Source organism: Triticum aestivum, chromosome 7A (assembly GCF_018294505.1).
Source record: "Triticum aestivum cultivar Chinese Spring chromosome 7A, IWGSC CS RefSeq v2.1, whole genome shotgun sequence".
Classification (NCBI taxonomy): domain Eukaryota; kingdom Viridiplantae; phylum Streptophyta; class Magnoliopsida; order Poales; family Poaceae; genus Triticum; species Triticum aestivum.
This window is the reverse complement of record NC_057812.1, coordinates 449156788-449228876: the sequence shown is the minus strand read 5'-3', so window position 1 is coordinate 449228876 and position 72089 is coordinate 449156788. Positions and strand designations below refer to the sequence as shown.

The following is a 72089-nucleotide window of genomic DNA, read 5'->3' as shown; positions in this document are numbered from 1 at the left end:
TTAATTAAAACTAAACCTGTTTAATTAACAGGGCTGGGCCCCACCTGTCATTGACTCAGGGGAGTCAACCAGGGCCCACCCGTGGTCAAACCCGGGTCGGCTGCACCGGCGTTTAGCCGCCAGCGAGCCCGACGCGGCGGCGGAAGTGGTTTTGGCTGTTTCGGCCGCCAAATGGGTCGCGGAGACCACCGGAGTGGAGCTGAGGACGAGCCGCAGCTCTTGGTGGAGTCCGTTGGGGTCGGGGTGGCCGGAGTTGGCGCCGGCGACGACTTTGGCAGCCACCGGGGTTCGGCCGAAGACGAACTTGACGCTAGAGGGGTCGGTGAGGCGCGGGGAGTAGCTAGCTAGGTGCTACGTGACACGGTGAGTATGATGGACACCGTGGAGTGGCCGGAGGGTGACCGGGAGCACGTCGGCGACGAGCTCCACGGCGGTGGGTGCGGTTGAGCTCCGGGAGGTCACTACACAGCTCGGGAGCAAGAAAAGGAGGGGGGAAGATGGCTAAGCTCACAGTGAGTGCGACGAAGCCCTTGGTGCAGCCGGAGATGGACCGGAGCGATGACGGCGTTGAAGGGGATCTCCGGCGACGGCGGTTCGGGCGAGGTCGTTGCCGTGGACTCGGGCGTTGCGAGCGCTCGGGGCTCGGCTTGCTTGATGGAGTGGACAGCGGCGGAGCTCCTGGACACGATGAGAGGACGCACGGGCGGCGGGGAGCACGGCTACGACGAAGGCATGGCGATGGTGGCGTCGGTCATGGCGGGGGAGCGCGAGGGGGAGGAGCTAGAGAGGAGAGGGGGTGTCTGGGGGGTTCGGGGGAGCGAGGGAGGCCGATCCATGACGTCACCGGGCGAGGGGAGCGGCGAGGCGGCGAGCAGGTGCGTGGCGCGCGCTGCGGTTGCCGTCGGGCACCTGCCTGCCTGCCTGGCCGGCAAGCAGCTCGCTGGAGTGGCGCTGGGCTGGGCCGGCAGGTGGGCCGGGAGCAGGCGTCAGGTAAGTTTTTCCATTTCTTTCTGTTTTCTGTTTTTTCAGTACTTCTGCAACTTTGTTGAATTAAATAAAATACTTAGGCAACTCCTAAAATCACCAAACTACTCCTGGTCCATAGTTGGATTATTTCCAACATGAAACATTTTGGTTTGGAGATATTTGAGCATTTAAATATTTTATATAATTTTAAATGCCCAAATTCAAATATTTATGATTTAATTCAAAAACCCTAAGATGGCCTAGGAAAATGTGCATCACTTTTGGCAGAGGTTCTGAACCAAGACAAAAATGATGGGCATTTTAGAAGGGCATTTCAGGTTCATTGAAAAAGTTTTTAGTAAACCCTAATTGGTTTCAGAGGGGACTGGGGGTTCTGTCATCCCCATTTCAGGTTTCTGATGAAAGAGTAAACATGATGCAACACTCTAATGCATGGCTAACTAGGGTGTGACATACATTGTTCTCGAACCCGTAGGGTCCGCACGCTTAAGGTTACGATGACAGTTATATTATGAGTTTATACATTTTGATGTACCGAAGGTTGTTCGGAGTCCCGGATGTGATCACGGACATGACGAGGAGTCTCGAAATGGTCAAGACGTAAAGATTGATATATTGGAAGCCTATGTTTGGATATCGGAAGTGTTCCGGGTGAAATCGGGATTTTACCGGAGGACCGCGAGGTTACCGGAACCCCCCGGGAGCTATATGAGCCTTAGTGGGCTTTAGTGGAAAGGAGAAAGGGGCAGCCCAAGGTGGCTGTGTGCCTCCCCCCTTCCCCTAGTCCTATTAGGACTAGGAGAGGTGGCCGGCCCCCTCTCTCTCTTTCCCCCCTCAAGGAATCCTATTCCAACTAGGATTGGGGGGGGGGGAATCCTACTCCCAGAGGGAGTAGGAATCTCCTGGCGCGCCCTCCCTTGGCCGGCCAGCCTCCCCCTCTAGTCCTTTATATACTGAGGCAGAGGCACCCCAGAAACACACAAGTTGATCCACGTGATCTATTCCTTAGCCGTGTGCGGTGCCCCCAGCCACCATAGTCCTCGATAATACTGTAGCGGAGTTTAGGCGAAGCCCTGCTGCTGTAGTACATCAACATTGTCACCACGCCGTCGTGCTGATGGAACTCTTCCCCGACACTTTGCTGGATCGGAGTCCGGGGATCGTCATCAAGCTGAACGTGTGCTCGAACTCGGAGGTGCCGTAGTTTCGGTGCTTGATCGGTTGGATCGTGAAGACGTACGAGTACTTCCTCTACGTCGTGTCAACGCTTCCGCAGTCGGTCTGCGTGGGTACATAGACAACACTCTCCCCTCTCATTGCTATGCATCACATGATCTTGCGTGTGCGTAGGAATTTTTTTGAAATTACAACGAAACCCAACAGTGGCATCCGAGCCTAGGTTATTTATGTTGATGTTATATGCACGAGTAGAACACAAGTGAGTTGTGGGCGATATAAGTCATACTACCTACCAGCATGTCATACTTTGGTTCGGCGGCATTGTTGGACGAGACGACCCGGACCAACATTACGCGTACGCTTACGCGAGACCGGTTCCCCCGACGTGCTTTGCACATAGGTGGCTTGCGGGCGACTGTCTCTCCAACTTTAGTTGAACCAAGTGTGGCTACGCCCGGTCCTTGCGAAGGTTAAAACGGAGTCTATTTGACAAACTATCGTTGTGGTTTTGATGCGTAGGTGAGATTGGTTCTTGCTTAAGCTCGTAGCAGCCACGTAAAACTTGCAACAACAAAGTAGAGGACGTCTAACTTGTTTTTGGAGGGCATGTTGTGATGTGATATGGTCAAGACATGATGCTGAATTTTATTGTATGAGATGATCATGTTTTGTAACCGAGTTATCGGCAACCGGCAGGAGCCATATGGTTGTCGCTTTATTGTATGCAATGCAATCGCGATGTAATGCTTTACTTTATTACTAAACGGTAGTGATAGTCGTGGAAGCATAAGATTGGCGAGACAACAACGATGCTACGATGGAGATCAAGGTGTCGCGCCGGTGACGATGGTGATCATGACGGTGCTTCGGAGATGGAGATCACAAGCACAAGATGATGATGGCCATATCATATCACTTATATTGATTGCATGTGATGTTTATCCTTTTATGCATCTTATCTTGCTTTGATTGACGGTAGCATTATAAGCTGATCTCTCACTAAATTATCAAGAAGTGTTCTTCCTGAGTATGCACCGCTGCCAAAGTTCGTCGTGCCCAGACACCACGTGATGATTGGGTGTGATAAGCTCTACGTCCATCTACAACGGGTGCAAGCCAGTCTTGCACATGCAGAATACTCAGGTTAAACTTGACGAGCCTAGCATATGCAGATATGGCCTCGGAACACGGAGACCGAAAGGTCCAGCGTGAATCATATAGTAGATATGATCAACATAACGATGTTCACCATTGAAAACTACTCCATCTCACGTGATGATCGGTTATGGTTTAGTTGATTTGGATCACGTGATCACTTAGAGGATTAGAGGGATGTCTATCTAAGTGGGAGTTCTTAAGTAATTTGATTAATTGAACTTAAACTTATCATGAACTTAGTACCTGATAGTATCTTGCTTGTTTATGTTGATTGTAGATAGATGGCTCGTGTTGTTGTTCCGTTGAATTTTAATGTGTTCCTTGAGAAAGCAAAGTTGAAAGATGATGGTAGCAATTATACGGACTGGGTCCGTAACTTGAGGATTATCCTCATTGCTGCACAGAAGAATTATGTCCTGGAAGCACCGCTGGGTGCCAGGCCTGCTGCAGGATGTTATGAACGTCTGGCAGAGCAAAGCTGATGACTACTCGATAGTTCAGTGTGCCATGCTTTACGGCTTAGAATCGGGACTTCAACGACGTTTTGAATGTCATGGAGCATATGAGATGTTCCAGGAGTTGAAGTTAATATTTCAAGCAAATGCCCGGATTGAGAGATATGAAGTCTCCAATAAGTTCTATAGCTGCAAGATGGAGGAGAACAGTTCTGTCAGTGAGCATATACTCAAAATGTCTGGGTATAATAATCACTTGATTCAATTGGGAGTTAATCTTCCGGATGATTGCGTCACTGACAGAATTCTCCAATCACTGCCACCAAGCTACAAGAGCTTCATGATGAACTATAATATGCAAGGGATGAACAAGACTATTCCCGAGCTCTTCGCAATGCTGAAAGCTGCGGAGGTAGAAATCAAGAAGGAGCATCAAGTGTTTATGGTCAACAAGACCACTAGTTTCAAGAAAAAGGGCAAAGGGAAGAAGAAAGGGAACTTCAAAAAGAACGGCAAGCAAGTTGCTACTCAAGAGAAGAAACCCAAGTCTGGACCTAAGCCTGAAACTGAGTGCTTCTACTGCAAGCAGACTGGTCACTGGAAGCGGAACTGCCCCAAGTATTTGGCGGATAAGAAGGATGGCAAGGTGAACAAAGGTATATGTGATATACATGTTATTGATGTGTACCTTACTAGAGCTCGCAGTAGCACCTGGGTATTTGATACTGGTTCTGTTGCTAATATTTGCAACTCGAAACAGGGACTACGGAATAAGCGGGCACTGGCAAAGGACGAGGTGACGATGCGCGTGGGAAACGGTTCCAAAGTCGATGTGATCGCAGTCGGCACGCTACCTCTACATCTACCTTCGGGATTAGTATTAGACCTAAATAATTGTTATTTGGTGCCAGCGTTGAGCATGAACATTATATCTGGATCTTGTTTAATGCGAGACGGTTATTCATTTAAATCAGAGAATAATGGTTGTTCTATTTATATGAGTAATATCTTTTATGGTCATGCACCCTTGAAGAGTGGTCTATTCTTATTGAATCTCGATAGTAGTAATACACATATTCATAATGTTGAAGCCAAAAGATGCAGAGTTGATAATGAAAGTGCAACTTATTTGTGGCACTGTCGTTTAGGTCATATCGGTGTAAAGCGCATGAAGAAACTCCATACTGATGGACTTTTGGAACCACTTGATTATGAATCACTTGGTACTTGCGAACCGTGCCTCATGGGCAAGATGACTAAAACACCGTTCTCCGGTACTATGGAGAGAGCAACAGATTTGTTGGAAATCATACATACCGATGTATGTGGTCCGATGAATATTGAGGCTCGTGGCGGATATCGTTATTTTCTCACCTTCACAGATGATTTAAGCAGATATGGGTATATCTACTTAATGAAACATAAGTCTGAAACATTTGAAAAGTTCAAAGAATTTCAGAGTGAAGTTGAAAATCATCGTAACAAGAAAATAAAGTTTCTACGATCTGATCGTGGAGGAGAATATTTGAGTTACGAGTTTGGTGTACATTTGAAAAACTATGGAATAGTTTCGCAACTCACGCCACCCAGAATACCACAGCGTAATGGTGTGTCCGAACGTCGTAATCGTACTTTATTAGATATGGTGCGATCTATGATGTCTCTTACATATTTACCGCTATCGTTTTGGGGTTATGCTTTAGAGACGGCCGCATTCACGTTAAATAGGGCACCATCAAAATCCGTTGAGACGACACCTTATGAACTATGGTTTGGCAAGAAACCAAAGTTGTCGTTTCTTAAAGTTTGGGGCTGTGATGCTTATGTGAAAAAGCTTCAACCTGATAAGCTCGAACCTAAATCGGAGAAATGTGTCTTCATAGGATACCTAAAGGAGACTGTTGGGTACACCTTCTATCACAGATCCGAAGGCAAGACATTCGTTGCTAAGAATGGATCCTTTCTAGAGAAGGAGTTTCTCTCAAAAGAAGTGAGTGGGAGGAAAGTAGAACTTGACGAGGTAATTGTACCTGCTCCCTTACTAGAAAGTAGTACATCACAGAAAACTGTTTCAGTGACACCTACACCAGTTAGTGAGGAAGCTAATGATAAATGATCATGAAACTTCAGATCAAGACACTACTGAACCTCGTAGATCAACCAGAGTAAGATCCGCGCAAGAGTGGTACGGTAATCCTGTTCTGGAAGTCATGCTACTAGATCATGATGAACCTACGAACTATGAAGAAGCGATGGTGAGCCCAGATTCCGCAAAGTGGCTTGAAGCCATGAAATCTGAGATGGGATCCATGTATGAGAACAAAGTATGGACTTTGGTTGACTTGCCCGATGATCGGCAAGCAATTGAGAATAAATGGATCTTCAAGAAGAAGACTGACGCTGATGGTAATGTTACTGTCTACAAAGCTCGACTTGTTGCGAAAGGTTTTCGACAAGTTCAAGGGGTTGACTACGATGAGACTTTCTCACCTGTAGCGATGCTTAAGTCTGTCCGAATCATGTTAGCGATTGCCGCATTTTATGATTATGAAATTTGGCAGATGGATGTCAAAACTGCATTCCTGAATGGATTTCTGGAAGAAGAGTTGTATATGATGCAACCGGAAGGTTTTGTCGATCCAAAGGGAGCTAACAAAGTGTGCAAGCTCCAGCGATCCATTTATGGACTGGTGCAAGCCTCTCGGAGTTGGAATAAACGCTTTGATAGTGTGATCAAAGCATTTGGTTTTATACAGACTTTCGGAGAAGCCTGTATTTACAAGAAAGTGAGTGGGAGCTCTGTAGCATTTCTGATATTATATGTGGATGACATATTACTAATTGGAAATGATATAGAATTTCTGGATAGCATAAAGGGATACTTGAATAAGAGTTTTTCAATGAAAGACCTCGGTGAAGCTGCTTACATATTAGGCATTAAGATCTATAGAGATAGATCAAGACGCTTAATTGGACTTTCACAAAGCACATACCTTGACAAGATTTTGAAGAAGTTCAAAATGGATCAAGCAAAGAAAGGGTTCTTGCCTGTGTTACAAGGTGCGAAGTTGAGTAAGACTCAATGCCCGACCACTGCAGAAGATAGAGAGAAGATGAAAGATGTTCCCTATGCTTCAGCCATAGGCTCTATCATGTATGCAATGCTGTGTACCAGACCTGATGTGTGCCTTGCTATAAGTTTAGCAGGGAGGTACCAAAGTAATCCAGGAGTGGATCACTGGACAGCGGTCAAGAACATCCTGAAATACCTGAAAAGGACTAAGGATATGTTTCTCATATATGGAGGTGACAAAGAGCTCACCGTAAAAGGTTACGTTGATGCAAGCTTTGACACTGATCCGGACGATTCTAAATCGCAAACCGGATACGTGTTTACATTAAACGGTGGAGCTGTCAGTTGGTGCAGTTCTAAACAAAGCGTCGTAGCGGGATCTACATGTGAAGCGGAGTACATAGCTGCTTCGGAAGCAGCAAATGAAGGAGTCTGGATGAAGGAGTTCATATCCGATCTAGGTGTCATACCTAGTGCATCGGGTCCAATGAAAATCTTTTGTGACAATACTGGTGCAATTGCCTTGGCAAAGGAATCCAGATTTCACAAAAGGACCAAGCACATCAAGAGACGCTTCAACTCCATCCGGGATCTAGTCCAGGTGGGAGACATAGAGATTTGCAAGATACATACGGATCTGAATGTTGCAGACCCGTTGACTAAGCCTCTTCCACGAGCAAAACATGATCAGCACCAAGGCTCCATGGGTGTTAGAATCATTACAGTGTAATCTAGATTATTGACTCTAGTGCAAGTGGGAGACTGAAGGAAATATGCCCTAGAGGCAATAATAAAGTTATTATTTATTTCCTTATATCATGATAAATGTTTATTATTCATGCTAGAATTGTATTAACCGGAAACATAATACATGTGTGAATACATAGACAAACTAGTGTCACTAGTATGCCTCTACTTGACTAGCTCGTTAATCAAAGATGGTTATGTTTCCTGACCATGAACAAAGTGTTGTTATTTGATTAACGAGGTCACATCATTAGTTGAATGATCTGATTGACATGACCCATTCCATTAGCTTAGCACCCGATCGTTTAGTATGGTTGCTATTGCTTTCTTCATGACTTATACATGTTCCTATAACTATGAGATTATGCAACTCCCATTTACCGGAGGAACACTTTGGGTACTACCAAACGTCACAACGTAACTGGGTGATTATAAAGGAGTACTACAGGTGTCTCCAAAGGTACATGTTGGGTTGGCGTATTTCGAGATTAGGATTTGTCACTCCGATTGTCGGAGAGGTATCTCTGGGCCCTCTCGGTAATGCACATCACATAAGCCTTGCAAGCATTACAACTAATATGTTAGTTGTGAGATGATGTATTACGGAACGAGTAAAGAGACTTGCCGGTAACGAGATTGAACTAGGTATTGGATACCGACGATCGAATCTCGGGCAAGTAACATACCGATGACAAAGGGAACAACGTATGTTGTTATGCGGTCTGACCGATAAAGATCTTCGTAGAATATGTAGGAGCCAATATGGGCATCCAGGTCCCGCTATTGGTTATTGACCGGAGACGTGTCTCGGTCATGTCTACATTGTTCTCGAACCCGTAGGGTCCGCACGCTTAAGGTTACGATGACAGTTATATTATGAGTTTATACATTTTGATGTACCGAAGGTTGTTCGGAGTCCCGGATGTGATCACGGACATGACGAGGAGTCTCGAAATGGTCGAGACGTAAAGATTGATATATTGGAAGCCTATGTTTGGATATCGGAAGTGTTCCGGGTGAAATCGGGATTTTACCGGAGTACCGGGAGGTTACCGGAACCCCCCGGGAGCTATATGGACCTTAGTGGGCTTTAGTGGAAAGGAGAAAGGGGCAGCCCAAGGTGGCTGTGCGCCTCCCCCCTTCCCCTAGTCCTATTAGGACTAGGAGAGGTGGCTGGCCCCCTCTCTCTCTTTCCCCCCTCAAGGAATCCTATTCCAACTAGGATTGGGGGGGAATCCTACTCCCAGAGGGAGTAGGACTCTCCTGGCACGCCCTCCCTTGGCCGGCCAGCCTCCCCCCTCTAGTCCTTTATATACTGAGGCAGAGGCACCCCAGAAACACACAAGTTGATCCACGTGATCTATTCCTTAGCCGTGTGCGGTGCCCCCAGCCACCATAGTCCTCGATAATACTGTAGCGGAGTTTAGGCGAAGCCCTGCTGCTGTAGTACATCAAGATCGTCACCACGCCGTCGTGCTGACGGAACTCTTCCCCGACACTTTGCCGGATCAGAGTCCGGGGATCGTCATCGAGCTGAACGTGTGCTCGAACTCGGAGGTGCCGTAGTTTCGGTGCTTGATCGGTTGGATCGTGAAGACGTACGACTACTTCCTCTACGTCGAGTCAACGCTTCCGCAGTCGGTCTGCGTGGGTACGTAGACAACACTCTCCCCTCTCGTTGCTATGCATCACGTGATCTTGCGTGTGCGTAGGAATTTTTTTGAAATTACAACGAAACCCAACACCTAGGCGGTCACGGCGCCTCCTGAGCTTGACCTCCCTCTCCTTGACGGCCGCCTCGCGAGCCTTCATGCCTTCTTCCTGCTCTCGGTGAAGGCGGGCCTCTTTCGCGAGCTGGTCCCGCAGGCCTTGCAGCTCGTCCTCCAGCGCCTTGCAGCGACCACGGACGTCGACCACCTCCCCCAGGGCTACGTCACGAGCAGCCTTCGCCTCAAGGAAGGGCTGCCTCTCCTCATCGCAAGCCGTCGAGGCCTGGACCTACGCCACCTGAATCGAAGCGTCAGGGCGAATCCATCCTGAAGCCAGCTCCAAGCGCCCGGCAACCAAGCGAGGGTCGGCGCCAAGAAGATCCTACCGCAGCCGGTCCAGCTCAGCAGCAGCACGATCCAGAACGGCAGGAGGAGTCGGAGAGACAGCAGCCGGTGGAGTAGGAGGAGAAGGCGGCAGCGCGACCACAGCATCCTGAGGCGGAGCTTGCTGCGCCCCAACGGCTAAAGTGGCGGCAGCAGGCAAAGGCACCTCGGGAGTCACTTGGGCCATGGGAGCTGAGCTCGCCCCAGCCAGCTCAGCCAGGCCTCGCGAGGACGACCGGACAGGAGAAGCCCGTGCGTCGCGGTCACCTTCCTTCACGGGAAGAGGCGCTGCCACGGGTGGAACCTCAGGAGCTCCCTTCGGCTTCTTTGCTGCGGGCGCCAGCCTATCCAAGAGATGCAGACGTCAAGCCTCAGAAGCAGAACAAGAAATAAAGACAAGAATCAAGCGCTTACGGGTCGTCGCCAGTGAGCTCAAGCGGCCTCCGGCCAAATTTGAAGCCCGAAAGCCGGCTGGAAGGGTCAACCTCGGGAAGCTTGGAAGCGGAAGGTGCGTCTGCGGTCCGCCTCGGGGCCGGGGCAGACCCGCGGGAGATCAGCCCGGTCGTGTCCTTCTTCAGGATCGGGGGAAAGCTCCCGCCGTCCTGCTCGTCATCATCCTCGTCGTCATCGCTCGGAGAGAGGCGGAGAATGCGGGACCTACGCCGGGGGAGGGGAGCCCTCCACTCTCCGTCAGTCGCCTCGGAGTCAGGCCCTTTTTCCCGCTCCCCTCCTTCCTCCTCTTCGCTGGAGTCATCGGAGGGCACGTCCACCGGTTCCTCGGGAGTTTCCATGGGCACGGGCCCGTCCCCCTTGAAGACGGGCATGGACTCCACTACCTGCTCCCAGTCGTCGTGGAGGAACAAGGGCGTAGGAGCGCCCTCCAACCTCGCCACATCGCCCCCGACCAGAGATTGGAGGACCGCAGCCAGATCTTCGTCGGCCAAGGCTACGGGGCTCGGATGGGGCCTCCACATCGGAAGTGAGTACTGCCGAAGCGGAGCCAGCTGGGGCTCCAGGAATTCCCTCAGCAGCGACGTGCCGGTCAGCTTCGCCGCCGCCATGTTGGCCGGCCTCAGATTCGCGTCCATCTTCTCCAACACCAGCTTCGCGCGGGGGTCCGCGAGCTCCGCACGACCCCAATCGCTGGAGCTCATGGGTTGCTCCGTGGGTAAGATCAGCCGAGGGTGGATGTGCCCAGCATCTGCCAAGACCCACTTGCTCCTGAAGCCCTCAATCCTTTTCCTGGGGTTTGAAATGGCAATGGCGCCACCGTACGTGATGAAGCTCGCGCACGCGGAAGCAGGACCGCGAGAGGTCCGGAGGTAGAAGTAGTGGCACAGCAAGGCCACTAAAGGTTGCACCCCTACGTGAGCCTCGCAATAATAGGCGAAGATTGCCAGGAGAAGGACGGAGTTGGGGTGGAGATGCAGAGCCTGTAGCTTATAATGGCGGAGGACAGAGAAGAAGAACTCGGAAAAGGGAGGCACCAGGCCAGCAGCAATGGCGCTTACAAAGAACGGATAAAAGGTGCTCCCTTGGCCCTCAGGGGTGGCGGAGCCGGCCTTGAACACCTTCGCCCCGTCGATGCCCTGCGCCGCCGCCATCCGGAGCAACTGGGCGAGGCTCACCTCCGACACATTCGGCGAGTCCAGGGCAGAGGAGTACCAAGCTCCGGCCGGGGACTGACGAGGCGCCATGGCTTCCTAGGTCACACGGTCAGAGTAGATCTAGAAATTTTGGAGGAAGGAAGGAGAGGCGCAAGAAAGGGGATCTGAGCAGCAACCGGAGAAAGCAAAAAAAAGCAAAGCCTAGGAAGATGCCGCTCCCTTATCAACTCGTGCGGTTACTGAGGCGCCCACGTCTAGTCAACCGCCACACGGCGCCCAAGGCCGCAAGCTGTTAGGGCCCACGGTGCTTCGCTTTTGCCCTTTCACCTCCCTGCACGGCCAAGACCGGGCACGCCTTGGGCCCGAGGGCTACTGTCGGCGTTCTGGGAATGGGGGTCCCCAGACTTGCCTGCCTGCGGCCTGCGGCGTGGCTCAAAAGGGGGCCTAGCACGGCCCGTCTTCATCAACACAGACCCAAGACCCTCGCGAGGGGCCAAGCCTCGCGGGGCGGACGCCACGGAGCTTCCTCAGGCACGGCCTCATCAGGCTGGCTCGTGAAGAGGCGGAGAGATCAAGGCGGGGTACCTCACGAGGTGCCCGTGACGCAAGCCATGACGACCGAAGGCGCCAGGCGGGCGCCAGCCGCGCTGTGTCCTCCTTTCCTCTTTGGTGCAAAGGGAGCAAGCGCAGGCGAGAGCATCAAGCAAAGGCACCCATTTCGGTGCAACGAGACCAAGACCAGTCCAACGGCAGGGAGGAAGTCATTGTGGAGCCCAAGCCAGCGTCACCACCAGAGCCTTTGGCAGGCGAGGACCAACTTTAGTCAGGATAAGTGTACCAGATGTTGCCCTTCAAAATGGCCAATTGTTGGCGCCCTTCCCGCTCAATATTTGGGAAGAGGCCCAGGGCCTTTGCCTATAAATAGGACTAGCCACCCACAGGGTAAAGAGATCGGGAGGGGAATCAAGAGATAGGACTGGGATCGAAATTAGAGAGAGAGTCGAGAAGAGAGAGAGGGGAGGGGGGGTGACTGAACTCCTCCCAGCAGTTCATCCCCCAACCAAGAACAGACCCTCGTGCGGCTGTTCTTCCTTGTATTGCTCATCATCATCAGCCCAAGTGGAAATCCACCACACCACACACTGGAGTAGGGTATTACACCACAACGGTGGCCCGAACCAGTATAAACCCTGTGTCTCTTGTGCTGTCCTTTCCATAGCTTAGATCTTAGCGAGGCGGAGGGGTGCAGGTAGGTAGAAGGCAAAATCTCCGCGTGCACCCCAGTGTTCGAACCTCAAGGGTCTGCCGGAACCCGAAATCCGACACATGATGCCAGTATCTTTAATATGTTGTGACTGCAGATGGAGCTCCCACCGTGGAGACCCTTCGGGCGGAGCTGGCCCGAGCCAAGGAGCAACCAAGGAGTAGCAATGCGGCCGCTTTAAAGGTGGCCGAAGAGTTAAGGGCCAAACAGGCCGCACATTGCGAGAGCAAAGAAAAAATTGCCAAGATGGCTGTGGAGTTAAAAGATGCTGTTGACCGTTACCGGCTTCTTGAAGAAGAAAACCAGGTGAAGGCGATGGACCTGGAGAAGGCCCGGGTGGCTGCCAAGGAAGCCCGCTCCAAAAGTAGAGCGACGAAGGAGGAGCTGAATCAAGCTGCGGATATCATTTCTCGGAAGCCCTTCTTGTTGCGGACTAAGTTCCGAGATCCGAAATATGCTCCTCTGGACCGGCTATGGAGTTCTGCGGACAAGTACATGGGTTTGGCTACAAGTGTTGCTCATGCGGCCGAGTACTTCAAGGATCAGAAAGGTCCTGAAGTGGAGAAGTTGTTCTAGTCACAGTTTCACGCTCTAGTCCGTACGTTGTTGCTGAATGAGCGATTGACCGGTTGGGCTGAGCTCCATAGATTATCCGGACTTGCCATGAGGTCCGTTGTGGATCATCTGTGGCCAGGAGGGCCAAGGCCGAATAGCTACTTTAGCTTAGTGCAACAATTCCTTGGTGTTGTGCCACACATCGATGTTGTAAAGAGGTCGGCGTGCATAAAAGGCTCGCGGATGGCCCTTGCCCGTGTCAAAACATACTGGGCGGAGATGGATGCCACCACTGTTGCGGCACAGGGTTCGGCCATAGGCCGAGTGGCTGCCAAGCACTACTTTGAAGAAGTTCTTGAAGGCGATCGTTTGATAGAGGCTCAGTGCTCGAATAATATTATGTTTAAGTGACATATATTCCCATTGTAAAAACAATGTTTTATTGAGTTTATCAAGGCTGTATTTATACTTTTGCCTGAAAGTACTATGATGCCTCATGTGCGGCCGTTTATGTATATATGTATATAACCTGAAAGATGGTAGTCGTCGGCTTCAGCCCCCACGCATATAATGCGGGGGTGTTCACAGAAGAAGCATGTTCACACTTGATCCAACGTCTTGGTCCATTAAGGAGGTGATAGCGCAGCGAATAGGCAATCGGACTATAATGATTTAACACTTCCACTTAGCCTGAGGAGTTTGACAGTGGGGCTACTATATAGCCCCTGGTGGCTCCGCGCTCATCCGAATTCGGGGCGCGTACATGCCTGGCCGGGAAACGGCCCTTCATTAAGGTGGAGGAATCCCGAAGATTCCGCTAGGTCATCGAGTGGTTGACCAGTCTCACGCTATATCATGATAGTCAGTTTTTGACTTTCTCTACAGAGGTGCTCGTCCGGATGAACCAGGGCACAATCGCAGTAGTTCTCCTGGTGCCACCTTAGCCGATAGAGCGGAACGTAAGGCAGCAAAATATAGGAGCCGGGCAAACCCAACATTTGACCAAAGACATGATTCGGAGCTGATGCATATAAGGCCAAACTCGCGACGCCGAACACTCCCTGAGGTATTCGGTCTTTATGACGGTGCCCTTTGTAATAAGCCCCTAGTGTCCATGTACGTGCAATATTCTGACATGGCCACATGCCAATACGTCAGCATCCTTCTCAATTGTACTAAGAATTCGGGGGATGTGTATCAACAAGAGACAGTAAAAAAGGTTTACGCAGGGTCTTAATCTAAAAAGAATCCTTGGAACGGGTCCCTGCTGCACGCATGCGCCTGTTTCTCCGTTGTGCCGTATCCTGGACGGGTGTAGCACGATGGTCATCTGAAAAAGAGAGGAACTTAGTTGAAAAGTTATCGTGCAAAAAGGTAGGTTATACTAAATAAACCATGTACAGTTCAAGATAAGTAAGGTTGAGCCTAATTGTCACTTGTTTACACGCGTTGAGCCCCTTGTATTGTTATAGGGGTATAGCCATCAAACCTGTATCAATTATATATATCCGCACCGGAATCGTCTAACCGTGTCCGTGGTCTTAACGACCTGTCAGATGCTCTAGTTGGTGAGGCCGTCTAGTGTGCGGCTGCCAAGGCGGCCGCACGGTCTTCCGCGCGCAAGGAGCGCTCAATATTTCCATTTACTGTAATGATGCCATGTGGACCGGGCATCTTAAGCATGAGAGAAGTGTAATGCGGTATTGCGTTAAAGTGAGCTAAAGCTTCGCGTCCGAGTAATGCTTGATAACCACTTTGGAACGGAGCGATGTGGAAGGTTAACTTTTGGCTGCTGAAGTTATCGGGAAAGCCGAATATAACCTCTAGTAGTAGGGAGCCCGTGCAATGGGCTTCTGGGCCTGGCGTTACTCCTTTAAAGGTAGTATTACTATGGCTGATTTTTGTTGGGTCTATCCCCATTTTGCGGACTGTGTCCTAATATATCAGGTTTAAACTACTGCCGCCGTCCATCATGACTCGTGTGAAGTGGTATCCGTCAATTATCAGGTCTAACACCAAGGCAGCTCATCCTGCATGCCGGATACTTGCCGAGTAATCCCGATGGTCAAAGGTGATCGGTTGGGACGACCAGTGGCAGTACCCCACGGTGATAGGCCCTGGGGCATGTGTCTCTAGGAGTGCCGCTTTGTTTCTCCCCTTTATCACGTGTAACACGTTTACTGTTTTGACTTCTGGTGAGAATTTCTTCTGTTCCCCAATGCTTTGCTTGCGAGGCTGGTCCTCGTCTTCGCTTGGTGTATCCTGCCCCTTGTGTTCGGCGTTGAGCTTGCCAGACTGCTTGAAGACCTAACATTCTCTATGGGTATGATTTGCAGGTTTATCGGGGGTGCTGTGGATCTGACATATTTTGTCCAGAATCTTGTTTAGGCTGGACAGTTCGTCTCTATTGCCTTTGGAGGGCAGCTTTTGCTGACCTAGCCGAGAGCTTCTGAATCTGGCGTTTACCGACGTGCTCTTCAGGTTGTCTTCTTTATTCCGGCACTTGTTTTTGCTACATCGTGGCTTCCCGTTTCCGTACCTGACTTCGGATTTACTTGGGTCGCTGGTGCTGCATCAGGCTAACCAGCTGTCCTCGCCCGCGCAAAAGCGGGTCATGAGGCTTGTTAATGTTGCCATTGTTCTCAACTTCTCTTGGCCGAGATGTCTGGCAAGCCATTCGTCTCGAACTCTATGCTTGAAAGTTGCTAAGGCTTCAGCGTCCGGACAGTCGACTATTTGGTTCTTTTTAGTGAGAAACCTGTTCCAAAGCTTTCGGGCTGACTCTCCGGGCTATTGAGTTATATGACTTAAATCGTCTGCATCTGGTGGCCGGACATAGGTCCCTTGAAAATTTGCCCGAAAAGCGTCTTCAAGCTCTTCCCAGCTTCCAATGGAGTTTTTGGGGAGGCTTTTAAGCCAGTGCCGAGCTGGCCCTTTGAGCTTGAGGGGTAAGTACTTGATGGCGTGGAGATCGTCTCCTCGAGCCATGTGGATACACTACAAAAAAAATACACTTCCGTGATGATACGTGTTTGTCACAGTAGGTCGCTTTTTTTGTCATGCATGTACATCCATGACAAATTTATGACAGAATCAAGATAGTCATACCTGTGCTGTCATAGAAGTGTTCCATGACATTACCAAAATTATCATCACGGAAGTGTCCACTTCCATGACGATAAATCGTGCGTCACAGAAGTGCTTTCGTCAAGGGTGACCGACACGTGGCATCCATCGTAACGGAACGCCGTTAAGCTATCGGGTCGGGTTTTGGATCCAATAACCCGTTAACAGCCCCGACCAATGGGGATTTTCCATGTGTAAAATCATCATTGGCTAGAGGAAACACGTGTCGGCCCATCGTCGGGACAGATGTCATCCACTCACTGGACAGAATGCGCCTATGATACGTCAACACATGGCACGGCCCAACAAGTTTAAATGGGCCAACCCACCTAAAGGCCCACAAGATTTTGCGGACCATAATGGGCCGGCCCAGCTAAAGGCCCACGAGATTTTGCGGACCATAATGGGTTGGCCCAGCTAAAGGCCCACAAGATTTCACGGGCCATAATGGGCCGGCCCAGGTAAAGGCCCACAAGATTATCGTGTGCTATAATAGGCCGGCCCAGGTAAAGGCCCACAAAATTCTTGCGGATCATAATGGGCCGGCCCAGCTAAAGGCCCACGAGATTTCGCCGACATTAATGGGCCGGCCCAGCTGTAGGCCCACAAGATTTTGTGGACCCTAGTAGGCCGGCCCGTTAACTGGCTGCCATGTTTTGGGCCAAATGCCGGCCCATATTTGATCCGGTCTATTAATAGCCTGCCACGCTCCGGGCCTAATAGTGGCCCATATGAGATCCGGCCCGTTAAAAGCCTACCATGTTCTGGACCAAATTACGTCCCAGATCAGGTCCGACCCTTTAAGAGGTTTTGGGCCTAATTATGGCCCATATCGGATTCGGCCCGTCAACTGGACACTATGCTTTTGGGCCCACTTGCTAAAGGCCCACTTAGTAATTCAGCCTGATATTAGTTTTGGCCTGTTAAGGGCCCGTTTAACATTTCAGCCCTATATTAATTTCAGCCTGTTAAAAGCCCGTCATATAGTTGGGCCTAACTACGGCCCGGTTGCATTCGGCCTGCTCGCAGCCGATATCTGATTGGGCCAAACAAGGACCGAGACAATTTTTTGGCCTATTAAAAGCCCGTGATTTGATTCGCACAATCATGGGTCGGGGTTCATTCCGGGCTGCTACCGGCCCGTGAGCTGATCGGCATGTTTTAGGCCCAACCTACATCGTGATTGCATGACGGCCCGATTATGTACCGTAATTTTATGGTTTGGCTGGTTTACTGCGAAGACAGGATATATATACAGTAAAATAACTGCAGCATCATGAATAAGAAAAAACCTATACTATACAATAAAGAAATTACGGCATATTACATCCACTGGGCATCAAAGTTCGCCACTATGATAATAAAGCACAAGCAGACAGCAGATTACATACACTGGGCATCAAAGATCGCCACCAGTGCAAATAAACACGCCGACAAATAATATACAAAACCGACAGCACTTCAATAGAGTTCAAGAAAGGTTAGCCCTGCTGGGGAGCTGCAGCGCAAGCAGCTGAGCAAGATGATGAGACTGCGCTTGTTCAACACTTATATCTTCCTCACTCTGAAAGATAAACAAGCAGACAGATGACAGGTTTTGCACATAAAAGTATCAGTGCTGACAATTCATCACATTTCTTACTGACGAATAAAGTGACACAGTTTAAATTTGCATTAACACAATATGGTATTGTTCAGGTCAAGACATGGCAGGAAATGACATTGTGAAGGAGTTGGCAGCTTCACGACACCACTGGATTACAGATCAAGAACTCATAAGTATCAATGGTTAGTGTGCTGTCAATTTATACCATTTCAGATTGGCAAATAAAGAGACGGTTTAAATAATAGTAGAATGATATGACATTGTTCATAGTTAAGACATTGCAGAATATGACATTGTGCTGTGGTGGGTAGGTTCACCACACCACTGGATTACGGATGAAGAACAGAAGCATACATGCAGTGCAAAAGAAGATCACTTGCTCTGTATAGTTTAATTTACATGGTATGAAGAAGGAAGTTGGTTGTACAACTGAAAACTTAAATTGAGAAAGGACAAACTTTTGTTTATGAACTACATAATAAACTTTAAACAAGCAATTTGATGCAAACACCAAAAATAAACAGCTGTTGCAGTCATGCCTAACCAAATATATACAACAAAGTTTGAAGGCTTGAGATGGACAAACTTACATTATTGGTGAAGACAGGCTCTATAAAGGCCTTGTCCATGCTGATGGGGGGGGCAATTCAAGAAGTTTACCACAGAATCTTCTTCAAAAGCATTGCCTTTATTCTACATTTTGTTAAGAGTAAATATAGATGTGATAATATACGAAAAATGGAGAATATTTAAGATAAGATGAAGAGTGATGCTACATAACCAAGTAGCTATAAATGTAAGTGCAGCGATACAGGCAAAAGGTACAGCCAAGAGCAATGCACAGCTAAACTTCTTCAGTACCAACCTTATGGTAAGAGTAAATATAGATCTGATGTGTAGAAAATGGAGGGCAAAGGAAAATAAGCTGCAGAGTGATGGTACATGAACAACTACCTGTCATTATAAGTACACTGATAAAGGACAGCATGTACTTACAAGAACAATGCAGAGCTAAAAAACATTGGCATTGGATATATTCTACACTAATGTAACCATTCATACAGATCAGATAATTTGGAGCGAACAATTGATAAGCAAGCTATCATGCATACTGCTGTCACATAATGAACCAGGTATGTATGCAAGTACAGTGATACAGGACAACAGGTACTAACAAGAGCAAAGCAGCGGGCAGCATATTTGCGATATCCTGTCGTTCTTGTCAAACCGGAATTCTTCTTCGAGCAGATTTCCTGCAAAAAAGATCCGTAAGGCACATGCGGAAAAGTAGAAGTTCAAATTGTCATGTGATTTCATAGACAGTACCTCATCCTGGGAACGAGACCAGTGCATAAAAAGGTTTTTCCATTCAATGTCTTCTAAATTTAGCACAGGAGACTTCACCGGAAATTCGTTTATAGACTTGCCATCAAAGTGTGATTTCCTCAGGTAACACCGATACTGCTGCAATGCTTCCTTGAAAAGCACAAGCAAGCTTTTCTCGTCATGACTATCCAGATTGACCCTTGCCTAGTTACAACAATGTAATGTAAATCATTCATGTGTTCAATCAGCAGAAAACAGGAAAATAATAACCATGAATAATAGCACTTACACGTAAGTTGGACAGGAAGATGTGAAAATGGTGTTTGTCTTCACAATAATCTTCCCATGATGGGAATATATGCACGTAGTCCCTAGAAACATTGAAAGCATTATATTTTAAACTAGGAATAAATGGAATGGGGTTCCAATCTGCAGGAATTGGCCATCTCTACAGTTGGGATAGGTCTTCGGCCAGTGGACTTGTTGTACTTTTTGCTGGAGTGGGATTTTTCTATGGTACAGCTAGTGCTATGGCAAATGAAATCGGTATACCTTTTGCTGGAGTGCAGGTCCTGTGTGGTGGGGCTAGTGGTGTGGCCAGTGAAGTATGGGTACAGTCTGCTGGAGTCGGTCCTACGTTTTGTGTCACTGGTTGTACAACCAATATAAGTGGGGTGCTGTATGATTTCTCCGGCACCACCACGTTTTTCAAGGACTTTGCTGGTGCTCCTTCAGGTTCGGCAATCACCCTCTTCCTTTTTGATGTCTGATGCACAAGAACAGCATTTGAGTGGAAAAACATGGTATGATGACAGATGGAATATGTATTGATAATGGATGGGCATGGCATCTCGACATATATGATGAGTAAACTAAGCAGATGGCGGTGCAACAAAGTAGAAGAAATGCAAGACAACATATGCAAGATACCCGCAATTGCCAAATTAGAACAGGCACCTTGATGGGTGAACAGGACAGGCCATCTGCCTTTGACTCCTCGAGGTTAGAATAGTCATTAGGATGATATTCTGAACAAGAATCAATAGGTGGGGAGCGTATGAGTTTCATTGCATCCAGAATGGCACTCAATGCCTTGGTGCCAATTTTGTAAGTCATTGCAGTGTTTAGCTTCAAGAGTGGACTGCTGCTAGTGCGACACAAAGCAGCTACACAGATCATAGTGTAGATATAACGGGAAAACCTTAAGCATCAGAGTACAATCAGCAAAGTGGAACTTACTGGAATATATGTGCTAGTATTGCCGGTACGGCTAGAAAGGCTTCGGATACCAGCTCTCTTCAAGTGAAGGTGCGGTATTGTTAATATCAATGTAACTCTCAAAGGTGACACAGCTCCCGCATTTCCTTGCTATTCTTATAGGATTCAAGTGGGCAGGCCACTACAAATCCTATTCCTATGTTTACAAGATCCTACGAATCAAAGAGGCTCAAAGTGTCCATCACAACCGACCGTATAGACCTCTACACTGCAAATGTCCCTGCTCATCTTCAGTACAAGGAACATACTGTACTACTATCATACTCCCTCCATTCCAAAATATAAGTCTTGGTAGAGATTTCCACTATGGATCACATACAGATGTATCCAGGTACATTTTAGAGTGTAGATTCACTCATTTTGCTCCATATGTAGTCCATGGTGGAATCTATACAAAGACTTGTATTTAGGAACGGAGAGAGTACATATTAAAGAAGAACGGAAGAGGAACATGGTAAAGAAGAGCAAGTAGATTTTGGATAATAAAATGTTGGTTGCGCAGTGCCCACACATGATGAACCAGAGCGCATTAAGAATGCAACTCCTAGCTGTCTCTCGACCATTTCAGGCGGTTGGATGAAGATCCTACGTCTCCTAACCCTTCTTCTTCCTCGTCTCTGATTCTTCCCATACAGAACAGCGCACGGGCCGCCGGCCGGACCACCGGCCCCCACCGCCTGTGTTCCTCCACCACCCCCACCCGCTCGAGTTTTCTTCGTTCGGCGAGGCCCCACAACCACCCGAGCCCCTTCGATCGCACCGGCGAACTCCGGCGAGCTCTGAAAAATTGACTGACCCAATTTTGAAATTTAGTCTACTGTGATTTAACTAGTGTGGAATATAAAAGGGGAAAACCATAAGCATTGCGAGTATGGTGTTGAGCGTGCCATGGCGGATCTGAAGGTGCAAACCGGACAAAGGCAACTTCACAACCAAGACAAGAAATCAGAGTAAAGCAATGGCGATCTATTTTCTTGCTGCGATAAATAAGTTGAGCAGATACGAAAGAGTACCGCCTCTGGTGCGGCGCCGTGTAGGCATCTGCTGAGAATTTGATGGTGCTGCGGTAGCCATGGCTATCGGTGGCGTGGAAGCAGATCTATGAGGGTAGACGGTGGCGGCGGGGCGCGGTGGACGAGACGGTCGTAGGAGCGGCGCCGGCAAGGTGGAGGACGGCGGGGATGAAGCGAGAGGACGGGATGCAAGGATCCCGGTCCGAAGCCATGGATGAGAGAGGTCGATCTCTTGTAATGGACGGCGGCGTCGGGGTATCAGCTCCGGCATGGTGGAGGAGGACGGCGGTGGATGGGGTGGCGGACGGCGGCGGACGGAGGAGGGTGGGGTGGAGAGGGTGTTTTGGCGCCCACAGAGTACGAATGGGGAAAGGGGAGGTAGAGAGGAAGGGGGGAACCATGTATTCAGGGCGCCCTTGTCTCAAATGCGAGGAAATTTACAAACTTAGCCCCCGTTTCAAATTTCTACTACATCACAGCAACACTAGTCAGTCGGGGATAGGACGTTAATCTCGCATACACCGAATATTTGCCGACGAGAGTTTGTTTTTGGCACCCACCGTGTATGAATATGAATCAGGGAGGGAGTCGATTTCGGCCGAGGAGACACTGTGTTTTGGCGCCCACCATGTATGAATCCAGGTGAGAGGCGGTTACGTCACGTTTGGGTGAAATTACAAACCTACCCCTATCGAAACCTATAGAAATCCAGCATATAGGCTTTGCGTGGCAGGGATAAGCAGCAGTGATTTCCATCTCGCGGATTTTGGTTCCGGGCGGTTACTGCGACTTTCCCCGCTTCATTCAAATTTTGCAGAGTGCACGTTTACCATGCCAACTCAATTCGAATCCCGTTTGTATTCTATTTTTTCGGGCGGGATCCATTTTCAATTGGAATTACATTCTATATACATCATTTTTTTATATATACTTTCAAAAGCACAACACCATTTATACATAAATATGGTTTACAAATGGCATGATCTCAGATTCATAAGGTTGTATCCATCAATTTGGATTTTCAAATATTTGAAACCACTTTATGTTGAAATCCAATGTATGCATTCCTCGCTAACTGTCTCCAATTAATGTGTGTTTCATGCGGGGTTTTTTTACTTCTCAGACATGTATAATGTGTTCCACACACGAGTGTAATCCCGTTTAGACATTAATTGCATATAAACCATGCATTGTTTGTAATTGAAGAATCTATGGATCACCAATATTGATAAACTATATAACATTACACGTGTGCCCAAATTCAAATGAATATGCATGTTTGATACACCAAATTGTGTTATGATATTATCGATGTCGTGATCTCCAGTTTAAATATTTGAATCCCCTTTAATCCATATATTCGTCTCATATAGCTATCACTCATGCTTATATAGGACTATCTCTCTGGACCTATACGCATTCATCGTCTCTCAGGTATCTCGCGTGCTACCTGTATGTCGACAATGATCTTTTATCTTCGTAACACACTGACAGTACTCTCTCCCTCGACCTTCATCACTCTATCTCTCTCTAAGTATATCTCGCTCCCTGCTATGTGTCTCTAACTATGATTCTCCATGTGGAATCTCTTTTTCTCACACAAACACAAAACTTTGTCTCCCTGGGTCTCATTTCTCTCTACTATTCCCATGTGTGCCACTTGCACACCCCTCTTACAGAGATGTCTTTCGCTCCTTAGATATGAGAACCTACGACTCTTCCTCGTCAATATCTCTTTCTCACACACAAACACAAACTCTGTCTCCCAGGGTCTCATATTTCTCCATTGTTCTCTTGTATGTTGCTCACACACACCCTCTCTCCCTAGAGATATCTTGTGTTCCCTCGTATGTCTCTCTAGCTATCACTCTCGTTGTGAAATATCTTTCTCTCTCGCGGACACAGAACTCCGTCTCTCTGGATCTCATTTCTCTCTGATATCTGTTTGTATGTGACTCACACACACCCTCTCTCTATCTCTCTCACACCCACACACATAACCCAGCCTTTTGATCCACTCGACTCCTATCTCTAACGCACACTAGCTAGCATCTTTATCTTTCTATTTATTTGTTTCTCCATCAACCTTCTTTCTCGCCCTCACTCTTGATTCCTATCACGCACACTACATATCTTTCTCTCTACATGCAGTCAAGTGCCCTCTCACACACATATATAACTTCACCCTTTGAACCACCCGACGGTCATCTCCAACACCCAAACTAGCGGATGTCCCTCTAGCTAGCATCTCCATCTCTATATCTATCTGTAGTTTCTCCGACAAAATTTCTTTCTCGCACGGAGTCTTGCTTCCTATCACCAACACTATATATGTCTCTCCATGCATATGCATTTATAGGTTGGTCTCTTTTCCACAATCGTTGCACCTCACTCCCTCTGCTCGCCATAGATGCATGCTCCAGCCCACGCCACTATCTCTTAAAGACAAAAACACATGCTCAATTGTCGGGACTTCTTCCATGCATTCTCACATGCATGCATATTGTCATACCAATCCGTCTCTCCCATGTCGTTGATCTTATGACTTATGTCTTCTTTCTTTTATCTCGATCATGCGCACGCGCGCACACACACATCCCACGTATACATGTATACCTCTCACACATGCACGTTCAAGGTCTCTATGTCTCCATACGTAGTTAATTACCCTCAATCCTAACACCACATCGAATCGTTCTCCTCTTTTGTGCACATAACTTTCGCCTAGATGGGTAAAACACACACTCACACTTAACAATCTCCTTCTAGCTACCCCCCCCCCCGCCCGCCTCTCACTCTTCCCCTATATCCCCGAAACCAATAAGACCATCCCTTAGTTTAATTCCCGCCTACATGCACCATCGATATATAGTAGTCTTTCTAAGTGTCTCTCGAACAAACACGTTCTCTCGAAGTCGACTCCTCTCATGCATATAGGTCCTAATGCGTTTTTCGAGGGTAACTTTGACCAAACGTTAGAGCAATAATATATGACATGCAACTTACACAAAGCATACCTTCAATTTTGTATGTCAAAGGAGCTTCCAATAATATAATTTGCATAGTATACATCTCATGTGCTATTAATCTTGTCAATAGTCAAAGGATGTCTTGAAAAACATATTAGGCCCTATATAGATGGAAGGAGGGAGTAGGTCCCATGCAGAAAATGAGAATAAAATTCAAACATCTGGGCATCGTGGCTCGGTCGATAACATTGAGAAACTTGGTTTTAAAATCATGAAACTTGGCATGGTGTCATGTCATGGTAGTACCATGCCGTGGTAAAAAAATTGGCCGAATAGGAACAAATTTTGGTATAAGCTTCTTGCAAATCGGAGCTTCTATCAAGAAGGCTCGTGGTTCTGGGAGGGAACGTGCCACCTTTGTGTGCATAATTCAAATTTGAAATACAAGCACATGTTCCAGTGCACCAAAGTTGGTTGAAAAATCACATGTGTGTCCTTGGGTAAATTTCTAGGTTCCATGCAAGAAATGGGAATGAAATTCAAAATTCTGGGCGTCGTGGCTGGGTTGGAAACATTGAGAAACTTAGTTTTTTAATTCCTGTAAATCCAAAACACGCATGAAAATAATGAAACTTGGCTTGGTGCCATGACATGGCACCAACATGTTGTGGTAAATTTGCAGTCCAATTTGCGAAGGCGCACACATTAACAATCAACAAAGTCATTTTGGAATAAGTGTTGTCACGTTACAATCGGAAACACAAGTATTATTGAAACCGTGGGCGTTCTACTTACTACTACCATTTACGTGCCGCCACGCGTCCCCTTTTTTATTAGCTAGGAGGCGACGTGCAGGGTAGCTATTTGAGTACGAGAGGCGTGCGATCAGACCCCTGCGCGTCCTTATCGGGAGGAGAGCCCTTTAACCTCCATCTGCCGTCCACCTCTCTCCCAAGGTCTCCATTAATGGCGCCCGAGCCTCTGTTTAACGGCGTGGCTATGTCTCACTCGACTGAGATTTAAGAGATAAAAAAGAAAATCTGAAAGCACGGATCTTGATGTAAGATCCGACGGACCTATATAGCATGTACTGCGACTTATAGCAAGACTGATGAATATATAAGGACGATTAAGTTTTTTTTATCAAAGAAGGGCTTGCCCCTTCCGATTTTCATTACTGAAAACCACCACAATTCACAAGAAGTTCAACACAACTCCAGCCTAACACAAAGGACAAAAAGCTACCAGATTGAAATCGCAACATCCCAAGAGGCCAACAAAGGCCTAACATCTGCGCTAGAACCCAACATTTCACAACCGACGACACAATCCACATCCTAAACCGATTATTACATCAAAAGAAACCAGGAAACTAGTCTCTGCAGCGAGTGGCAATGAGCTCTTTCGTGTCCTCAACACTCTGCTTGAGAACATCCACGGATTCCTCCACCAGCCTTTGGCACTCGTTGCGGAGCATGTCATTCTCGTCCATAAGTTTCTTCAACAAGGCACTAGTCTCCTCCTGCAGGTCTGCACTTTGGACGATCTTCTCCCTTAGCAGGTCACGCTCGGCCCGGAGCCTCTCATTGCCCTCCCTTAGTTGCCAGATGACGTCGGTAGTCTGTTCAAATGAGGCTATCATGTCGTCCTGCAACCTCGCCGAGCGGGAGATCTGATCCGTCTGGCTATGGACGATCGCATGCATAAGCCTGTAACAGTCGTTGCGTGCGCGCGAGAAATTTTCCCAGGCTGCCGCAGCACGGCGGGACATCTCTACTGCATTCGTGGCGCGGTGGGACATCTCTGCTGCTTCCGCAGTGCAGAAGGACCAGTCTGCTGCATCGACGGCGCGGCGGGACCTCCGTGCTGCTTCAGCGGCACGGCGGGACCTCTGTGCTGCTACTTCCGCGCGGCGGGACATGTCAGCTGCTCTCGCAGCGAGGCGGGACATCTCTCATGCTTCTGCTTCCATGCTCGCCTCTCCCTGGTGGCAATCTCTCGACCCAGAACTCACGTTGGCCATGGCAGACGCAAGGGAAGGATGCTGAATGACTTGCTTGTTTTTGTGGATGAGGAGTTGAGGAGGAATGTGCAATCATCTTGGCATACTAGTATTTATAACCAAGTACTAATACGCTCTTAAGTGGGAAACCGTTTAGGTTGTGATCGGTGTGAACAGGTTTGCAATTCAATATAGCGTGGAGTAATTTGGAATGTGACGAGACGCAAGCTCAAAATTTATTGACGGTTCTACTTTCGAAGTGCGGCACTATTCCCGGATGGAGTACTTCTTTTTCTACTCCCTCATTTCCGGTTTTATAGGGCTTATCTCAAAATTTTAGTTTTTCCATTTTATAAGGCTCAATTTGGTTGTCCCCAACACATGTTCAGATTCCAAGGTGCATTAAATCATTGCATGCAAGTATTAAGAGAAAATTGACCAATGCATGTACTTTATGCATGCATGCATTGCAATTAATGCATTAAACCTATCTCTCGGGACTTCTCGCACGCACCATCGTGCCACCCAGAAAAACTTGTACTCTGAGTTTAGTAGTATGTTATACAGGAAGAGAAGAGGTGCACGCACGCACTCGTCCTCTCACACACGTGTCTATTTTTTCTCGAAAAGGAGGATGATGACCCCCGGCCTCTGCATCTGGGAGTCACACACGCAAATTATTGAAATATATCGAGTGCAGTGCTTTGATGTGTCGCGTCAACTCGCACATCAACGAGAAGTTTGCTTATCCTCTCCCTCGCGGACTTAACTGCACATGCCTTTGGCTGTATGACAGGTTGACCACACACCTGTAGGGCCCACCTGTCATGCACGCAAAGGCAGGAGCGTCCCTCCCTCGCCCATGAGCGTGGTGGCTGGCAAGACTAGGAGAAGCTTTCGCTACATGCTCTCCCTCCCGCACGCGGTGGACATGCAGCAGTTCAATCGGTGTCAGATGGCCAGAAGCGTACTGTAGTAATCCTCCAGTGTAGTAGTATTCCATCATTGTTCGACTTCCCGAAGAGGCGAAGAGCCAAGCGCAGCCCGGACGCTCGTGTGGCAGTTTCATGTGTATAGTAGTCTAGGATAGTGTGTACCATGCTTGTAAGCTTAAAATCGTTGGGGTCGGCTCCATGCTATGTGACCGTCTCGAAGTTTTAAAAAAAATAGTCTTCTGGCCCTACCCGAAAACTGCCGCGCGTACTACCCAGGAAAAGCCCCGCCCTCAACTTTTAACTACGCAAAAACAGTTCGAGCTTGTTCGTTCTATATAAATATAGTACTTACTGTATGTTTATTCACTCGTGGGGTTGTTCAATGAATGGAGGGGCCGGGAGCACAAGTGAACAATATTGTAGTACTACTAGTAGTATGTAGGAGTCATACAGTAGTCACCTTAAATAGAGAGTTTCTTTTCTTTAATGCCACGTACACAAATTGAAACGCTTGTTGTGGAGAGAAAAAAGATAATCACTCCACTATATATGGACGCAGGGGCCTGAGCGCTTGCTTTACCAGGGTTGCTCTCTTCATTCTCTCATCCTCTCCAGATATAAACAAGACAGGGGTAGCAACATTTTCTCTCTGCTCACCGTTGGTCACAGATCCGGTCGGATCCCTTCGGCCGGTGTGTGTAGAGGACTAAAAGGTGCATCGTTCACGCGGTCATCGCCGTCGAGGGAGGAAACCCATAGCTGCCGGAGGGGCCCGATCCTCTGCCCGTGTCGTTCTCTCCGACACATGGCCGGCTCGGGAGGTCCTCCGACCCTTCTTCCTCCCTGCCATATTGTCCGCAGATCCGACCTGCCGCCGCCGACATCCCGGCGACCCTCAGGTATAAGTTCTTCGAAAGTGGCCTTGCTCTACTGCCCTAGCTCCCCACGTGTCTGCATGTGCATCTTTTTCTACTCCCATCAGCTCTTCCAAAGTCACCTAAATTTTTAGTATTATTAGAGGTAAACTACTTCATGCATTCGAATCTAGGGCTTTGTTCAAACAACAAAGAAAGGGGGGAAAGTTGTAGCATGAATCTAGGACTTGATTCAAGGAGGAAATAATATGATGAAAGTAGTAGAGACTGGATACCCAACCGGTCTCTTGGTTGAAAAGGGAAATAATGGGAAAACGCAGTACAAGCTGGATAAGGAACGGATCTATTATTGGTTGAATAAGGGATAGAAAGTGGCGGCTGGTGGACAAGTCAACAGAGTATGTCCAGGGTTAGATTTGCTGCCATCACATAGTAAAAGGTCTTCAGGATTAGATTTGCTGCCCTCACATAGTAAAAGGTCTCAGGATTAGATTTGCTGCTCTCACATAGTAAAAGGTCTCCAGGATTAGATTTGCTGCCCTCACATAGTAAAAGGTCTCTAGGATTAGATTTGCTGCCCTCACATAGTACAATGGCACTCCTGCTGTTTTCCCCAGTATGATAAGTAAGTTGCTCCTTTACGCTGCTGAGTGTCCTGGTGTCCCCACGGTCCCATGCCCTTAAACCAACTCTTTAGCTGCTGTTGATTTACTGTGTCTGGTAAACAAGCAATGCCACCATTAAAGTAATCCCATATTTGAGGAATCTCATTGTTGATTGTAATGCTTCTGGTAACATGAAGCATCGCTGACGATTTAAAATTTCTGTTGTCCTTGCGTGATTGCCATGAACATAATTAAGATGCTTCTTTTCATTTTGTATATGTTTCGTATATTCTTATTGACCAGCAACTGTTTACTTTCTATCTTTTTGTGCAGATAGGGATATCCATTTCACCTTGTTTCTATTGTGAACTTTTGGTGAACTGCAGAAAACACTTTTTTTGGAATGAGTGTCTTCTGCAGTTCAACTAAAATGTCACGTGGGCAACATCTCTCAATTTTGGTGGAACTGCACAAAATGGTGATTGGAGTTTCCAAAATCTCCGTCAAGTTTTGCTGGTAATCTCGTGCAACATTTTATTAGCCTTTGCAAGATGGAGCCGTCACTGTCACCACAATGGCACTTTATTTTAGTGGAACTACACAAAAGGATAAGAAAATTATAGTTGCACCTTACATGAGCCGGACAGCCAACCTTAATGTTCCTCAATTTTAGTGCAAGTACTAAAGAAGAACCTGCCAGCTCACAAGAGCAAGTGCTTCTTGCTAGTTGAATGATGCAATCTTTGCTTCATTTCAGGTGAACTGCAGAAAAGGCGCATGAATTGAATCATGGAACTCCAGGCAGACCTCATCCAAGTAGAGCTGGAGGTTGAGTTCAAGGAGGCCGCTATTAAAGCAAAATCATGCTCTCCTGTCTCCTTGTTTGTGCTGTGCAAACATGCTATGCAAACAGAAATACTCAACTACAGATGTTGTGACGGTCAAGAGCATTCGCCAAGTTCTTCGATTGTATGACATGGCTAGCCAAGATGGATTTAATCCCAATATTCACTTTATCAAAAGGCTCTAATGGGTTGGTTCTGAATCTTGCAAGCTGGGAATCAGTGAGATGTGTAGGCATCTTTGTTGTACTTATTATTTGGATCTTATTTGTTGGTTCTGAATCTTGCAAGCTGGGAATCAATGAGATGTGTAGGCATCTTTGTTGTACTTATTATTTGGATCTTATTTGTTGGTTCTGAATCTTGCAAGCTGGGAAACACGGCATGATGATGCAGAGGACAACAACCATAACAAACAGTTCAAACTCGGTAGTATTATATTTTGTGAAAGTGCGACAAATGTGATGATCGTGTGCGTCCTAAGAATAATAATTCTAATTGTTGTGCATGTTGATCCTATGGCACTGATAGAATGAGCGAATGCATTGCTTGTTTTAAGTACAAATTTCTATTAAAGCTAATTAAATTTAAGTGAAGTGAACACTAACTCCTGTTATTACAGTACCAATATAGACCCACTCGTGAACCGATGTGTGGCCGAGGGTGCATCTTCTGCCGGGCGTGCAGCGGACGAGGGAGGGGTAGTAACTGTTGTCGCATGTACACACTCAGCTTACTGTTGAATCCAGTTCCCCAAGAGCTGAAAAACGAACTGCTGCTGCCGCCTACACACTCGTTCACTCGAAGAGACTCCAATGGCCATCCGAGGGGTGAGCCTGCTAGATATGGACTTCAGCAAGGAGTTCCCCTTTGAGTTCGTCGTTCAGTCCTATGGCTGCACCAAGTTGAATGTGATGTACACCAACGATACGGACTCGGTGAAGCTCTGCCTCGCCTCAGTCCTATGGCTGCACCAGGTTCTGGAGCATTCACTCGTTTCATCGGCAGCGCCGACTGCACCTTCGCTACGGTGGAGAGAAGGAAGAACGCGACGATTCAGCCATCTGGTGCAACAAGCTTGTCGACATCCAGAAGCAATACAAGATCATCAGCAACGGGCAGGAGAAGGACTCCATGGTTGACCTCGCTGAGACCATCATCGACCCCTGATACGCCAACATGAAAGAAGACGACCTGAACATGTGGGAGGTACCTCTGAATCTAGCCTACATAACCTACGCGGCCAAGGGCGCATACGCATGCTACGACATGTACATGCAGATCTTGGACATGAGGGCGTGTCTGCTTCCCGTAACCGACGAGTACACGGACAGCCGCAGCGTCATGATCAAGCGTGCCAGGAAGGTCTAGATATTGTACTTTATCTGTTTATAAGCACCTTTATCATGTGAGTTTTGCATGCATTAGCCTATGTGTCATAATTATCTGTTTTGTCTGAAATATTTCTTTTAAGAACCCATTAACCTGATTGCTTTTTTTAGTGGCAATTTGCTTATGTATGTAAACTAGTTCACTTCTCCGTAAAAAAAACTAGTTCACTCGGCTGCCGTCCTTTGAATCTCCTTCCTCCCAACATATTCCCCTCCTCATGTGGACCCAGCAGGTCTCTGAATTTTCTCCCACTTTCTTTTTCGATGTAAACTGAGTTTTCTCCCAGTACTTTCCCCTAGAACCAACTCAACTGTCCCACGTCTAGCCTAAAAAATAATAATACCCCACATACTATTAACTCATCAAATTAAAATGATATGTTATTTCGTAAGTTGAAAGTTCTTACAAAATAATAATAATAATTGTTTATATATAACTTGGCAAGTTAACTCCTAGTGATTGCGTACATAAGCTTGCAAAGATTTTACTGACGTGCAATCATGTGTTTACGTTTTTATAACATTTCTCCATCTAGCCCAACATGATATTTTCACCCAGCCCAGCAAGTCCGCGGCTTTCGAGAAAAAATGCAAATGGGATTTAAATGGGCTGCATAGATGCTACATCATTGTTTCACCCAGCCCACCAAATGGACTAACAGCTGGGTCCACGGCCACAGCCCAGTTTTTTTGTGATTTGCCAAGTAAGTCGCTTTGTCAGGCCTGTTGGGCTGTAAATCTTTCAAGACGAGGAGAGCTTTCATTCGGCTGGCCGAGAAAATGGCCCATCAATAAGGAGAAATGGGTTGTACATTTTTAGAACACATCAAACCGGCAATTAGTTTCAAATATCTTTTTTTCATTTCAAGATTTTAAATTACATTAATTTTTATGCGTGGAGAATTTGTTGGATTTTATATTGATATACATTTATTTTTAAAATCAGTTTGAATGTGAGTCAAAATTTCAGGATTAAAACCAGTTCGGACCGCACCGAAATATGCAAAATTTCGTATAATTTTTTAACCGTGGCCACAATATGGGCTATAATGCTAACAAAAAGAATATGGGCTCCAAAAAAAACCTTACGAATTAGCAAATGGGATGTATGCTGTTTTCCACAGATTTGAGGCTTTCCTAAAAAAAGGTTAACGCACAAGCAGTGACTGTTGGATGGCCATCCAACGGCCGTCGTGCTTCTTCAATCTCTGCTCTTCTTGCTCCAGCCGCTCAAACAGGCGCCGGTGGGACTGCCTGCTCCCTCCTCCCCGCGTGCCACGCAGGCCTCACCGCCCCACCGTACTCCCATCACTGGCCTAACCATCCCTCTACTCACCCACACCTGTTGTTATTCTCCGGCGACGGCAAACGAACCAGTAAACACTCGTACAGTCGTACTCCCCTCCGCGTGGGAAACAACTACCGAGTCTTTACTGCCTCCGTGTCGTTCCCTTCCTAGGCCTCTCCGTTGTCCACCGCCCTGGTGCTCTCGGCGCGGCCTGGTCAACATGGTCAACGACCGACATGCATCTGAAGTGGACTTTACATGGAGAGGCCGACAGCTGGTGATACGTCTCCAACATATCTATAATTTTTGATTGCTCCATGCTATATTATCTACTGTTTTGGGCAATATTGGGCTTTATTATCCACTTTTATATTATTTTTGGGACTAACCTATTAACCGGAGGCCCAGCCCAGATTTGATGTTTTATGCCTATTTCAGTGTTTTGAAGAAAAGGAATATCAGACGGAGTCGAAACGGAACGAAATCAACTGGAGAAGTTATTTTTGGAAGGAAACACACCTGATGGACTTGGACCCCACGTCAGAAGATACGGGAGCTGTCCACGAGGGTGGGGGGCGCGCCCACCCCCCTAGGGCGCGCCCCCTGCCTCGTGGGACCCCCGTGGCTCCTCAGACGTCCTCCCTACACCCATATATACCCACGTGACCTAAAACTTCCAAAACGCACAATAGATCGGGAGTTCCGCCGCCAGAAGCCTCCGTAGCCACCGAAAACCAATCTAGACCCGTTACGGCACCCTGCCGGAGGGGGCAATCCTTCTTCGGTGGCCATCTTCATCATCCCGGTGATCTCCATGATGAGGAGGGAGTAGTTCTCCCTCGGGGCTGAGGGTATGTACCAGTAGCAATGTGTTTGATCTCTCTCTCTCTCTCTCTCGTGTTCTTGAGATGATACGATCTTGATGTATCGCGAGCTTTGCTATTATATTTGGATCCTATGATGTTTCTTTCCCCCTCTTCTCTCTTGTAATGAATTGAGTTTCCCCTTTGAAGTAATCTTATCGGATTGAGTCTTTAAAGATTTGAGAACACTTGATGTATGTCTTGCCGTGGATATCTGTGGTGACAATGCGATACCACGTGCCACTTGATGTATGTTAAGGTGACCAACTTGCGGGTTTCGTGACATTGGGAACCTATGCATAGGGGTTGGCACACGTTTTCGTCGTGATTCTCTGGTAGAAACTTTGGGGCACTCTTCGAGGTCCTTTGTGTTGGTTGAATAGATGAATCTGAGATTGTGTGATGCATATCGTATAATCATACCCACGGATACTTGAGGTGACATTGGAGTATCTAGGTGACATTAGGGTTTTGGTTGATTTGTGTCTTAAGGTGTTATTCTAGTACGAACTCTAGGGCTGTTTGTGACACTTATAGGAATAGCCCAACGGATTGATTGGAAAGAATAACTTTGAGGTGGTTTCGTACCCTACCATAATCTCTTCGTTCGTTCTCCGCTATTAGTGACTTTGGAGTGACTCTTTGTTGCATGTTGAGGGATAGTTATGTGATCCAATTATGTTAGTATTGTTGAGGGAACTTACACTAGCGAAAGTATGAACCCTAGGCCTTGTTTCCAACATTGCAATACCGTTTACGCTCACTTTTATCATTAGTTACCTTGCTGTTTTTATTATTTCAGATTACAAATACCTATTATCTACTATCCATATACCACTTGTATCACCATCTCTTCGCCGAACTAGTGCACCTATACAATTTACCATTGTATTGGGTGTGTTGGGGACACAAGAGACTCTTTGTTATTTGGTTGCAGGGTTGCTTGAGAGAGACCATCTTCATCCTACGCCTCCTACGGATTGATAAACCTTAGGTCATCCACTTGAGGGAAATTTGCTACTGTCCTACAAACCTCTGCACTTGGAGGCCCAACAACGTCTACAAGAAGAAGGTTGTGTAGTAGACATCAAGCTCTTTTCTGGCGCCGTTGCCGGGGAGGTGAGTGCTTGAAGGTATATCTTTAGATCTTGCAATCGAGTCTTTTAGTTTCTTGTTTTATCACTAGTTTAGTCTATAAAAGAAAATTACAAAAAATGGAATTAAGTTTGTCTCATACGCTTCACCTTTTTAATATCTTTCGTAAGTATGATGGAAAGGATAATTGTGCTCAAGTGCTAGAAGAAGAAATCTCTAAAATGTTTGGCACTAAATATTTGAATGATGAGCATGATTGCAATGTTGTTAGTACGAATTCTTTGAATATCCATGATGCTAATGATGATTGCACTAGTTATGATGCCTCCTATAAACTTGTTAATTTTTGTGGAGTGCATGTTTGCAAGTACACACCAAATAGGGAAGATAGATATTGCAAGAGGCATAAGTACTTAGAAACCAAATTGTTGTAACAAGAGCTAGATGAATGTACTGAAAATTTATTATTTCTTAGTCCTACTTGTGAACTTTGCAATGAACGTGATCATTTTAGTGCCCAATGCAAATTGTTTCATGATCGTATCGTGTCCAAAAATTGTGATGACTTGATTTCCCTTGCACATCATAATGAACTTAGTTTGCTTTTGGGTTATGAAGAAATTAAACGTAGAATAAGGATATTCCAAAATTTGCCCTTGATAAAGTTCTTCATTTTGATCTAGAGAAAATTTATATGTATTGTGCGGTGAATTGCATTGATAATCCTTATATTGCCAATTACATAAAGAAAAGAAAACAAATAGAGAATGAAGAGAATACTAATGAAAGGGAAGAGACTTCCCAATATCCTCCTATTATTTCTTATGATGAATCAGGTAACGAGGAGGAGCCTTCTACTCAACCAATCTCATTAATAAGGAGCACCAAAAAGAGGATTGAACCCCCACAAGATGTGGTGAATAGGAAGAAAAGAAAAAGGAAGAGAGGTAAAAAGGTATCTCTCCCAAATAAAGTTGCTCCTATTATTGTTGTGCCTCATGAAAATGAAGATGATACACTTTATGATGATCTCGTTATGCCTATTGCTTGTTGTGATGATTATGATTGGGAAGATAATGATACTTCTTATGATCTTCAAAATCTTTTTGGCACTTGCTTGGAAGAATATAATAATTGCTATACTATCGGTGCTATCCATACTATTAATGATGAGAGTGATTATGCTTATGATATGAAAAGGCCCAAGCTTGGGGAAGCTATGTTTGATGAGGATGACATAAAGAGAATATATTTGCTGCAATTAATGTTTGTCCCAAGCTTGGGGATGCTATGTCTAATAATGATGATATTTTTAGTCTCCCAAGTTTTGATATGCAAGTTTATAATGATGATGGCATGCCACCTACTTATGATGATTATTGTGATGATACTTATGCTATAAAAAGTAGTGATTATATTTATAAAACTTGTCATGATTATGATTACCCCTTCTCTGAACATTACTCTTTTAATGTGGAAACAATTTATAGTATTCAAGTTTCCTATGATACTCCCACTATTCCGAATGAGAAGAATTTTGCTTATGTGGAGAGTAATAAAATTTCTATGCTTGTAGATCATGAAAATAATGCTTTAGGTGCTGGTTATATTGTTGAATTCATTCATGATGCTACTGAAAATTATTATGAGGGATCAACATATGCTTGTAGGAATTGCAATAGTATCAAGTTTCCTCTCTATGTGCTTAAAGTTTTGAAGTTATGCTTGTTTTACCTTCCTATGCAAGTTGATTCTTGTTCCCATAAGTTGTTTACTCACAAAATCCCTATGCATAGGGAGTGGGTTATACTTAAATGTGCTAGTCATATTCTTCATGATGCTCTCTTTATGTTACAATTCTTATCCTTCATGTGAGCATCATTGAAATCATCATGCCTAGCTAGGGGCGTTAAACGATAGCGCTTGTTTGGAGGCAACCCAATTTTATTTTAGCTCCTTGTTTTTTGTTCCTGTTTAATAATAAATAATCCATCTAGCCTCTGTTTAGATGTGGTTTTATGTGTTTAATTAGTGTTTGTGACAAGTAGAACCGTTGGGAAGACTTGGGGAAAGTCTTTGCGATCATGCTGTAAAAAACAGAAACTTTAGCGCTCACGAGAATTGCTGCCATTTTTATTTGGAGAGTCCTAATTAGTTAATTCTTTTTGAATATGATTAGTAGATAAATTCCTCAGGTCCAGAAATTTATTTGAGAATTTTATGTGTTCCAGAAGTATACGTTTTATTCAGATTACTACAGACTGTTCTGTTTTTGACAGATTCTGCTTTTCATGTGTTGTTTACTTATTTTGATGAATCTATGGCTAGTAAAATAGTATATAAACCATGGAGAAGTTGGAATACAGTGGGTTTAACACCAATATAAATAAAGAATGAGTTCATTACAGTACCTTAAACTGGTGATTTATTTTCTTATACTAACGGGGCTTACGAGTTTTCTGTTAAGTTTTGTGTTGTGAAGTTTTCAAGTTTTAGGTCAAGATTCGATGGACAATGGAACAAGGAGTGGAAGAGCCTAAGCTTGGGGATGCCCAAGGCACCCCAAGGTAATATTCAAGGACAACCAAGAGCCTAAGCTTGGGGATGCCCCGGAAGGCATCCCCTCCTTTGTCTTCGTTCATCGGTAACTTTACTTGGAGCTATATTTTTATTCGCCACATGATATGTGTTTTGCTTGGAGCGTCAATTTATTTTGTTAGGATTTTCTTGCTGTTATTTAGAACAATGTTTTGCATCTTTTATTTCAATAAAAGTGGCATTGATAGCCTTTACTATGCCTATGTTACAAGTATACATGTTGCTGTTTGAAAACAGAAAGTTTACCGCTGTTGCAATAATTCCCTAGAAAAGTCAGAATGTGATAAAATGTTGAAACCTTTTGCATATTAAGATCTGATAAATTTACTACAGTGGGAATTTTCTTTCATAATTTTTGGAGCTAGGGAAGTATGGATGTTGCAGCATTCTTTACAGACTATCCTGTTTAGGCAGATTGCTGTTATGTTTGCATTGTTTGCATATGTTTGCTTCTTTAATGATTCTATTTGAGGATAGGACTATTAAATATGCAGAGGCATTTAGTATGCAATGTTGAATAATAATTTTAGTGATTTGCTACAGTAGAGTATGATAAGGTTTTGGCAATGGTTTATACTAACTTATCTCACGAGTCCTTGTTGAGTTTTGTGTGGATGAAGCTTTTGAGATTTAGGGAGACCGTGATATGAGAGGAATTAAGGAGACACAAAAGCTCAAGCTTGGGGATGCCCAAGGCATCCCAAGATAATATTTCAAGAAGTCTCAAGCATTCTCAAGAATCTAAGCTTGGGGATGCCCCGGTTGGCATCCCACCTTTCTTCTTCAACAACTATCGGTTAGTATCGGTTGATCCTAAGTTTTTGCTTCTTCACATGATGTTTGCTATTCTTAGATGTCATTTTATTTTGCTTTGCTTGCTGTTTGAATAAAATACCAAGATCTGAAATTCTTAAATGTTAGAGAGTCTTCACATAGTTGCATAATTATTCGACTACTCATTGATCTTCACTTATATCTTTCGGAGTAGTTTGTCATTTGCTCTAGTGCTTCACTTATATCTTTTAGAGCAGGGTGGTAGTTTTATTTTAAAGAAATAGATGAACTCTCATGATTCACTTATATTATTTTGAGAGTCTTAAATAGCATGGTAATTTGCTTAAAATCCTAATATGCTAGGTATTCAAGAATGATAAAATTCTCTTATGAGTGTACTATGAGAAGTTTGATACTTGATAATTGTTTTGAGATATGGAGATGGTGATATTAGAGTCATGCTAGTTGAGTAGTTGTGAATTTGAGAAATACTTGTGTTGAAGTTTGTGATTCCCGTAGCATGCACGTATGGTGAACCGTTATGTGATGAAGTCGGAGCATGATTTATTTATTGATTGTCTTCCTTATGAGTGGCGGTCGGGGACGAGCGATGGTCTTTTCCTACCAATCTATCCCCCTAGGAGCATGCGCGTAATACTTTGTTTGATAACTATAGATTTTTGCAATAAGTATGTGAGTTCTTTATGACTAATGTTGAGTCCATGGATTATACGCACTCTCACCCTTCCACCATTGCTAGCCTCTCTAGTACCGTGCAACTTTTGCCGGTACCATAAACCCACCATATACCTTCCTCAAAACACCCACCATACCTACCTATTATGGCATTTCCATAGCCATTCCGAGATATATTGCCATGCAACTTTCCACCGTTCCATTTATTATGACACGCTTCACCATTGTCATACTGCTTTGCATGATCATGTAGTTGACATCGTATTTGTGGCAAATCTACCATTCATAATTCTTTCATACATGTCACTCATGCATCATTGCACATCCCAGTACACCGCCGGAGGCATTCATATAGAGTCATATCTTTTTCTAAGAATCGAGTTGTAATTCATGAGTTATAAGTAAATAAAAGTGTGATGATCATCATTATTAGAGCATTGTCCCAGTGAGGAAAGGATGATGGAGACTATGATTCCCCCACAAGTCGGGATGAGACTCCGGACGAAAAAAAGAGGCCAAAGAAGCCCAAATAAAAAAAGAGGCCATAAAAAAGGAGAAGGCCCAAATAAAAAAATTAAAAAAATAAAAAAATGAGAGAAAAAGAGAGAAGGGGCAATGCTACTATCCTTTTACCACACTTGTGCTTCAAAGTAGCACCATGATCTTCATGATAGAGAGTCTCCTATGTTGTCACTTTCATATACTAGTGGGAATCTTTCATATAGAACTTGGCTTGTATATTCCAATGATGGGCTTCCTCAAAATGCCCTAGGTCTTCGTGAGCAAGAAAGTTGGATGCACACCCACTAGTTTCTTTTGTTGAGCTTTCATACATTTATAGCTCTAGTGCATCCGTTGCATGGCAATCCCTACTCACTCACATTGATATCTATTGATGGGCATCTCCATAGCCCGTTGATACGCCTAGTTGATGTGAGACTATCTTCTCCCTTTTTGTCTTCTCCACAACCGCCATTCTATTCCACCTATAGTGCTATGTCCATGGCTCACGCTCATGTATTGAGTGAAGATTGAAAAAGTTTGAGAACATCCAAAGTATGAAACAATTGCTTGGCTTGTCATCGGGGTTGTGCATGATTTAAATATTTGTGTGGTGAAGATGGAGCATAGCCAGACTATATGATTTTGTAGGGATAGCTTTCTTTGGCCATGTTATTTTGAGAAGACATGATTGCTTAGTCAGTATGCTTGAAGTATTATTATTTTTATGTCAATATGAACTTTTGTCTTGAATCTTATGGATCTGAATATTCATACCACAATTAAGAAGAATTACATTGAAATTATGCCAACTAGCATTCCACATCAAAAATTATCTTTTTTATCATTTACCTACTCGAGGACGAGCAGGAATTAAGCTTGGGGATGCTTGATACGTCTCCAACGTATCTATAATTTTTGATTGCTCCATGCTATATTATCTACTATTTTGGGCAATATTGGGCTTTATTATCCACTTTTATATTATTTTTGGGACTAACCTATTAACCAGAGGCCCAACCCAGATTTGCTGTTTTATGCCTATTTCAGTGTTTTGAAGAAAAGGAATATCAGAAGGAGTCGAAACGGAATGAAATCAACTGGAGAAGTTATTCTTGGAAGGAAACACACCTGATGAACTTGGACCCCACGTCAGAAGATACGGGAGCTGCCCACGAGGGTGGGGGCGCACCCCCTACCTCGTGGGACCCCCGTGGCTCCTCCGACGTCCTCCCTGCACCCATATATACCCACGTGACCTAAAACTTCCAAAACACACAATAGACCAGGAGTTCCGCCGCCAGAAGCCTCCGTAGCCACCAAAAACCAATCTAGACCCGTTCCGGCACCGTGCCAGAGGGGGCAATCCTTCTCCGGTGGCCATCTTCATCATCCCGGTGCTCTCCATGACGAGGAGGGAGTAGTTCTCCCTCGGGGCTGAGGGTATGTACCAGTAGCTATGTGTTTGATCTTTCTCTCTCGTGTTCTTGAGATGATACGATCTTGATGTATCGCGAGCTTTGCTATTATATTTGCATCCTATGATGTTTCTTCCCCCCTCTTCTCTCTTGAAATGAATTGAGTTTCCCCTTTGAAGTAATCTTATCGGATTGAGTCTTTAAAGATTTGAGAACACTTGATGTATGTCTTGCCGTGGATATCTGTGGTGACAATGCAATACCACGTGCCACTTGATGTATGTTAAGGTGACCAACTTGCGGGTTTCGTGACATTGGGAACCTATGCATAGGGGTTGGCACACGTTTTCGTCGTGATTCTCCGGTAGAACTTTGGGGCACTCTTCGAGGTCCTTTGTGTTGGTTGAATAGATGAATCTGAGATTGTGTGATGCATATCGTATAATCATACCCACGGATACTTGAGGTGACATTGGAGTATCTAGGTGACATCAGGGTTTTGGTTGATTTGTATCTTAAGGTGTTATTCTAGTACGAACTCTAGGGCTGTTTGTGACACTTATAGGAATAGCCCAACGGATTGATTGGAAAGAATAACTTTGAGGTGGTTTCGTACCCTACCATAATCTCTTCGTTCGTTCTCCGCTATTAGTGACTTTGGAGTGACTCTTTGTTGCATGTTGAGGGATAGTTATGTGATCCAATTATGTTAGTATTGTTGAGGGAATTTACACTAGCAAAAGTATGAACCCTAGGCCTTATTTCTACACATTGCAATACCGTTTACGCTTATTTTTATCATTCGTTACCTTGCTGTTTTTATTATTTCAGATTACAAATACTATTATCTACTATCCATATTGCACTTGTATCACCATCTCTTCGCCGAACTAGTGCACCTATAGAATTTACCATTGTATTGGGTGTGTTGGGGACACAAGAGACTCTTTGTTATTTGGTTGCAGGGTTGCTTGAGAGAGACCATCTTCATCCTACGCCTCCTATGGATTGATAAATCTTAGGTCATCCACTTGAGGGAAAGTTTCTACTGTCCTACAAACCTCTGCACTTGGAGGCCCGACAACGTCTACAAGAAGAAGGTTGTGTAGTAGACATCAGTTGGGTCCACGGCCGCACGCAAGGAAATGCCTCCTTATTACGGGCAAAATAATGATTCCTCCACCTGACATCAGGGACCCACCGAAAGGGCCTCTGTATTTCGTGAAAAAAATGTTACCGCCGCTGACAGCTCGGACCCACCAGCTATATCTTCGCACGCAAGGAAGTGCCTCCTTATTACGCACAAAAAAATGAATACTCCCCCTGTCAGCTGGGACCCAGTATAGTGGCAGGCAGACTTGCGGGCCTACTAAGTTGACGGGGACGGAGGGCTTTGTCAACTTAGTCAATATGCATGATTCTAGCTCTAGTGATCGTACGATGTCCATCCAACGGCCGTAGTGCTTCTTCAACCTCTGGTCTTCTTGCTCCAGCCGCCCAAACCAGTGCCGGTCGTGTCTCGTGCTCCTGCCTCCTGCGGCCGGCTGAGATGCGGCGGAGGCCTCACCGCCCCCTACTACTCCCACCGCTGGCCAAGCCATCCCTCTACTCACCCACACCCCCTGTTACTCTGCGTCGACGGCAGCCTCACACTGCAGCGAACCAGTGAACCCTCGTACTCCTCTACGCATGGGCATCCACTGTCGCGTCTTCCCCGGCTCTGCGTCGTCCCCTTCCTAGGCCTCGCTGTCGTCCACCGCCCTGGTGCTCTCGGCGTGGCGTGGTCAACGTGGTCAAGGAACGGCTTCCATCGGACATGGACTGTACGTGGAGAGGCTGACAGCTGGGTCCATGGCCGCAGCAAGGAAGTGCCTCCTGATTACGTGCAAAATAATTATTCCTCCACCTGACAGCGGGACCCACCGGACGGGCAACCGTATTTCGTGAAAAAAATGATTCCCCTGACTGCTAGGACCCACCAGCTACATCTGCGCACGCAAGGAAGTGCGTCTAGGCAAAAAAACAAAACGATTCGCCCCGTGACTGCTGGGACCGACCAGCTACATCTTCGCAGGCAAGGAAGTGCCTGACAGTCGGGACCCACCTGGTCGAAGCGTACGTAGCGTTGTCATTCTGGTCGTGAACGTGTACGTACATACTGGTCGATGTAGAGGCGCGCACGTGTCGTAGTAGAGGCGCGCACGTGTTGTAGTAGAGGCGCGCGTAGCATTTACACGTACGTACAACGGCCAGGGTGCAAGAAAGAAAATAGGGCCACGTATGTGTACATACGGGCGGGGTCTCGAACGCCTACTCGCGCATACGTACGGCGACGGCTCATGTACATGGTTGGGTCGGAACAGAGAAACAGCGTCGTCGTCGTGTTCATGGGGAGGCAACGGAATGCGTCGTGTTCATGGGGAGGCAACGGAATGCGTCGTTTTCATCGGGAGGGCTTGGACGGAACAGGCGATGGAAACGAGGCCTGGCGTACCGCAGAACGGAGGAAATGGCCTTGTGTTCGACCGGCCACGTTCGAAATGGGATCCTGTTCATCGGGAGGGGTTTGGCGTACCACAAAACGGAGGAAACGGACCTCCTACGGTCGAAACAGGGGTCCTGTTGATCGGGAGGGGTGTGGCGTACCGCAAAACGGACGGAACGGACTTGTGTTGGAGCGCTACGGTCGAAACGGGGGTCCTGTTCATCAGGAGGGGTGTGGCGTACCGCAAAATGGGACTCCACGGGATACTGTTCATCTCCATCGTCGACCTCCTCCAGCCTCCACGGGCTCCTGTTCATCCAGCCTCCACGGGCTCCTGTTCATCCAGCCTCCACCGCGCGCTACTCCACCGGCTACTATTCAACCATCCCTCCACCGTCTACTGTTCATCCAGCCCTCCACACCACGGGGTCCTGTTCAACAACCCCTCCACGGGCACCCCTCCATCGTCTACTGTTCATCCAGCCCTCCACACCACAGGGTCCTGTTCATCCACCCCTCCACGGGCACCCCTCCACCGTCTACTGTTTATCCAGCCCTCCACCACACCACGGGGTCATGTTCATCCAGAGGCAACGCCATCGCTCACTGTTCATCGCACCCCCCCCCCCCCCGCAACGCTCACTGTTCATCCCATCGATCGGCTTCAGTTAGCAGCAGTAGCGAAGGAATCGCTCGATCGGGTTCAGTTAACAGCCATCGATTGATTGCTCGGGTTCAGTAACGCGTAGCCTGCAGTGCAATCACTCGGGGTTTAGTTAGAGCCCAACGCCTCGCTCGGGTTCAGTTAGAGCCAACGCCTCGCACACACGCACGTACATGTACGAGAGAAACACGCATCGCTCGGCCCCCGACCTCCCACCGTAACCGGGAACTCCCCGAAATTTTCCTCCCCCTCGCTTCTACCACGGTATTTTCTGTCATGGACGGCCCAAAGAATGCCATGCAGTTGCGTCTTCGGCCCGCCCAGGACGAAAAGCCCATTTTTTGTCATGATTTTTTGTCATAGAAGTAGGAGCCCACCACATCTATGATGATACCGGGTTTTGTCACAATTATTGCCATAGAAGTGTCATATGAATGACAGGAAAAAAAATTCGTTCGGCCCAAAATGTCACAGATGTGTCTTTTTTTGTAGTGATATGGAGGATGTAGTCCTCAATCTAGGTCCCAGGGTCTGTTGTTCTATCGTATGCCTCTATGTTTACGGGTTTGAATTCCTCTGGAAATTCATGGTCCAGCACCTCATCGGTGAAACATAGGGGGTGTGCGGCACCCCTGTATTTAGGTGTACCGTGGTGTTGGGATGTTTGTTGTGTTGCATTGCATGCTGGAGCGCGCTTGCGTGGCCCGTAGATGGATCTGGTTGCGACGTCCTTTTGATGCGAGCCCTCACGTGGATCGCATACTGGCTTGTGTGTGGCGTCGTTTGCCGCTCTATATTGTCCACGAGGTCGTCAATCTGACCGGATGGTTGTTTTGTTTTTTGATTGCGGGGGATCTAAGGCCTCCTCATCGAATTCAGGTAGTAGCTTTCGCTTCGGGTAGCTCTTTGTGTGGCGACTACTGCCGTATTTTGCTGCAGTGTTGAGTACTTCACTCCATCTAATTCTGAGTGCGTCTTGTGCAGCCCTGAGCCTTTGCTTCTGCTTTTTCAGACTCCTCGCAATGGCAACAAGCCTTTGATGGGTATTCTGTTGCTTCGGGTGCCTGTCTGGTGTGATGTCATCCAGACTGTTATCTTCGCCGGAGTCAGGTTGTTCGGTTTGATTCTCCGTGTTGCCGTGGTCGGATGGTGGTTCAATGCCGTGTTTGTCGTTCGCTGGCTCACCCTGCTCTATTGCTGGGTCTATATGATCACTATTTCTGCCGAGGCGGGATTTGGAGCGGCGCTTACGCCGCCGCTTTGACTTCTTCTCGAGGGAACGATCCTTCGCTGCGTCCTTCCGTTCCTCGTCGTCGTTTTCTTTGGGTGTGTCCACCATGTATACATCGTATGATGAAGTGGGCGTCCAGTGCCCTATGGGCAGTGGCTCCTGTTCGTCTCCTGCATCGTCGTCCATACCGTCGATGTCTTTGGAGTCAAAGTCGAGCATGTAGGTCAAATCGTCGACAGTGGCTACTAAGTGGGTGGTGGGTGGGCGGCGAATTTCTTCATCATCTGCATCCCAATTCTGTCGGACATAGTTCGGCCAGGACTCTCCTGACAAGGAGAGAGACTTTAATGAATTCAGTATGTCGCCGAAGGGCGAGTGTTGAAAGATATCCGCGGAGGTGAACTCCATGATCGGCGCCCAGTCGGATTCGATAGGCACGGGCGCGGGCGGTTCGGAGTCCGTGGTCGGGGATGAGTCCGGTAGTTCGGCGTCACGGCTCCCGTGAAGGGTAAGGTCGATACTCGGCTCGATCACCACTGAGAATACGGCCTTCATGGCGGGGTCTATCCACCCGTCCATGGATGTCGCAATTGGCTCCGAATTGAGAGTCGGAGCGGTTGCCAGTGCGGTCTCCTGAACATTGTCCGATGGTAGAGCTAAATCATGCTCATCGTGACTGTGCGGCGCACTCGGCATGGGCTCGAATCCGTCGAAGATCAAGTCTCCGCGGATGTCGGTCGTGTAGTTTAAGCTTCCAAATCTGACCAGATGGCCAGGGGCGTAACTTTCGATCTGCTCCAGATGGCCAAGCGAGTTGGCCCGCAGTGCGAAGCCGCCGAATACAAAGATCTGTCCGGGGAGAAAAGTCTCACCCTGGACTGCATCGCTATCGATGATCGAAGGAGCCATCAAGCCTAACGATGACGACACAGAGGAACTCTCAATGAAAGCACCAATGTCGGTGTCAAAACCGGCGGATCTCGGGTAGGGGGTCCCGAACTGTGCGTCTAAGGCGGATGGTAACAGGAGGTAGGGGACACGATGTTTACCCGGGTTCGGGCCCTCTTGATGGAGGTAAAACCCTACGTCCTGCTTGATTGTTCTTGATGATATGAGTAGTACAAGAGTTGATCTACCACGAGATCAGAGAGGCTAAACCCTAGAAGCTGGCCTATGGTATGATTGTTGTTGTTGGTCCTACGGACTAAACCCTCTGATTTATATAGACACCGAAGGGGGCTAGGGTTACACAGAGTCGGTTACAAGGAAGGAAATCTACATATCCGTACTACCAAGCGTGCCTTCCACGCCAAGGAGAGTCCCATCCGGACATGGAGCGAAGTCTTCAATCTTGTATCTTCATAGTCCAACAGTCCGGCCAAAGGATATAGTCCGGCTGTCCGGATACCCCCTAATCCAGGACTCCCTCAATAGGCTCCAAGCATGAGCCTATTCCCAGTAATGTGTTCCTGGAGCATCTTCACACGCCGTCCGTCCAAGAGGATCCCTTCACCGAGGAGCCCCCACAACCTAAGAGCCCTACTGATCCGACTGAAGTTGAAATCCCAACCGTGGTCGACTTGGTCATGGAAGTTTTGGTCGTCATACCCGATTGCACAGTGCCATACATTGTGTATATCCTCAGGAAAGAGCTCCCAGAGGATGAAGAAGAGGCCCGTCAGAATGTCCGTCGGTCTAAAGCTTTCATAGTAATGGGTGGACAGCTTTACAGAGAAAGTGTTACCGGAGTTGCTCAGAAGTGCATAACACCAGCAGAAGGTCGAGTGATCCTCAACGACATCCACTCGGGGACCTGTGGTCACCATGCGTCCTTCCGGACCATTGTGGCCAAAGCATACCGAGTGGGATTTTATTGGCCACAAGAAAATGAAATGGCAAAAGACATAGTTGATAGATGTGAAGGTTGCCAGTTCTACTCCAACATGTCTCACAAGCCCGCATCAGCCCTGAAGACCATTCCACTCGTCTGGCCCTTTGCTGTTTGGGGATTAGATATGGTTGGACCTCTGAGGACTGGCAGAAGTGACTTCACCCATGTGCTCATAGCAGTTGACAAGTTCACCAAATGGATTGAAGCCAAGCCTATCAAAAACCTCGAAGCAAGTACTACTGTCAGCTTCATCAGAGAGTTAACATTCAGATATGGTGTCCCACATAGCATCATCACAGATAATGGGTCAAACTTCGATTCTAATGAGTTCAGAGCCTTTTGCGCTTCCCAAGGCACTCGGGTCGACTACACTTCAGTCGCCCATCCCAGCCGAATGGACAAGCTGAAAGAGCAAACGAATTGATTCTCAGAGGACTGAACCAAGCCCAAAATTCATCAGATAATAAGCTAATGTTTATATTGCAGCTGTCGGATAAGGAATGAGTGACCAAATATCTTTTTTTTACAAAAAAACTGTAAGGGAGGGCCTGAAGGAAATATGCCCAAGAGTCAATAATAAAGTTGCTATTTATATTTCATTATATCATGATAAATGTTTATTATTCATGCTAGAATTGTATTAACCGGAAACTTAGTACATGTGTGAATACATAGACAAACAGAGTGTCCCTAGTATGCCTCTACTTGACTAGCTCGTTAATCAAAGATGGTTAAGTTTCCTAGCCATGAAAATGTGTTATCATTTGATGAATGTGATCACATCATTAGATAATGATGTGATGGACTAGACCCATCCGTTAGCTTAGCACTATGATCGTTTATTTGATTGCTATTGCTTTCTTCATGACTTATACATGTTCCTATGACTATTAGATTATGCAACTCCCGAATACCGGAGGAACACTTAGTGTGCTATCAAACATCACAACGTAACTGGGTGATTATAAAGATGCTCTATAGGTGTCTCCAATGGTGTTTGTTGAGTTGGCATAGATCGATATTAGGATTTGTCACTCCAATTGTCGGAGAGGTATCCCTGGGCCCTCTCGGTAATGCACATCACTATAAGCCTTGCAAGCAATGTGACTAATGAGTTAGTTGCAGGATGATGCATTACAGAACGAGTAAAGAGACTTGCCGGTGACGAGATTGAACTAGGTATGATGATACCGACAATCGAATCTCGGGCAAGTAACATACCGATGACAAAGGGAACAACGTATGTTGTTATGCGGTTTGACTGATAAAGATCTTCGTAGAATATGTGGGAGCCAATATGAGCATCCAGGTTCCGCTATTGGTTATTGATCGGAGATGAGTCTCAGTTACATAGTTCTCGAACCCGTAGGGTCTGCACACTTAATGTTTAATGACGATTTGTATTATGAGTTATGTGATTTGATGACCGAAGTTTGTTCGGAGTCCCGGATGAGAACACGGACATGACGAGGAGTCTCAAAATGGTCGAGACGTAAAGATCGATATATTGGAAGGCTTTATTTGGACATCGGAAAGGTTCTGAGTGGTTCGGGTATTTTTCGGAGTACCGAAGAGTTACGGGAATTCGCCGGGGGAAGTATTGGGCCTTCATGGGCCTTAGTGGAAAGGAGACAAGGGCCACAAGGGGAGGCCGCGCCCCCCCCCCCCCATGGGCTGGTCCGGATTGGACTAGGGAGGGGGCAGCGCCCCCCTCTTTCCTTCTCCCTCTCCTCTCCTTCCTTCTTCTCCTACTTGGACTGGGAAAGGGAAAACCTACTCCTACTAGGAGTAGGAATCCCCCTTTGGGCGCGCCCCTTGTGACCGGACCTCCTCCTCCTCCCCTCCTTTATATACGGGGGAGGGGGCACCCCATAGACACACAAGTTGACAATTGTCTTAGCCATGTGCGGTGCCCCTTCACAGATTTCCACCTCGGTCGTATCTTTGTAGTGCTTAGGCGAAGCCCTGCGTCGGTAACTTCATCATCACCATCATCACGCCGTCGTGCTGACGAAACTCTCCCTCGGCCTCAACTGGATCAAGAGTACGAGGGATGTCACCGAGTTGAACGTGTGCAGATCGCGGAGGTGCCGTGCGTTCGGTACTTGATCGGTTGGATCGCGAAGACGTTCGACTACATCAACTGCGTTACTCAACGCTTCCGCTTTCGGTCTACGAGGGTACGTAGACACACTCTACCCTCTCATTGCTATGCATATCCTAGATAGATCTTGCGTGATCGTAGATTTTTTTTTGAAATACCGCGTTCCCCAACAGGGCCCTATAGCACAATTGGTGCACCAACCCTTCCCTTTATTTTTTTTTGCAAGTACCATTCCTTGACCTAGGTGGGTGGAAAGAAATCAAATCCTTTCCATCACTAGGCTCTGCCTTACTCTACAAATCTCATTCTTCCTCCTCCAACCGTTCCATGTTCATCTTCTTCCTCACGTAGCCGTCAGCCAACCCAGCCCTAACCGCCCGTCTCTAATCCCCACAGCCGGCGGCTACCGATGGGTTGCCACCCGCCCTCCATCCCGTCTAAGCCCTGCCCCAATGAACAGCTCCCCCACCCCCGGCCCCGCCCCAGTTAAGTTTCTTACTCACTTCCGTCGACTATCGCCAGCTCTCACTTGTACACGGCTCAGCCTCGCCGTGGCCGACACTCCTCACGTCGTTCCCGCCTTCAGCCTCGTGCTGCCTAGAAGTGACCGACGCATGAAATTTTTGTAGGTATCTGACATTAGCAAAACATGATATGTAAAGCATGTAAATCACACACGTGTGGCTTTTGACACGTGGCCTCCAACCACAGAGTGCTTCAACAAGAAAGAGGAAGGCCGAGAAGTCATCGTAGAGGACACAACGGCCGATAACAACAAACATTTTACTAGACTAGAGGCTAAAATTCACAAGAGGGGACAAAAAGTGACCTCAGGTAATAAATTTGATAACGGGAGGACATCCCCTTTGCTGTAGGTGCACTCTGAAGCACATCCATAGTGAAATTACCGACTGAATTGCAGAGTGGAATCTGGTCCCTCGGAGGCGGATCAAGTGGCAGATGGATTTACAAAGCCATTGCAGGTTCGACAACTACAAACTTTCAAGAACAATCTCAATCTTGACACATTTAGATTGAAGGGGATGTTAAATGATGTAACTGTAGTTGTAACGTGACATATGTCACGATGGTGTTAACATGTGTCGTGCGTTGTAATCTTAGGCAGGTTGTTGTTAGTTAAAGATCCTCATATTGTATAGTCTTGGATGAGGGGTCAAGCCACACAACAACCTGTGCTAATTGTATTCTCGTTCTCCCTACTTAACACGCACGTGTCCCTGCACAGATGCATACACTTCCAATCTTCTTTTCTTTCAACCTCGAGTAATAAGTTTGATAACCGGAGGACGTCCTCTTGCTCTAGGTGCACTCTCAATCACACCCATGGTGAAATTTCCGAGTGAATTGCAGAGTGGAATCTGGTCCCTCGGAGGTGGAGCAATGCATATATACGTAGCAAGTAATTATGCCGGATTCCACGAGACAAAAAAAGGCGGGAATATGATGACAACCCAATGCATATATGTGTTTGTATATTCCTTGTTTTATCGTTAGAGACAACAAGTAGGCGTGATGGATTTAACCAAGTGTCCACTCATAAAAAGTGTGCAGAGCAGGCACGGCAATCTGATGGACCCAATCGTATGGTTTTCTAGGAGTGGTTTCAACAGTTTTGTAATGTAATATAAAGGGAAAAGGAATTAATCGATGGGAAGAAGCCGGCCGTGCATTTCACTCTCAACAGCTCCATCGAATTGTTTTGTTTAATCCTGCGCCTACATACATGCATACATACGCGTACAGCTGGTGGTTGAACAGCTGTGTACACACATTTGGCTGTGGTCATGCAGTCCAAATGGCCGATGGAGGTGAAAGGAAAATGTACTCGACGAATCACGTGGGTCACAGCTCGCTCCGATATGTTTCTTGTTGTAAACTTTCACGCTGCGCCAAATGCTTGGACATGACGAGGAGGAGGAATATGTCGTGTTTTGATGGACCTTGGAGCACCCCCAGTGCTCTGCCGCTTCATGTTACGTGCCCCCGTCTTTCCCAAAGACCCCGTTCCTTGGTTTTCATGTGCCATTCGTTGAGTTCCTCAGGCTCAGTACAAACTCCAATTTGTTTTAAAATTCTTGTCTTAAATTTGTTTAGATACGGATGTATCTAACACTAAAACATAAATAGATACATCTGTATTTAAACAAATCTAAGATAATAATTTTGGGACGGATGAAGTATTTGTTTGCTTGACGAAAAAAGAAAAAGTAAAACCGACCGAGCGGAGCCTGGCTGACTCATGTAGGCCGTAGAAGCCAGATCTGACGGCGAGGGCGCAGCCAGCAGCCACACGCTGGGCCAGGGGGATCTTAAACTGGCAGAGTTGCTGCGGGGAGTCAACGGTCAACCCAGCCGCGATATCTGCGCCCGCGCGTTCACAGCGTATCCGGAACTCCGCGCGCTCCCTGCTGCTCTGCTATGCTCTATAAATTACAGACAGGCCCCGACGCTCTCAACATCTCTTTCGCTCCCCCTCTCTCTCTGTGTACATCCTCCTCTCACACATCTCCCTCTGCTACTCTCCATTGCTCAAGACAAGGCCGGCCGGCAGAACATGGGGACGCAGGCAGCGGAGAACTTCGAACCGCCTGCCAAGGTACGTTCGTGCTCCTGCTCAGCAATTAATCTCCCTCTCTCGCTGTTAAGAAAATTACAGTCGCAAATCATCTTGCTAATCAACTGAAAAGAAGATACCCAGTAAAAGTTTTAGATAGATAGATACTAGATAGAAAGAGAGAGAGAATCAAGAATCTGAGTTGGTGCGAGAAGCATGGAGCTAGCTTCAGAGGTGGACATGACGTGAAATGGATAAACCCGGACGAAAAGGCAAAAAGCGGCTTCTTGGATGCGTTTCCATGGGGGAGGATCCCCTTCCGTCTCCCCGCCGGCAGCTCGTGCCACACCGAGCAGACAAAAAACCAACCGGATGGGAGATGGCCCCGCCGAGCCAGTTCGTAGCTACGCACCGGTACCCTACCAGTTCGTCTTCCGCACGTGAAAACAAGAGAAGCCCGCCTCGCACCTTCACACTCTTGATTTTGCCCTACTACTTTCTGGCTCGGCTCCCCTTTTCTCGCTCTCTAGAAGATGCAGCCCTATGCATCATGCCCGTCCACAGTAGGCTCTCTAGAATTTGGCGATTAAAGTATCTAGACAGTTTGCATCATGCCCGTCATATGATCGGTGTGATTTGCGGTGCTTTGCATTAACTGCCCAATTCTGCCTTCTCTCTCCCCCGTTCTCTGAAAATTGGTTCTGGTCCTCTCGAGTGCCCTTGTGCTGTAATTTTGACTCGGCTAGAGCAAATTTCGACTCAGACATCACATGAAACAAAAATAAGAATGAAAAAGTCTCTTGTTGTCTCTCTCGCATGGCCCGCCCACCTTCTCTCGACTGTGAAGTATGAACGATCCCTCTCCTTTTTCAGTACTTTGTCCTATGTTTCGCCTTAGCGTCCAAAACCAGGAAGAATACTCCACAATTTGTACTAGTTTACAAGAGTCTTCATGCCGCAATTTGCACTAGATGATCCTTGGAACCTCAAAGGACGCATAAAGGTCCCTACCTGTTTATTACCACCGTGAAATTTTACTGAGAGAATATTACTCTACGTACTCAGTCAGGATAGCACTACCCCTGTTTCGAAATATAAGACGTTTTTATCGTTCAATTTAAACTGCAAAAACGTCTTATAAACAGAGGGTGTAGCATTTTCATAGCAATTTTGTGGGAAACCCACCGAGAGAATGGATGTCTCTCCCGGCAGAATTTTCATATTCCGACAGAACATAATTATTTCAAAAGTTCCGGAAGCCACTGCCACCTTTGCACACATGGTTACCAAAACTTGTTCTGAATCAATTACAGTAACAAAATTGCCCTTTTTCACCTTATTTCAAAAAATGCAAATTTAAATATATTTTCAAAAAGGAAGGTTACACATCCGTCCCTGTATCCTGGGACGTATGCAACCAATTTATACGTATTAATAAAGATGCTAGACGAGTAGACAAAAACATCGCTTACAAGTAGGATCAGTATATTCTGTTGTACTACTACTAGTATCACGTTGCTGTACATTGGAATAGCCGTTGGCATTTTGGCAGCTGCTGCCACGAGATTGCATCACAGCTAACAAGGGGTCAAGCCAGATAAATTAGACACATAATCCAGCAGATTAGCTTTGTCACGTTCTCCAACGACAATATGTTAATTATAGATTAGATGTGTCAGGAGTAAGATAACTAGGATAGTAACAACTGGCACTGCTACTTGCAAGTTTTTTTTTTTTTTTTTTTTTTTGAGAAATCACTTGCAAGCTGCTGCCACTTGGTGTACATAAAGAGGCCCGATCTTGTTTCAACTTTCAACCGCAGCTTTGAAATCACAGCCTGGTTTGATTGGCTTCTTCGATTCAAAACTACATAAACAAGTGTGTTACCGTTGTCATGTGAACGTGCTTGACAAAATAAATAGATTATCTTTGCCATGAGGTGGCCGTGACAATTAAGCATCATGAGTTTGACTTTGGCGACTACTTGAGTGGCCATGTGACAAGTCAACTGCCGAGAAGAAACGGAATCTCTAAGCACTCCATTTTACCTACAAAATTCAAAGACGTCCCGTCACTGGGTTGAAACTTTCTGGCCGATTTGCTGTCCCTTTCTTTCACTGCTCCTTAAGACGAAAGCCATGGAAATGCAAGAAGGTTTCAACAGATTAGAGAAAGTAGATTATGTGGTACACAATTCAGATATGGATATGTGGTTCCTACTTTTTGATAGATTTTTCACTCAGTAGGATTTTTGTAGAGGTTTTGTGCATGGTTCATGTCTAACAAGCATGGCGATTACTTGATCGCAGGATGTCAGGACGGATGAGCAGAAGAAGATCGACGACTGGCTCCCTATCACGTCGTCGAGGAACGCCAAGTGGTGGTACTCGGCCTTCCACAATGTCACCGCCATGGTGGGCGCGGGAGTGCTCAGCCTCCCCTACGCCATGTCCGAGCTCGGCTGGTACGCCATCCACCATTCAATGGATTCACCACCTTCTTCATCATGATCTTCGCAGTGTATAACTTTTGTTTGTTGGTTGGTTCCACAGGGGCCCTGGCATCGCGGTGCTGATCATCTCGTGGGTGATCACGCTCTACACGCTGTGGCAGATGGTGGAGATGCACGAGATGGTGCCCGGGAAGCGGTTCGACCGGTACCACGAGCTCGGGCAGCACGCCTTCGGCGACAAGCTGGGGCTCTGGATCGTGGTGCCGCAGCAGCTGATCGTGGAGGTGGGCGTGAACATCGTGTACATGGTCACCGGCGGGAGGTCGCTCAAGAAGTTCCACGACGTGATCTGCGACGGCAAGTGCAAGGACATCAAGCTCACCTTCTTCATCATGATCTTCGCGTCCGTGCACTTCGTCCTCTCGCAGCTGCCCAACTTCAACTCCATCTCTGGCGTGTCCCTGGCCGCCGCCGTCATGTCGCTGTCCTACTCGACCATCGCGTGGGGCGCGTCGGTGGACAAGGGCAAGATGGTGAACGTGGACTACAACCTCCGCGCCACCACGACGCCGGGGAAGGTGTTCGGCTTCTTCGGGGCGCTGGGCGAGGTGGCGTTCGCGTACGCCGGCCACAACGTGGTGCTGGAGATCCAGGCCACCATCCCGTCCACGCCGGAGAAGCCGTCCAAGAAGCCCATGTGGAAGGGCGTGGTGGTGGCCTACATCGTCGTCGCGCTCTGCTACTTCCCCGTCGCCCTCATCGGCTACTGGGCCTTCGGCAACAGCGTCGACGACAACATCCTCATCACCCTCAACAAGCCCACCTGGCTCATCGCCATGGCCAACATGATGGTTGTCATCCATGTCATCGGAAGCTACCAGGTACACACACACACATTTTCCAACAATTCTTTTTGCTATCCGTATATACAAGCTCTAGCATATGCCTGAAACTGAACCCTAATGGACGGCGCCGCCATGTTGTAGATTTACGCGATGCCGGTGTTCGACATGATCGAGACGGTGCTGGTGAAGAAGCTCAAGTTCCCTCCCGGCCTCACACTCCGCTTGATTGCCCGGAGCCTCTATGTTGGTAGGGCCTCCTCATCTTCTTCAGACTTAAATAAGGCTCTCATATCACCCAAAAGACGAAAATAACACTGAACGAATAGGACTGACGAGATTCCATCTGTTTGCAGCGTTCACCATGTTCGTCGCCATCACCTTCCCTTTCTTCGGTGGGCTGCTCGGCTTCTTCGGCGGGTTCGCCTTTGCGCCGACGACATACTTCGTAAGCATTTCTCTCATCCACTCCACTTGAGTTAATCACAGGAATCGGTAAAATTCAGAGTTGCTAATCTAAGTCAACACCTGTTATTCCTGCAGCTCCCCTGCGTCATGTGGCTCGCCATCTACAAGCCCAAAAGATTCAGCCTCTCATGGTTCACCAACTGGGTAAGCTATCTATCTGTAGTTATATATATGCCTCTCCTTGGTCAATCTCAACTCCGGCCTAATTTTTGTGTGTGTGTGTGTTGTGCCATGATCTTCAGGTCTGCATCGTCCTTGGGGTGTGCCTGATGATCCTGTCGCCAATCGGAGGGCTCAGACAGATCATCTTGGATTCCAAGACATACAAATTCTACTCATAGACCACTTCTACGACGCATTTTGTCTTGTGGAAACTGCCAAGAGATCATTTACGATGTCTACTATAAACTCTCTTGTCTTGCAAAGGAAAAAAGAAAAGAAGGGGAAGATCATAGCACCACGGACTGTTACAGATGGGACGGTAGATGCATATGGTCAGAGAAAACTTGGTTTAGTCAAAGCAAAAGGGTTGTGTTTGTGGTTAATCATGTGTACGTAATATATATGTTGTGTGGATTTGACTCTGTGCTGTAGGATCGACGATCTTTTTTTCTGCTCAAACTTGCATGGATGAACATGGCTTCGCTTTCGTGTGCAGATGAGAAGATCCACTGTTCTTTTCTACACTTTTTTGTGTGTATGCTACTGCCTTCCAATTAAAAGAAACAGATGGTTCTTTAAGAGAACAAGACTACTAACCATAAGTTTTTTTATTTAATAAAACACACTTGGACATGGCTAGCGAGCTCTCGGGTGCCTGCTGGTATGATCCAGCGCTTTTACCATATATAGAAAATGCAACCGGTCCCTCCGCACGCGCTTCCAAAAAAAGAAGCACCCTGGTCCTTTGCCACCATCTCCTTCCACGTGATCCTGTTAAATTAGCCTAGATCTTGTCGTGCATTTGTTGGGGTTCAAAAATTCTTAAAAGTCATAACTTTTGATTCAAGCGTCGGAATTCAGTTCCGTTTTCACCATTGAGTTTCTCACGACGAGTTCTTCAAAACTAGATCCCATATGAATAGGTTTCGTCAAACTCTTTTTTTTGGGCAACTTTGGATGCGATGAAGGCAACTATAATGCTATACGGAAGCAACTTCTTTTTTTATCCTAGTAGACCGTGTATTAGGTTGGTTTGCATAAAAATGAGAAAAAACACAAAACATCAGACCCCTTTGGTGCTATATACAAAACAACTTCGTTGGACTATGTGTATCCGTGAATTTTGCTAACATTACCCCAACTTGCCTATCACGGCTACTCAGTTGTCTATTGTGTGATGGTTAGTTGCCTACGGTTGATGTTCAGTTGCCTATAAATACTATAAATTACCTAACATTGACGCCTAGTTACCTGATATTGGTAATTAGTTGCTTATCATTGCTGCCCAGTTGCCTAACTTTGTAGAAATAGTTGCCTACAATATTGTGAAGTAGTTTATCATTATTTTTCTAAGTTGCCTACAAATACTTTGAAGTTGCCTCGATTCACCACCAAGTTTCCTACCATAACTAGCAATAGCAGACAAAAAGAGTATCAATGGTAGATGACATTGTAATATTATAGGCAATGTAGAAACAGCGACTTACGAACATGAACAATAGAAAACTTAGAAGTACCGGTGGGGAAGTTAGGAGAATGTCATACAAAATTAACTAGGACACAAAATGTAGAGAAGTTGCCTATTTTTAGCACTAAAGTTGCCTCTAGTAGAAAGAAAGTTGCTTATGAAGGCAATGTGATGTTATTTACGTCTGTTTTGAAGTTGTTCTCTATTACTATTTCGTTGCTTATTGTTGGTAATTAGTTACATTTACTGAAGTGAAGTTGCTTCTGTTTAACACTAAAGTTGCCTCATCTGGCATTAAAGTTGCTTTTTTTAAACATTAGTACATATCCATGTGGGGTTTAGTTTTGAAAGAGCTCATCGCGACCTGGGTAGCCAATACTCACGTGCTCAGTAGTGTTGTCGGGCAGACTCCCCCCTAGAAAGCACACGGATCTTATACCATCCATCCCCACATAGTTTCGAAATTTGAAATCATGATAGATGACTTAGATCCCATAAAAAACCTTTTAACATCGTAGGCAACTTAGGTCCCTTATGGACAACTTCCATAGTATTGTAGGAAATTGAGGATCACTCGTAGCCAACTTCGTAGCGACGTAGGCAACTTGGTTTCTGAAGCCATGCAGGAGAAGTTTCCACTATATGGTAAGCAACTTGCACAATATGGTAGGCAACTAAACAATCTACAACTTAGTTTCTGAACCATGGTAACCACCTATTACACTAGTGCACACAACTAATTAGGAGGTTACTAGGCGAATTCACTTGTACACATGGTGCAATTCCTGTAGCATCAAAGTTGCTGATTTTTAACACTAAAGTTGCCTCATATAGCATCAAAGTTGCTTTTAAAAAAGTTCAACAGAACATATTCATATGGGATCAAGTTTTGAAGAGCTCATCGCGAGGAACCTAATGGTGAAAACGGTTCTTCGTTCTGACATCCGTTTCAAAAGTTGTAGCTTTTTGAAAAAACTTGTAACTGAATAAATAGGTGACGTTAGCACATGCATGTGCATCGGCGGCGGCTATCCACATGCACGCTGACATAGTCCCCACACGCTGGCATCAACTGTTGTGTTAAAATAGTCAAAGCATCAACACATGCATGCATCAGACGACTCGCGCGCATGCGCTCGCAACGCCCGGATAGCGCAGCTGCGCGTTTAAGTATTTAGGAACACACTTTTATTGACTCATAACTCGTGAAGGTGATACAACTCGGACGGTTCACATCCAGTCTTTGCATAATCAGGATGCACAAAACTAAAAAGGAGGACGAAATCTATTAAAAAAAGAATGACAAAAGCATAATGCCATGACAAGAGTAATCACCAATAAAGGTGAAGAGCCGATTCGAACACTATGCCGTTATGTATGTTGGAAGAAAAAACATCCTTGACCGCTTGCTAACGTTGTCACTTCTCTACTGCTCGGCGGCTAGCTGAGCCATGCGATGCGCGATCTCACCAGATATGCGCTAACTTGTCGACATCAGACCATCCTTTCAGCCCAGTCTCAGTCTCGGGGCTATTGAATCCCCTTCAAAACAACAAAGAGAAGAAAGCTCATGAAGGACAGGTTTCGATCCTCAAACCAGGCTGGAGTTTCAGGGGCTACTACATCCCTTTTAAAAATAACACAGGAGCAAGAGGATTCTGAAGAGAAGATTCAATCCTCAGCCGACCTTCCAGCCTGGCCAGAGTCTCGGGGATTATTGTGTCAACACTTTTATCCTAAAAGCATGACATGGGGTCCCTACAAGAAGATATCGATCCTCGGGTCAGCCTTCCAGTCCGACCTGAGTCTCAGGGGCTACTGAAACCGCACATTTTGACCTAAGGAAAAATTCGAAATCCTCCAGGAGGCTTGCATAAGTCGGCTAGAGGCTCAGAGGCTACTACAACCAACGCAATCAATTCAAAGTCTGAAGTATAATGATCCACAGTTTGGCCTACGTTGTAGGCCAAAACAACAGCTCATCGGGGGCTACTAGAAGAACAATTTAGAGAAAAAGAAGAAAACACAGGTTGGATGTTCAGAACCAACCTGCGTCCCGAGGGCTATCGCCTACATGAGAAATATTAAGTGAAAAAGCACATAGTCACTAACCTCGATAGACTGTGCGAACGCCGCAGTCAAATATGCCACAACCTCCTCTATAGCTTTTGGCCTTCTACTAGGTGAAGACGAGAGCAACCTTTTGTTCCTGAGACAAGGTGAACCAAGCTGGCTTAGACATCTGTTGGCGGATGATGGTCCTTGCCTCTGAAAATTCAACTGACATGTCGCCCGACATGCGCCCAACAGTTGCACTAGCAGAGGAGCATGGGACGACTTGTTGATGGCACTATATTTTACGCATTCTATAGCTCATTTGTTGCATGTCCTCTCCCTATATCATGTCCCAATGAACCAAATATATGTCCATTATGCATGATTCAGTTTTCATTGTAGCATTGCATAGTTTGTGTTTTATTAGTTTCCTTTGCTTTGTTGCGTCTACCAAGAGCAACCTAGGACCATGCACGTTGAAAAGGCTAAATATGGGTTCAATACGGAGGACTTCTTGAAGGAAATATGGCCTAGAGGCAATAATAAAGTTGTTATTTTATCTTTCCTTATACCATGATAAATGTTTATTATTCATGTTAGAATTGTATTAACCGGAAACTTGATACATGTGTGGATACATATACAAAACACAATGTCCCTAGTAAGCCTCTACTAGACTAGCTCGTTAATCAAAGATGGTTAAGTTTCCTAACCATAGACATGTGTTGTCATTTGATGAATGGGATCACATTAGGAGAATGATGTGATGGACAAGACCCATCCGTTAGCTTAGCATAATGATCGTTAAGTTTTATTGCTATTGCTTTCTTCATGTCATATACACACTGGTACGCGTCGGTGCTATACAAACGGTTTTTAACCCCTTTCCACGATGGCATTTGGGACCATCGCCAAGTGAATGTGTGCGATAGGGTGTCCTTTCCACACGACCCAAAAACCGTCGGGGATATGGAGCAGTGATCCAGAGGCCTTCCAAAATATAATCGTGTGTGATACATCACACACTAAATTCTTTCGCACGTGTGATATCGGTGATTAAGCGTTTCTAATGATGCGGTGAAACCATACGGTCTGTTGTAATGAACCGTTTGGGAAACAATATGTAAGACACATGGGCCAACATATGAACTGTGTGCGATTTGTGCCCCATCGCACACGAGTTCTCTGCGTAACCCGTATGCCATGCTAGACTCCATCGCACACGTTTGCCAACAATTACCATCTGCGATAATGTTCTATCACAAACGGTTTAGGATCCCCTTCGCACAGATACAAGTGTTGTAGACCGTTTGTGATTTGTTGGGTATCACCGATGGTTGCCGCAAGAGTAACGTGTGCTTTTTGTTTGGGATCCCACACGCTTCCTGAAGAATTATGACTGGGATTGTATTTTGCATTGGGCACGGTTTACTCGCTGTTCTCGTGTGCGATAACGTGATATCACAAACGGTTTTGGAGACCCTACGCACACATAGTAGCGCTGCAAATCGTTTGCGATCTGCTGTGTATCACCGGCGGTACCGCTACGATTGACGTATGCTTTCCGATGTGGATCGCACACACTCATTTAGTTGAACCGTGTGCGGAGAAATTGCCAGGTTAAAACAAAAATATCCCATTTTGAATCGGCACGCAAAAAGCAAATTTCATGCCGAGCCTCTCTTCTTTGCTGAGTGTGAAAGCCCTCTTGTGCGGGACATTAACACCTATACCCCTTGCATGGCCAGGGGGCTCTTTTGTTTCCAGAGCAATGGACAGAATGCCACATGGCCCTGAGTTCCAGTAGAACCTTCCAGGGATCTTGGAAGCTTCTAACATCACTTCATACAGTTTGGCGTCACATGCGTTTTCAAAGTAATAAGTTCCGTCATCACGCCTCTTTGCACGTGCCCGCAAGTAGTCTCTAGCGCGTTCGCCCCTGATTTCACTAAAGGCCGGATTCCCACTCGCCGCGACTGCTTCTTTGTGCTCATGTTCCCATATCAGTTTCATGTCGTAGTATCCTGCCACACCCATACGGTGGGGGTGTATGTTCTTCTTCTGAAGTTCCGATTGCTTGAAACTCTTCTCAGCAAACTCTTTAGTTGCCCCGACCCTTTTGAATTATGTTAAGTCTGCCTTTGTAATTTGGGGATATGCAGGGATTGGGTCCTTACCTTCACTCAAGTACTTCTTGTACAACACGTGCTTCCAGTTTCTCCAAGCATCCCTAGCCTTCTTCAGTGCAGCGTGTTCCACCTGCATTCTCCACTGCTCTGGAACGTTGAAGTGATCCATGATCTCCCGGACTATCCTTCACCGTGTTTCTGTGTCAGCCTTCTGAAACACTGACAGATTAATGTTGAGCCTTGCCCTGCCAACAAATCCACACACACTCCTGAACCTCATGCATGCTTTATCTGGTTTATTTGGAGCCCAAGACTTTAAATCAATCTCGGTTACTTCATATACACCTTTAGGCTGGTGTGTGGGCTTCCTTGGAGCATTCCTCCGTGTCCTGACCGGAAGGGTAATTGTTGCAGCTCTATCCCGTTCAAGACTACTTGATCCCTCACAATCTGCTGAATACCTAGGGTTGTCCGAATCATATGAAGATACATGGCATGAAGCATGAGTGTTGTCACTGCTACTCGGCATCTATAGAGAACACATGCGAAACTCAGGAAAGGAGGATAAGCATAAAACTAACAACTTGGTATCAAGCTTTCTAAACATGCCATGCAATAATTTAGAAAATGTACGGCTAATTTGTTAAGTTTGTGTGACTCGGGCGCCCGCGATCTGTAAATAGGCAGTAACTTATTGGAACAAATACAGCTTATATGTAGTATCACTACTGCAGGATGCTGCTAATGCGACACTACGATCAGAGACCCTTCGACGAAACTATGTGCGATGCAATAATCACAAACGGTGGTGTAAAAAACCCGTCAAAAAAGGTGCAAAACGTTTGTAACAGAGGATACATCAAACACGGTTCATATTTTAGTTGCGTGTGCGATTCAGGGCATACAGTTCAGTTCAATTAACCGTTTTCGATGAGGAGGAACAAAAGAAACGGGCAGCCAGATGAAGGTGTGTGCGATGTACATCATACGGTTCACTCGGATGAACTATTTGTGATTAGGCAACACAAAAGAAACGGTCAGCCAGATTAAGGTGTGTGTGATGTACAACATACAGTCACTCGGATGAACTATTTGTGATTAGGCAACACAGAAGAAACGGTCAGCTAGATCATGGTGTGTGCGATATATGACATGCGGTTCACTCGGATGAACTGTTTGCGTTGAGACAAGAGAACAGAAACGGTTCAATATAACAAATATCGTAAATATTGCAAGGTTCAAATTCAAAGATTACAACGCCCAAATTCAAACATTGCAAACCGCGTCATTTCTGAAAAGGGATCAGCCGCTGACAAGTCATGTATGGGTTTGACACAATGACTTCCAATTGCTTTGCCATATGCTCTTCCAATACGAAGTTTGGCATTTTTCGAGGCACTTCCATTCCGCAGTACCTGTCGGCTATGATAATCATACCATTGATCTTTCCTAATTAAATGCGTGTTCAACCTTAGTACCCTCAACACCTTTGCTCTGGCAAGAAAGAAATTGGCGAGTGTAATCTCCGGTAAGGTTCCTCGGTAGGATTTCAAAGTAATATTTGAGAGATGCAGATCCAGACATTCGATGTGATTGTTGTTATAAACATTATCCACCTCATGGCCTATTATTATCTGCAAAAGAAGAGAATGTGTTAGTGCCTACATGCAGTTTTGAACACTGCTACACGCCCATTTGGTTTGCAAGATTTGTAAAATGCACCAACGTGCCATCTTCGATCTGGCATGATTAACATGGGCATTTGATTACAATCTAGAAACATGTAGCCTTCTTCACAAGAGGTTGGATTGGATGAAAAATTCCCTAAGAAAACTAGTACAGATGAATCCAAAGGAGAAATGCTTATGAACGATTGTAACCATATGAATGAAGCAACCAATATGGGGTGGGGTGTATGTCCTAAAATCCTCCAAAATTCCTTCAAAAATCGTAGTACATTGTCATTGTAAACTTGGGAAAAGGTGAAAAAATTGAACTCCCTTATGGTTAATATTTAATAGGAAAGGAACATCACCTCGATATACAGCTTCGACAGGCATGGAAAGCATCTCAGGCAACTGACAACTTGGTCCAGGTTGGGGCCGACAGATTCTAGTGCCAAGACCTTCACTGTGCCCAGAGTCTGGGTGAAGCTTTGCTAGATGTCAGATGAACATACATCTTCAAAACTAGAAATAACATTGATATCAAGAAGGAGAGGTATATAAGGCGACTGTTGTACCTGAAAGTTGTAGTATTTACAGACGAGTAGCCCACCACTTTCAATTTTGGCGCAGAAATGACATTGATTCTTGTTGGACCTTGTTGATCAACTACAAGTAATCTCTCAAGTGAAGGTGTATCCTGGATGACCATATTGTGGTCCACCTTTTGTGATCTCTCGTTGCAGCACCAACAACACACATAAATAGGTCGGAGAGTCCTGGAGGTGATGTGCAAGGTACTCGACCAATTCATCGCCTGAAGATGAAGGAACTCGAGTACAGTACAGCCGCAAAGCACGCGCTCCATGTTATCCTTTGGGATGCGAGCAGCGACGAGCTCGAGGTGCTTTAGTCATGGTAGAAAAAGAGTGGTCGCGTCATTAAGGGGGGATGGCAGTTCATGAACTTGGCGACGCGCAGCGTGGGTGCGAAGCGAAGCGCGAACGTTGGCAGCAAGCGCATATGCCCATCATTATAACTTAGCTTCTCGAGCTGATCTATGGCAGGGGATCGGAACCACTCATCAAGCTTGGCTCGGTCCTTGCCATTGGAACGGAACTTGCTCGTGATAAGGCCTTTGATTGGGCCATCGTGACTGCCGAGGATCCGGGAGAACGCATCCAAGCTTTGGCGATAGCCATGGCAGAGCTTGTGGGCATCGAGGAGGTTGACAGGGATGCGGAGCCATAGGGTGCGCCATCGTCGGGAAAGGGCGGCTGTCCTCGCCCGATATTTGATTGGGAGGAGGGATAAAATGACTATCAACATATCATCGGGGAGGTTGTTGATGAAGTCTAGGCCTGCTGGAGTCGCTTGCGGTTCTTTCTCGGCCCGCCTCCGCCTGTTGGCAGCCTCGTTATCCACCTCATCGGCAGCGATGGAAACATTTGTCTCCATATTCACGCCGTGCTCCGGTGCTTCAGCAGCCCCGGCGTCGCCGCTCCCTCCGATGGGGCGCTTCGGCGGCATCCTCATGCACTGACGGCTTTGAGGACTCGGAGCGGCGTCGAGGATGCGGGCGGAGAGAGATGAATTGTGTGTGTGGCGAGGATGGGGGGTGCGGCCGCTCGGCGGCGCCATTAATATAGACCAGTGGGAGCGAGGCGGGTGGCGGTCCAAGGCTGTCTCGCTTCCCTATGAGAACGACTGCTTGATCTCTAGTATGAATGAAATCTATGCTTAATTACTGAATTTTAATTGCAAAAAATAGATAGTGCTATTGATTTTTAGCTGCATATTTTGACAAGTCGCAGTATATCTTGGCTTAGCGCCAAAGGCTGGCTTTAATTTGCATACCATAATCTGAACCATTTGCATTGAAGAGATGCACAGATCCTGCGTTGAACAGCTTGTACGCTTCCCGGTGATCCTGCGCACCGGACTGCGCTCGCACGCCTCCCGTTCAGTCAAGCAGTTGTCCACACGACACCTCCTATAGCCATTAAAACCAAGACACGTGGCGTCACGTGAATGGTTAACAAAATGCACACGGTTTGAATTATACAAACATTTGAGATATTAAAGTGGCAGCTATTTTTTCAAAATGCCTTTGTTGGTTGTCATTATTCGAGTGCGCCCTCTCTCAAAATGGACACGAAAAGTACCACAGCATGTCGGGTGCCCTTGAAGGAAATACGCCCTAGAGGAAATAATAAAGTTATTATTTATTTCCTTATTTCATGATAAATGTTTATTATTCATGCTAGAATTGTATTAACCGGAAACATAATACATGTGTGAATACATAAACAAACAGAGTGTCACTAGTATGCATCTACTTGACTAGCTCGCTGATCAAAGATGGTTATGTTTCCTAACCATAGACATGAGTTGTCATTTGATAAATGGGATCACATAATTAGGAGAATGATGTGATTGACTTGACCCATTCCGTTAGCTTACCACTTGATTGTTTTAGCTTACTGCTATTGCTTTGTTCATGATTTATACATGTTCCTATGACTATGAGATTATGCAACTCCCGATTACCGAAGAACACTTTGTGTGCTACCAAATGTCACAACGTAACTGGGTGATTATAAAGGTGCTCTGCAGGTGTCTCCGATGGTACTTGTTGAGTTGGCATAGATTGAGATTAGGATTTGTCACTCCGATTGTCGGAGAGGTATCTCTGGGCCCTCTCGGTAATGCACATCACTATAAGCCTTGCAAACAATGCAACTATTGAGTTAGTTGTGGGATGATGTATTACGGAACGAGTAAAGAGACTTGCCAGTAATGAGATTGAGATAGGTATTGAGATACCGACGATCGAATCTCGGGTAAGTAACATACCGATGACAAAGGGAACAACGTATGTTGTTATGCGGTTTGACTGATAAAGATCTTCGTAGAATATGTAGGAGCCAATATGAACATCCAGGTTCCGCTATTGGTTATTGACCGTAGACGTGTCTCGGTCATGTCTATATAGTTCTCGAACCCGTAGGGTCCGCACGCTTAACGTTCAGTGACGATCGATATTATGAGTTTATGTGATTTGATGTACCGAAGGTAGTTCGAAGTCCCGGATGAGACCGGGGACATGACAAGGAGTCTCGAAATGGTCAAGACGTAAAGATCGATATATTGGACGACTATATTCGGACATCGGAAAGGTTTCGAGTGATTTGGGTATTTTTTGGAGTACCGGGGAGTTACAGGAATACGGGGGAAGAAGTATTGGGCCTCATGGGCCAAGTGGTGGAAGAGAGGAGGCAGGACAAGGCAGGGCGCGCGTCCCCCCTAGCCCAAACCGAATTGGACTAGGGGGCCGGCCCCCCTTTCCTCCTTTCCTCCCTCTCCTTCCTTCTCTCTCTCCTCCTTCCTTTCCCCCTCCTAGTAGGAGTAGGAAAGGGGAGTCCTACTCCTACTAGGAGGAGGACTCCTCCTCCTGGTGCGCCCTGCAAGGGTCGGCCGGCCTTCCCCTGGCTCCTTTATATACGGGGGCAGGGGCACCCTAGAACACACAAGTTGATTGTTCCAAGACGTGTGCGGTGCCCCCCTCCACCATAATCCACCTCGAGCAGACCGTAGCGGTGCTTAGGTGAAGCCCTGCGTCGGTAGCAACATCATCACCATCATCACGCCGTCGTGCTGATGGAACTCTCCCGTGAAGCTCTGCTGGGTTGGAGTTCGTGGGACGTCATCGAGCTGAACGTGTGCTGAACTCGGAGGTGCCGTACGTTCGGTACTTGGATCGGTCGGATCGTGAAGACGTACGACTACATCAACTGCGTTCTCATAACACTTCCGCTTACGGTCTACGAGGATACATAGACGATACTCTCCCCTCTCGTTGCTATGCATCATCATGATCTTGCGTGTGCGTAGGAATTTTTTTGAAATTACTACGTTCCCCAATAGTCGTTCCATGATAGCATGCCAAGTTTCATGAATTTCAGACGAGTTTTAGATTTACTGGAATTTAAAAACAAAGTATCTCAATGTTTTGCCGGCAATCAATAGTGCCATGGTGTTTGAAATTCATTCCCATTTCTTGCATGCACCCAAGGACACATATTTGATTTTATGACCAATTTATATGCACCGGAGCATGTGCATGTAGTTCAAATTTGAATTATGCACATAAATGCATTGAAAACTTAGTTAATGCATAAAAATGTCAAAACGAACCCCGAAAAATCACAAAAATTGACACAACACTCCTGTTGTTCTATGTTGACACGAGAAAAAATTTGAAAGCAATAAGAGGCAACGTATATCGTTTTGTCCAAGGTGGGATGTTCCGTATCGAAACCATCATGCTTGTCGTGAGAAGCTCTGGTTTGTGAGAAGCATATACCCAAACCCGCCCCAAATGGGACAAAAAATTTGCCACGACATGTTGATGCCGCTCCATGATAGCATGCCAAGTTTCATGAATTTCAGACGAGTTTTGGATTTACTAGAATTTAAAAACAAGGTATCTCAATGTTTGCGGACGAGTGACGGTGGCAGGGCGTCTAACATTCACTTCCATTTCTTGCATGGGACCTCAGCATGCACCCAAGGACAAAGATTTGATTTTTCAACCAATTTATATGCACTGGAGCATGTGCATGTAGTTTAAATTTGAATTATGCACATAAATGCATTGAAAACTCACTTAATGCATAAAAATGTCCAAACGAACCCCGAAAAATCACAAAAAAATAACACAACACTCCTATTATTCTATGTTGACACGAGAAATTTTTTGAAAGTAATAGGAGGCAATGGAATTCGTTTCGTCCCCCAAGGTGGGGCGTTCCCTATCGAAACTATCATGCTTGTTGTGAGAAGCTCTGGTTTGTGAGAAGCATATACCCAAACCTGTCCCAAATGGGACAAAAATTTACCACGGCATGTTGATGCCGCTCCATGATAGCATGTCAAGTTTCATGAATTTCAGTCGAGTTTTGGATTTACTAGAATTTAAAAACCAGGCATCCCAATGTTTTGCCCGCAATCAACGGTGCCCTGGTGTTTGAAATTCATTTCCATTTCTTGCATGGGACGTAAGCATGCACCCAAGGACACATATTTGATTTTTCAACCAATTTATATGCACCGGAGCTTGTGCATGCAGTTCAAGTTTGGATTATGCACATAAATGCATTGAAAACTCAGTTAATGCATAAAAATGTCCAAACGAACCCCGAAAAATCACAAAAAATAACATAACACTCCTGTTGTTCTATGTTGATACGAGAAATTTTTTGAAAGCAATAAGAGGCAATGGACATCATTTCGTCTCCAAAGGTGGGGCATTCCCTACCGAAACCATCATGCACTACTGCAGGATGCTGCTAATGCGACACTACGATCAGAGACCCTTCGACGAAACTGTGTGTGGTGCCATAATCGCAAACGGTGGTGTAAAAAACCCGTCAAAAAAAAGATGCAAAACGTTTGTGATGGAGGATGCATCAAACACGTTTCAGATTTTAGTTGCGTGTGTGATGCAGGGCATACGGTTCAACTCGATTAACCATTTGCGATGAGGGGAAACAAAAGAATTGAGCAGCCAGATGAAGGTGTGTTCGATGTACAGCATACGGTTCACTCGGATGAACTATTTGTGATTAGGCAACACAAAAGAAACATGCAGCCAGATGAAGGTGTGTGTGATATATGGCGAGCGGTTCACTCGGACGAATTGTTTGCGTTGAGGCAAGAGAACAGAAATGGTTCAATATAACAAGATGTTTGTGATACGCCGCAAACAGGTGCGTAATCAGAAATGTGTGCGAATACCGATAATAACAGAAACAGTTTCCTAGTGTGGTCTGTGTTCATCTGATCATCATGTCCTTCTTGTGCTAGCTCGATGGTCCTTCTATGCTAAGTTTCCATTAATTGATGGCGTTTTATGAACACACCATCGTTTCCCGCCATTTGCTCACCCGTTTCCCTCCACCCAGCGATATTGCGCGAAGGCGGCGCGCGACGCACGGAGGTGACAAGCGCAGCCTGTAGCACATCCATCTTTTCCAAGCATGCCAAACCACGAAAGCGCCGCCTCTGCCATCAACCTCGTCGACGAGGAAAACAAGCAGGTGCCACGGCCCGTCGAGGCCGAGGCGCTCCCCGGCAACGTGATGGACGACACCGTGATGCGCGTCATCGCCAGGGTTGAGCAGACCTTTGGCGCATGGCGCTTGAGCGCCGCGGATCAAGATAGGCATGTCGGCACCGACAGGCTGCAGCTCGCCGCACAACATGATCGATGGCGCGCTGCAGAGCAAGCTAGGCGCGTCCGTGCCAATAGGCTGCGGTTGCCGCACGGCGAGGCTGTTGGAGCGCCACAGAGCGAGAGGCGTGGCGCGCCGCACAGCAAGAGCGGATCCATCGACGCTTGCCTGCTGTCGACACGGCGTCGCAGCTGGGTACACGTTTGGTCAGTACCCCCATTCCTTGCTAGGAGTGGGCAGAGGCCCTCAGCACCGTACTTGCACCAGAGGTCGGCCTCACCGTACTTGCACCGGACGCCCGCCGCGCCTCGCATGGGTGCCGTCGTTCGCCTTGTCCGTGGCCCGCTGGATGCCAACGCGCTGGTCCGTAGGCTCGACCGCCTCCTTGGCCCAGGTGTCCACCTGGGCGCAGTAGAGGAACATGGCCGTCGCATCCTCGAGCTGGTGATCTCCAATGAAATAGCCAACTTGGAGCTCGAGATCGCGCTCCAGATGTACCGCGAGTGTGTCGACCGCTTGGACGAATGCCTGCACGAGTTCAGGCAGAGCCAAGAGCTATCGTAGGCAAGGGCTGCTGGTCATGGTCTCATGGACGCGTTTTATTTTGAAAAGTCGTTTCGACATGGATAACTATGTACTCACAACAATCATATTATTGCTCTGTTTATTGCTCTGTTTCAATGTGTGTACTCTGTTTTCCATTCTTATATGTTCTGTTTCAATGTGTGTATATACACTTTCCATTCTGTATATGTGGATGATAACAACTAGATTCAAATTAGTATAAAACAGATAGAAAATGGAATTTATAATATATATATATATATATATATTAAATGTTCGTTAGTTAATCACAGAATATATATATATATAATATCATCACATATACGTGATGATACTTAACTACTAGGTATAATGCATAAAATTGAAAACGAACAATACTAAAACAAATAATCCCTCCTAGGGCCAGTATTCCGGCAATCCCTCGCCAGCAGCTCCCTGGTGCGTGGTGTCTTCCCAGTGCGGATGCAGTACTCCGCCTCCTCCGCCTCGCAGCGCTTGATGTACCGATCTGCCTCTTGCTGGTGGACGCGCGCGGCCGATCTTGCCATTTCTTTGGGCGCCCACCGGAGCTCCTCGTCGGTGGCACACTGGAGCTTATCGGCCCACCTCCACGCAACGACGAGGTGCCCAGCGCCTATGACCTTCCTCGCGAAGTACCCGTCTTCGCACACCTCCTTCGCACGATGACGCGCCCAGCCCCAAAGCTCCTCCGCCTCCTTTTTCCAGGCGGCATCACGGGCTTCACAGGCCGCCTAGTACCTGGCTTCCTCCTCTGCCATCTCCTTCTTGAACGCCACTTGCCTGGCTTTGTCAGCCGGCGGTAGTTACTTCCACAGACAAAGATTGTACTGCCCCCAAAACCAATCCAGAGTTAAGGGTCCGGCGCAACCTCGTCAGGCGATGCATAGGGGTCCTCGTCGCTGCTAATCGAGTCAGTGTCCTCGGGGGGGGGGGGGGGTGGTGGCGTCTCCTCCTCAGCGCGTGGGCAGACCGGCGGCGCCATGGCAGAGATTTGAGAGAGAGAGAAGGCGAGCGAGGGGAGGATGTAGATGAGAATGCAGGCGGGACAATGTGATCATGGTAGTATTTATTGGTGGCCGGAATATAGATCGACGGGGACAGTACAAACACCGGTCGCTCGAATTTATGAGTACTGTAGTTTGAATAACACATGATTCCCGCAGCAAAATCTCTGTGTGAACATAATAGCCAAAATCCGTGCGTGAACATAATAGCTGACGGTTTTCAATGCAGAACCGTGTCTGATTAATGATCCCCGCCATTCACCTACCAAATCTCGAGCCGCGAGATAGACTGCCAATCGTGTGGGGGGCGGTTGTCTTGCCAGATCTTTACATTTTATTTTTTGAACACAAGATATTTACATCGTCTGATGATTTTTTAACTCGCACACAAGTACACAAAAATATGCTTTTTCAAACCGTTATGGTTAGGCGTTGCATGTAGATGTAGTTCAAATTTGAATGGTTAGAAAATCACTTAAATATCTTAAAAAGGTCAAATGACCTCTGAAATTTTCCAAATTTTCACAAGACAGTTGTACTAGTGCACGTTAAATGTAGGAAAAATTGAAGGGGTGTGTGTCCACGAGCCTTCTAGTGAGCTGCTCCGGTTTGTGAGAGGTGTGTGTCCAAACTTTCGTCAAACAGGCCAATTTTTTTAACATATCATCTTGGTGGCATGACATTAAATAAAGCAAGGTTTCATGTTTTTCTGATCATTTTTTATTTTTTTGAATTAAAATGCCATGCTACTCCATGCATGTGTGCCCATGCCTTGAGACCAATACGTTTGAAAATTCCTTCTAATTAACTGCACATGGAATTAACTCACACACAAGTACATAAAAATATGATTTTTCAATCCGTTATGGTTAGGCGTTGCATGTAGATGTAGTTCGAATTTGAATTACAGTCATTAAATGGTTAGAAAATCACTTAAATGTCTTTAAAAGGTCAAATGACCCCTGAAATTTTCAAAAATTTCACATGACAGTTGTATTAGTGCACGTTAGACGTAGAAAAAAAATTGACGGCCATAAGGGAAGCTATCTCCGGTTCGTCATCAAACATGCATTGTTCCCTCTCGGAACCACAAACCTTCTAGTGAGTTGCTCTGGTTTGTAAGGGGTGTGTGTCCAAAATTTCGTCAAATAGGCCAATTTTTTTACCACGTCATCTTGGTGGCATGACATTAAATCAACAAAGGTTTCATGTTTTTCTGATCATTTTTTATTTTTTTTAAATTAAAATGCCATGTCACTCCATGCATACGTATGCATGTGTCCATTTCGTGAGACCAATATGTTTCAAAATTCCTTCTAATTTACTGCACATGGAATTAACTTGCACACAAATACACAGATATGATTTTTCAAACCGTTTTGGTTAGGTGTTGCATGTAGATGTAGTTCAAATTTGAATTATGGTCATTAAATGGTTAGAAAATCACTTAATTTTTTTAAAAGGTCAAATGACCCCTAGAATTTTCAAAAATTTCACATTACAGTTGTAGTAGTGCACGTTAGATGTAGAAAAAAATTGAAGGCCGTAAGAGGAAGCTATCTCCCGTTCGTTATCAAACATGCATTGTTCCCTGTAACGCCCCGGACACACCCGCCGGTGGTTGTTACTCCTGGCGGGATCTAGACTGGCCCCATAGATCAATACTAGTATTTTCTGCGCACTTTGTCCTCACTCGTGCGCACCCGGGAGCAACTTCCCAGTCGGTCACCCATCCTGACACTACTCCAAGCTGAG

At 46.3% G+C, this 72089-nt stretch overlaps 1 protein-coding gene across 1 annotated transcript; it reads left to right on the top strand.

The window, feature by feature from the left end:
- The first annotated feature begins 51051 nt into the window (after positions 1-51051).
- LOC123147487 (lysine histidine transporter 2) lies at positions 51052-55612 on the top strand. The gene is made up of 7 exons (XM_044566751.1): positions 51052-51311; positions 53579-53733; positions 53822-54602; positions 54708-54813; positions 54920-55011; positions 55107-55175; positions 55274-55612. Exons 1-7 carry the CDS (start codon positions 51270-51272, stop codon positions 55370-55372), a joined length of 1344 nt encoding a protein of 447 aa, XP_044422686.1. The 5' UTR covers positions 51052-51269; the 3' UTR covers positions 55373-55612.
- The last annotated feature ends 16477 nt before the right edge of the window (positions 55613-72089 follow it).

Excerpts from the sequence above, each read along its gene's own strand:
- LOC123147487 (XM_044566751.1), top strand. The coding sequence starts at position 51,270 with ATGGGGACGCAGGCAGCGGAGAACTTCGAACCGCCTGCCAAG. Across the intron at positions 51,312-53,578 it reads ACTTCGAACCGCCTGCCAAG|GATGTCAGGACGGATGAGCA; the intron begins GTACGTTCGTGC and ends ACTTGATCGCAG. Across the intron at positions 55,176-55,273 it reads TCTCATGGTTCACCAACTGG|GTCTGCATCGTCCTTGGGGT; the intron begins GTAAGCTATCTA and ends CATGATCTTCAG.